This window comes from Glycine max, chromosome 19 (assembly GCF_000004515.6).
Source record: "Glycine max cultivar Williams 82 chromosome 19, Glycine_max_v4.0, whole genome shotgun sequence".
NCBI lineage: Eukaryota > Viridiplantae > Streptophyta > Magnoliopsida > Fabales > Fabaceae > Glycine > Glycine max.
Window position 1 is genome coordinate 26,728,910 of NC_038255.2, and position 72,089 is coordinate 26,800,998.

Genomic DNA, 72,089 nt, shown 5'->3' on the forward strand with positions numbered 1-72,089 from the left:
CCCTTTTCCAAAAGAATGAAGGACGAACCGCCTGAATTCTTTTGTGTCTCTCTTCTCCCTTTGCCAAAAAGAATTCGCCAAGGACTAACCGCCTGAATTCTTTTTGTATCTGTCTTCTCCCTTTTCCAAAAGAACAAAGGACTAACCGCCTGAATTCTTTTGTGTATCCCTTCTCCCTTTTCAAAGAATTCAAAATGACACAGTCTGATAATTCTTTTGATTCTTCCCTTTCCCTTAAACAAAAGATTTCAAAGGACTAACCGCCTGAGATATCTTTTGTTTCCCCTTCACAAAGTTTCAAAGGACTAACTGCCTGAGAACTTTGTCTTAACACATTGGATGGTACATCCTTTGTGGTACAAGTAGAGGGTATATCTACTTGGGTTGTTGTAACTGAGAACAAGAGAGGGTACATCTCTTGTGGATCAGTTCAAGTGGAGGGTACATCCACTTGGTTGTTCAAAGAGAACAAGGGAGGGTACATCCCTTGTGGATCTTTGCTTGTAAAGGATTTTACAAGGTTGAAAAGAAATCTCAAGGACTGCAGGTCGCTTGGGGACTGGATGTAAGTACGGGTTGTTGTCGAACCAGTATAAAACTCTTCTTTTTGTCTTCTTCTTCCCTACACTCTTTAATTTTTGATGTGCACTTTAATTATCGCTTTTACTTTTGGTTAAGTTTCTTTTTTTGTTCTTTACTTTCTTAACATTATAGTATAAGCCTAATTGAATTTAGTAACATTAAGATGGATAAGTTTTTAATTAGTAATGGTTCATTAATAATTTATTCAACCCCCCCTTCTTAATTATTATGAGGCCACTTGATCCAACAATGTTAGCTTGAGAATTATACCTAAATGTGTCTGTATTTAATCTTTTGGATTGCAAATTCCATTTTTATCCACCATTGGCTCCAGTAGCAGTAACATCTTCAGATTCAATCAAACCAAGAGGTCTTTCATCAAACATTCTGGCTTGTACAGATATAAAGTGTTTATATACCCTTCATTTGGTAGTTGACTACGTATGTTTGATTTCTATAGATGTTTGCATTGTTGGTGTTGCACATACACCAATGGGTGGATTTTTTGGTACTTTTTCATCTCTATCTGCCACCAAGCTAGGCTCTATAGCTATTGAAGGTAACTATGTCTATGGAAACCTATGTCAGTGCTTATTACATTGCATTTGAATTATTTGTGTTTACATATTTTTCGTTCATCTGCAGCTGCTCTTAAAAAATATAGGAAAAGGATATTAAACATGTTCTGCTTATTGCAGTTGCAATGCTTATTGCACAGAGTATTCAATTAAGCATAAATGATGTTGTTGGCTAGTGGTATGGAAAACATGTCTAATGTACCCAAGTACATGGCTGAAGCAAGGTCAATATTTCCTTTTATTCAACACTCTCCTTATGATTAGTTCTTGTGTTGAAATAAACTGATTCAATACTCAAAGTTCAAGAAACGATCACACCTTCGACATGATTCACTTGTTGATGGGATGTTAAAAGATGGTTTGTGGGATATTTATAAGGATTTTGGCATGGGAGTTTGTGCTGAGCTATGTGTAGAAAACCATGTATTAACAAGAGAAGACCAAGTGTTTTAGGATTAATTTCTATTCAAAAAAGTTTAATTTAAAATAAAACCTGGTAACTGAACTTATTAATAGTTCAATTCAGCTCAAGATTTAAATTAAATGGTTTAGTTCAGTTCTTTAAATCATATTTCAATTTCATTCAATTCAATTTATTTTTCTTCCCTAAACTAAACTATGAACAACCCTATTGTTGGAGTGCTATTGTGTTTTAAGTTTACAAATGTGTTGCCTAGTACAATGTATAATGTATGTTAACTATTCTATATAATGAGTTAGCAGTAATTTCATAGTTTATATTTCAGTTTGTTAATGGTATAATGTGATGTTTGACTATAAAATGTCTAGGTGTGGAAATCTACAAGCATAGATTTGGTCAGAATCAGTGAATGAAATTTTCTTACTGAAATTTTAATATATTGTTCATAGTTATCAATTAAACACTCAATATCACATTACACTATTCTTTGAAGCTGATCTATGTTGAACAAGTTACCTTAATAACTTAAGAGGGGGGTGAGTGAATTAAGTCTTAAAAATTTTCCGACTACCAAGTTTTAATCCCCTTTTAAATGATATGTGATAGATTTAAAATGTAGAAGAAGAAGCAGCAATCGAATTTAACAATGTTCTGTAAATGTGCAAGACAAAGCAAATTGCAATAACATAAACAAGATAAGGGAAGAGAGAAATGCAAACTCGATTTATACTGGTTAGGCCACTTCCCATGCCTACGTTCAGTCCTTAAGCAACCCACTTGAGACTTTTCACTGTCCTTGTAAATCTTTTACAATCTTTGAACACACCTTGGGATCCCTCACCCTTGTGTTCGAGTTTCTCAAACCCTAAGAGACAAACAATCTCTTGATTACAACTGACTTTTATAAGATGAACAAAATGATTTCTCTCTTTTAGAGTAGATGGTACAACTTGAAGAAGAATTCTCAATAATTTGCAAGATTTTGGCCCAAGATGTTTAGAGAGGTTTTTAAAGTTAAGTTCTCTGAGAATTCACTTATTTTTGAAGTAAGGACACACACATATATATAGGCCCATTGTTCCTATTCAAAATAGTTTGAAGAGATGTGTCTTTTCAAAAGATTTTTGACATTTTTTCACTGGTAACCGATTACATGACTCTAGTAATCGATTACACAGTCATATCTTTGAAGGGTTGTCGCTTTCAATAGTTTTTCTGAAATCTCTTCGCTGGTAATCAATTACATGACTCTTGTAATCGATTACACAGATCAAAATTCAAATAATTTTGTGTCGTTGGTTCATCAGTTCAAAATTTTCAATATGCCATTTTCACAAACTCATTGGTAATCGATTACACGAACCTGGTAATCGATTACCAGTTCAAAAAGAGATTTCTGAGTTGAATTAACTTTAATAAAAGAATTTTGACAGTAAAGATTTTGAGGCCAAACTATAGCAATTAAATTGAGAAGCTTTTAACAAATTTACTAAGTCCTTATCTTAGATTTTCTTGATCTGTTTCTTTGACTTGATTCAATCCGTGCTCATCAAGTAAACTTTTGGCATCATCAAAACCTGCATGATATACATTCACAATCTGTACCCCTTTTAATACCTTGCTAATCAACTTGTTTGTGGTTTCTATTTGTGGTTTTGCTATGGGCCAAGATTTTGGGTTTGTACTCTAGGTGTACACCTAGCTTACATTCTGTTACAATATCCATTGTTGTTTCCATATGGTGAAGATGGATACCTGGAGGCAAATATTCCTTCTTCCTATGGTAATGGTAATAGGCATGTTGGAAATCAAAAACGTATTTCATTTTGTAAATTTGTTTCTTTCCGAATTCAATATAGATATATTGAAGAAGGTGTTATATCGAATAGTCATTGCTTATTCCAACAATTTGTAGTTGATTCATATTCAATGATTGAGTTTAAAAGATTGTCCTTTATAAGACAAAATCAAGAAAATATAAGCAAGGAATTTCTATCAAGTATTAAAGAAGTTGTTAACCATGACAACATTAACCCGACATCCATTAGCTCTAGAGTTGTTTTGTCATTTTCATTTTTGGAGGATAACGGGACATGTTCAATAATTGTCAAGATGCGATGTCTATATGCTCTAAATTTTGATATCCAAATTTGTTCTTAACAATTACATGTAATCCTAAATGGACCAAAATTTAATTATATGTTAAGAACAAAAAGTTGCAACCATACAATAGACTTGGCATTTTATGTAAAATGTTCAACATCAAGCTAGGCAAAATGATGAACGATTTTAAACAAGGTGAATCTTTTGGCAAAGCAATTGTAGGTATGATTTATTTAAACAATTTGTAAAAACTCTAGAAATAAGCATAAGCCATCCTTGAAAAGAAGTAAATGAAAACTAAAACAAAAAAATTAGATTATACAATATATTTTATAGAATAAATTGTCTATCCACAAAGCAATAAGTTGACAAAAAGATTTAGCAGAAACATTTCGAGCATCATTTCCCACAAAATATTCCACCAAGATTTATAAACAAATATTTACAGATATTATTATCGTATAATGACTCAAATTACAAATAAATCCAAAATAAAACAAAGTTAGATGTTGCATCTAGGAACTCAAATATAATTTGCATTCCAACTTCCAAATTTTTTTATTCTATAAAAGTTCTCCATCCACAACAAATTTTTGTAGACTTCCTCCAGTGATCATAAACAATCTTGCACTCTGTAATCCCTTCCAAATTCAGATGGGTGAATCCTACACCTTTCATAAATGAGTACATGGTACTCAACACTTCCTGAAATTAACATTAAGTTCATCTTAGATATGTATATTATTTTAAAATTTGACAGACAAAGGTGTTTTTGTACTGATTATATACAGTGTTGAGTTACTCACCAAACTGTTGCAAGTCACTTTGTATTCATTCAATAGGACTTTAAAATTGACTGAGTTAGGAATTTGGTGTTATAAGGAGTGCCCTTTAGGATAAGCTTTTGGTTCAGAGCTGCTTTTGAAGATGGTCAGGAAGAAAACACTATGTCCAAAATGGGTCATGATCACTTGATGATTTCTTGTGAGTCCATAGAAATCTCTGAATTCTATCCATCCAGCCAGTATAGTTGGGTTCACCAGATCTTGGTTGTATGTAACAGAATGCATGTTTCCATTACTGTCTAGCAGATGTCGAGTATGCTCTAGTTGATCCTTCCATCTTACAGAAAAGGTCCTACTCACTTCACCATAAGGCAACATTTAAAGTAAACTAATATAAGCAATACTAATGTGTTATATCATGTCATGTTTATTTGAGAATAGTCTTGAAATTCCTAACCCGAGCCTTAATATAAACTTTGTTGAACATTTCCTTTAGTTTTCTATTAATCTTCATCATTGTCTTAGTCATTTCATTCCAATTCTTTTGATCTTCATTCATCATTTCTGTTACATTTTTCTGTTAGTTGTATTTATGTATCTATGTAAACAAAGCTTGCAAAATTTGCAATATGAACAAAGGATACATGTTCCTCATGTTTGCTAAATCAAAATCTTTTTACACTGGAAAATAAGACAAGAGTTAAGTTACCTTTACTATTGTTACTACTTACTTACTATGCCTAGTACAACACAATGGGCCTCAAATCCCCAAATAAAGGCTAATTGTGCAAGCAACCCCAGCCTAAACATCATTGGCTAACACTACTGTAGGCAACAGGCAAGTAACCAACCAATCTAACTACGGCCCCTACTCTCCATCACAACATCAAGAAGTATGTTTGTTTATGAAAAAGCATATTGCAAGTTTGAAGGCATATTGCCCACCATTTGGGAAATAAGTCACTATATACAAAATATCATTCATTTAGTATTAGCATATACATAATTTACTCGTGTGAGTGTGCATAACTTATATGCAGTCAATTATCACACCACTAGCATAACCAACATAGCCTCTAGAGTGACGGAAAACCATCAACTAACACCAAAGCACTAAAAATTAATAGTGACAACGAAGAGTACGTCAACGAAAATAGGAACTTTAACATAGCATTCAAATGGAACCTTAACATAGCATTCAAATGAAATTCAAAAAATCCTAACATAGCTTTCATTTAAGTCGCCAAAGGTAAGTGATGTGTCATCATTTTCTCATATTTCTTAACCCTTTTTGTCACCATTTTAATTACTAATTAGCCTTAATTGTCAAATTAATTATGCAGTTTTATCATTTGGGCCTACTGGATTAATTTTGTGTTTTTAATTTTATTTCAGGAGAATTATAAGCAATTGGGCTTGAATCCAGAATTGGTCTTGGGCTTGAATCCAGAATTGGGCTTGGACTTGAAGAGAGCAGACTATTTTATTCTACCAAATTTTATCTTATCTAGATTTTATCTTATCTAGATATTAGTTAGATTTGATCTCATCTTGATATTATTTCATCAAGATCTTATCTTATCTTATCTTATCTAGATTTTATTTTATTTATGGGCTTGGATTTAAAACAGATTTGTAAGCTTTGGGACTGAAAACTATATAACAGCACCAAGGTTCTAGTTTAGGCTCTCTTCTCTCTCTCCTATCCTCTCTCTCTTTTTCGTTTTAGTTTTAGAGTGCTACTCTCAATTCGTTTTAGTTTCTTTTTCATTTTGGAGAATAATTCTAGTTTTCTTCGTTTCTACTACAATTTCATTTTATATTGATTAATGGAAGGTTAAGTCTCTAGCGTTGTTTTCTCTTGAGGATCAAGCACAACTCTCTTTGAGGTTCTATTATTACTATTAAATTCTGATCAGTTTTTCCTCTTCACCAATTACTCTGTATTTGTTGCTATTAATTCATGCATGCTTAGTGCTTGATTAATTGTCTCTACGCTTAATTTACGTTCATGCTTAATGATCGTTCATGATTAATTGGTGTATGTGTTGCTTAATCACATAATGAATGCCTTATGTTAAATTTCGCTTAGTAATTTAATTTAGGGTTGGATTAAGTGGTTGAACTGATAAAGGATAAACTCTCGTAACCTAGGATAAGAGACTTGCTTGTGAATCAAGGGGAAGCAACGTGTTTTAATTCTAATATTTTCTAATTCACATCTATTCGTTGTTTAATTTGCAAAAGCAAACAACCCCCCCCCCCCCAAATTCGTTACTATTTTCCTACTATCTATTATGAACGTTTGGTTGACCATTGCTCGTTGGGAGACGATCTAGGATCACTTCCTATATACTGAATTTTTAATGTTTATTTGATTCGGGTACGGCCTCGATCAATAAGAGAAATGGAATATGCCTCGTCTTCGATACCAACAGCTTTCGTAAACTCCTCGCTGCCGCAGAAAGTGGTCACCGAGAGCAAGATCACGACCGGCAACGTCTGTGAGTAGGGTGCGGCCTTCAGACGAGTGACTGCAAGTGAGAGTGAGAGTGTGGACAAGAAGAAGGAGGAGATGGAGTGCAACGGAACTCAGACCTTTAAATTGAGAGTGAGAGTGACAGTGGGCACGAGAAACAATTATATATATATATATATATATATATACACGAAAAACAATGTCAGTTTTCATAAAAACCGACGTTAACATATAGATGTTAACATCGATTTTTGGAAAAACCAATGTTAACAAAGCGATATTAACATCAATTTTGGAAAATCGAAGTTAACATTGCCTTGTTAACATCAGTTTTCCAAAAACAAATCTTAATATCTCCACGTTTGTTACAATTATGCCACCGTCCTTTCCTTAACATTTGTTTTATCAAAAACCGATGTTAAATATCTTTTTTCTAGTAGTGATCATGTAACATTGGGGGTTTCAAATGAAGAAAATGCTAAAGATGATACTTCGGTTTTTGATGAGCAAACAGTATTATGATTAGATACATGTCTCCATGTGAATCAGTTTGGTGTATATTTTGCTTTGACACTCATGTTTGGTGACAATCTGTCCAGAGATTAACTTACCTAAACAAAAAGTTATCCATTTTAATGATTATGAGTGAATTGATAGTGTTCTTAATAGAAGTAATCATAAAATGCCAATGTTTGTTGCATGGATGGAGGCAAATAGAAAGTATCCTAAAGGTCGTTCTTTAATGTTTGGTCAATATCCTAAATATTTTGTGTATGATTTTGAATCACAAGAATGGCATCCTCGAAAAAAAAGAATTTTCTATTAGTAGGGCATACCCTTGGAAGGGAAATCCACCAATAGAGGGCATACCCTTGGAAGCTAAGAGTAGCCAAAGGATCCTTCCTTTCCTCACTTGTATGATGCCAAGCAAAGAGTTTCTCAACCTTCATTTCCCAATCTAAATAAGCCTCTACATTGTCCTTCCCATGGAAGTATGGGAGGTTAATGTTAGCCTCTTGAGGCTTTCTTTCCTTTTCTCTCCTATGGGAGTGAGGTCTAAGATGTGACCTATGCCTTCCTTCATAATAGCCACGAAGTTCTTCACTTAGGCTCTTGCAAGAGTCATGAGTACTATAGGAGGCATATTTTTCTTTTCTTAACTCTTTTAGTATTTTCCTTCTTTCTTCTTCCCTTATTTGTTCCCTCTCATCTTGACTTATTTCTACCCTCTCTTTTTCTTTTTCTTTTCTTTCTAGTTTTTCTTTCCCTAACTTGAGGGAACTTAACTCATATAATATTCTAGATAGAGGGTCCTTATGACTAGTATCCTCACCATTAACACTAGATGAACGATGACTCATGTTGGTTCCAAAGTTGTGGTTCTTTCTTGTTGGGGGTTTGCAAGAGGTAAACTAGGCAGATCCTAAGAGTTCTCGGATGAACATATTTAAGGTTCCCAACCAAACACTCACTATCCTAAGGGAAAATTGCCAAAAATTATTTGTTAGACGATTGATTGGCAAGTGCACCAATTCGTTCAAGTAGTAATTAAAACGGTAAGACCGAGTATCATGTCCAAAAGGAATTTGTTATACTTTGATGACGCATATTCAGTTTGTAAACAATTTTAATTGTAGTGAAATAAAATGAAATAACTCATTCATGTTTCAAATCCCTAAAATAATTTTTCTCAGCTTAAAAACACATGACAAAGAAAAACACAGAATTGTAAAATAGAACAAATACCAAGGTGAATGTGTCGGGGAGTATTCTACTGAACTTTCTCTTGACATAACTAAAGAAGTTTTTCTCTATTTAACATTATCCTAATGTTCTTTGCACCGTTAAATTACTCTAGCTGTAATTCCTCACATGAAAGAGCCTAGCCTTCCTAGTTTCATTCTTGATTCCTCAACAAGCTCATTCTAAGCGAGGCGCATTATGCAAAAGATGCAATGTTTACTAGATTACTACACACTATTCCTAGAAATGAAGGCCTCCTAGATGCTTTACCAAGTTCTAAGGACTAGAAGCATTTTCCAATACTTAAAGCCTAACAAAACATATAAATGGGTGATCAAGCCACAAACAACGAAAATAAACATAGATAAAAGCAGAGAACCATAGCAATAATATTAAATAAATAGTTAGAGTTTTTACATCAAGAGTGCTCAGTAGAAAAACTCCCCAACAATGAAGTGTTTAGCCCTCCATTAGCAAGGAGGACTTAATACAAGGATGAAAATAAGGTGGGAATGGAATGGTGAAGTGAAAGCGTGAAGAAAAATGTCTTCTTTCAGCCTTGGTGCTCTGTTCCTTCCTTTACATGCTGCTTAATGCTTCATTTCCCCTCCTTTTCCAGTTTTTAAAGACTTTTGGGCTTCTTAGCTTACAAAGGCACGCTCAGCGAGCATGTCACGCTGAGCAAGGGTTAGTGACTGGGCACTAAGTGGGCTTGGACACGCTAAGCGCGAGAAGAGACAAGAGCTTCGTTGGGCGGGCTGGCTGTGTGCTAAGTGTGTTGCTCTCACACTTAACATTCTCTAGGGTTTCGTTCTCGCTGAGTGAGCTGGCCTTCTCGCTAAGCGGATGAGCCTCGCTTAGCCAATCTGGCTCATTGAGCGAGCCCTTCAGTAGCATTTCTAAATCTTCTCTTCTTTAGCCTAAAAATCCAAATAAGTTCAACATTAGTCATCCAAATGGAGTTTCCACTATATAAATTCACACAAAAATAAATTATTTACAAATCTCACCAAAGAAACCATAAAATTAAAGGTGCATTGCTACTTTTTGTCTATTTTTAATGCATTTAGTACACTTGAATAGCAATTAACATTATTACATACAAATGGAAGTAGGGTAACCTATTGGAGGCTCCCAACACACTTCCAATGAAAGGCTTTTTTGTTACAAAATTTAAAAGCAACAAAGGTAAACGTACAAGTGTCCAATTACAAGTAAATTGCCAATTACAAAATTACAAAAAAAAAGTCCTCAATTTTAGTGGTTGTTCTCTCTTTGGTGTTTCACTCAATTTGGAGTGCTTCTTGACTCAAATTGTTCGATTGATTGCACCAATCCTCCTTTCCAATTCTTTATATGACAACTCACAAAAAAGGAAAAAAAGAGACAAGGAATAACCAAAGACCAAAAATGAAATGAAAGCTAAATCAATAGAGTTTTAAAAAGACAAATTTTCAAGGATTATTCAATAATTAAAGCAATGAAAAGCACATAAAAGCAAGCTAGGACTCAAAGAGAAACTTAGAATGGCTCTAGAGTAGAGTAAAAAAAAAGACTCAAGAAACCACTAGTTTTAGCACTTGTTTTCACACTACTTTTCAATTAAAATTTTAGAACTAAGATTGGTCTAAAACAGACACTAATTATAGAATAAATTTTGAGCCAAAGCAACAAGCACATTTCGTTTTCACTTTTTATTTTTATTTTTCCTAGACACTGATTTTCCTGCCAAATTGTATGATTTTTCTAATTTTTTCCTTTTATCTAAATCACTTGGTTCTTTTTTCTAATTTTTTTCCAGATGTCTAGAAAATTCAGTATAACTTTCAGCTCAAAATTCGCAGGGACCAGTTCCCAGTAATTTTTACAAGTTCGTACGTTCAAGTAGCCAACACCAGCGATTTCAAACTTCCAATTTTTTTAAGCATGGTATATTGATTGCCTTAGGTTTACTTTCAACTTTTCTATGCATGTTAAAATCACTAGGCTTGTTTACCACAACTTTAGGAGTTCAACATTCAATTAGGATCAAAATTTCAGCCAGCAATTCAACCACCAAAACTCAAATTCACAATAGACACAATCATAAGGAAACCTAAAAGTTCAAGAAAAGGTTCACAATCAAAGACTCTCTAAGAATTATGCATGAACATGTTAAGGACTAATTAACATGCAAGATTTGACTCAAATCAAATAATAGGATAAAAAAATTTCATACACTCATGAACAAATGAGTTAGACAAAGAAAAAAGAAAAAATAAAATTCAGCACAACATAAGGAATCTTATGTGACAAGTTTCAAGACTAGACATGACCTCTATGAAAAAACTATGATAGGTGAACATGCCACTCTAGATTTTGGAGATTTTCTTCTACTTGAATGTTTTTGTAAGAATTTTATGGTTCAGGTTTCAGCCACAAAAAATAGCAATACAAAACTCAAAGGAACCTAAACTCAACACAATTCATGGTTCAAGAACAAGAACAAGAAATTTGAACCATAGAAAATCAAATCTAGCTTCTATAGCAAGTTCAATCGGTGGAAATTCAAAAAAATCATGTTAACAACATTCAGCCCAAGACATGTGAGGAGATACACGGAGAAAAATGAAGAAACAACAATGGATGGAAAGGTAAAGCTAAAAATAAATAGAGGTTTAAGGAGCACCTACTTGAAGCTCTGGTGCTCTGATATCACTTGATGGAAGCTTTCTTGAGAAGCTTCTATGGAGGTTGGATCTTTGAGCATCAATAAGGTCCTTCAATGGTGACTTTCAACCATGGAGAATAAGCGATGCAAGGAGAAGCTTCAACACTAAGGGAGTGTCTTGGATAAGAAGCTTAGAGAGGAAGCTTCAATGGAGGAAGAGAATGAGAGAGAGAGGGGGGCATGGAAATTGAAGGAGAAGAGGGAGAGAAGTTGAAATTTGAAGTGTGTCTCACAAGTTTCTCATTCATCAAAGTTATGACAACTGTTACACATGTTTCTATTTATAGCATAGCACATGGGAAGCTTCCTTGAGAAGTAAGGAAGGTAACTTCCTTGGGAAGCTAGAGGAAGAAAGCTTCCTTGAGAAGCTAGAGGGGGCTACTCACATCCCTCCAATAGCTAAGCTCACCCCCATGCCAAAATACATGAAAATACAATGGGAAGCTTCCTTGAGAAGCAATGAAGGTAGCTTCCTTGGGAAGCAAGGAAGAAAGCTTCTTTGAGAAGCTAGAAGAGGGGCTACTACAACCCCTCCAATAGCTAAGCTCACCAGAACGTCAAAATACATGAAAATACAAAAAAGTTCCTACTACAAAGACTACTCAAAATGCCATGAAATACAAGGCTAAAACCCTATACTACTAGGATATCCTGAACTTGTAGGGTAGGGTACTCTATAAACCTAAAATGGCCAAAATACAAGGCCCAAAAGAAGGAAAACTTATTCTAATATTTACAAAGAACAGTGGACCCAACCTTGGCCCATAGGCTCAGAAATCTACCCTAAGGTTCATGAGAAACCTAGGGCCTTCTTTAGTAGCTCTAGCCCAATCCTCTTGGAGCCTTTTGCTCATGGCTCTGGTGACTGGTCCCTTCGTAGGGAGGATTGCATCATAGTTGTTGTACTAGGGTGGGTGCATTGCACATGAATTACTCTTTGAATGTTGAATTTTTTTTTCCAGAATGATGTACATTGAGTTGTTGATTTATGTATTGTGTTTTGAGATGAACAAGTAATGAAAAACACAAAAAAAAATGACTTATTGGTTGCTATGATTGGGGAAACTGAAAGTGAAGAGAATTTGTGTTTAGTGAAAAATGATTTTTTTATGCTAATTTCAGTTTGGTAGTAAGTTTGTTGCAGATGGCTCCAAAGAAACTTGCAACTAAAAGGGCTAGGTAAACCACTGTAGGAGAATGATCTAGGACATCTCCTGCAAATTTTGTTTTGATAGACACAGATTTCGCAGGGAGGAGCACCAATACCATTTTAAGCTGATCAAACTAGCAGAGGGCAATTATCCCGAGTTCATGGAAGAGATCACTAGGAGGAATTAGAGACAACTTGCAGAACCAATGCCCAAATATGACCTTGAAGTTGTCTTATAATTCTATGCTAATGCTTGGCTTACTGGGGAGGGAGTTCTTGATAAGCGTTATGAAGTGCAGGGCCAAAGGATCCCTTATGACAGAGATACGATCAACCAATTTTTAGGGAATCCATTACTCTTGGAAGAAGGACAACAATGTGAATACACTTCAAGGAGAGACATAACTATAGGTTTTGATGATGAGGCAATAGGTTAGCTTCTTTGCTTCCCAGGCCGTGACTTTGTTTGTAGCATGGAGGGGAAGTGGTTGCGGATCATGCGTACAAATATGACCACTCTTACCCAAATTTGGATGACCTTTATTCTGAGTAATATTCTTCCAAGTGATCATAACTCTCATCTGACTCTACGAAAATGCCAATTGGTCTATATTTTCACGGAGCAAATCAATGTTCATGTGGCCTAATTGATTTTAGACGTCCTCCGCTAGTTTGTTATTACAAAACATTTTAGGCACCCACTGAACCCAAAAAATCAAACAAAGCATTGGGTTGTTTAGCTTTAATAACAAGTCTCTACAAGTTTTTTGGAGTGTTGGTCATACCAACCAAACTCATCCAACCTCCCATCAACAAATCATTCATTGAAAAATATTGCATGCCATGGCAGGTGTAGCAACTAGAGCAGTTTCAGTAGCCTCAGCTAGCAGCAGATGCTCCACCACCACCACAACAACAACCATCATTGGAGTCCATCTTAGCACACCTACAGAGGATGGAACTCCAAGTGCACACACACATTTGTCATTTGTCTAATCAACAGGCAGCCAACCATATGGCCAGATGTAGTTCAATGGAAACTTCTACCACTATACACTGCACCAGCATCGCCAAGATCCTAATCCTTACCCTTGACCTACTACAGAGCAATTTAGAGCTACTGTTGTATGGCTTGGAGACAAGCCTATTTTTCATGAGGAGGTAGGTCATGCAGATGACCAAAGGGCTGCACATGACCAAGGAGGATGAAGACATGACATATCTTGTTAATTATTTCATTGGAGGAGACTGAGCTCTTCAGCCATGATCATCATCAAAATTTTGTGAATTTGTCTTTATGTTTCTTTACCGCTTTGTATTAAACTTCAATACTTTATTACCTTATTTACTATTTTGGATATTTACGCACTTTTGTGAATTTGACTGGTTTGTGCGTGCACTTTGATGTGTACATAGTGGTTTCCCTCTTTTTGGTAGTACACATTAGTGGATAATTTTGTTCTATTAGTGTAGTTGTAGAATATAAATAACTCTTTTTGGGACTTAAATGGAAAATTTTTCTTTGACATAACATGTTTTGGAAAAGAGTCAACAACTGGTGATTTTGAATTGGATCAGAACACAACAAAGTGATTTTTGGAAACAATGAGAATGAAAAACAATGAATTGCTTTCTCTTTTACCAAATGAATTTAGATGTTTTTTCATGGAGTTGATAAAGAACCACTTTCAAAATACTGATTTGATTTGAACATGGAAATAGGCCTTAAGCTTTAGTGATTGTGTGCAACCATAAATTTTACATTAAGTGTCCTCACTGATATGTTCTACAGTTGATTTTGCATGAATTTCTAATTGTCATAACATATGATGCATGAATATGATTTAGGCACTCTTTCTTTCTTGTACATTTTAAGCCACTGGCCAAAAAGTTATCCCAATGTATATTATTTTACCATTTGCAAGCCCTATGAGCCAAACACTTGATATTTTGTTTGAACACTAACCTAGGATAAAAGTTTCCTACCTTACCTTAGGTTAGGAGAGCAAAGGCGTTTTGTTGGGGATTTCTATCATTTGGTGGCTAATGTGATGTAAATACTTTGTTTTTAAACGTGTTTATTCATGTAAATTAAATATTGTGTAGAAGCAAGCTTCATGATGATGAATCAAGTTGATTCAAGTAGTTTTGATAATGACAAAGATGATGACAAAAAGCCCAAAGAATGATTTCAAGAATGAGTCAACAAGTTCAAGATCAAGTTTAATTTCAAGTTTCATGAGAAGAAATCAAGAAGATTCAAGAATCAAGAGAAGATTGATTTCAAGATTCAAGAGAAGATGAATTCAAGATTCAAGAGAAGAAATCAAGAAGACTTCACAAGGGAAGTATTGAAAAGATTTTTCAAAAAAACAACATAGCACAATTTTGTTTTTCAAAAGAGTTTTTCTCAAAATTTTCTAAGTTACCAGAGTTTTTACTCTCTGGTAATCGATTACCAGTTTCTTGTAATCGATTACTAGTGGCAAAGTTTGATTTCAAAATTTTTTGACTGAATTTGCAACGTTCCAATTGATTTCAAAATGGTGTAATCAATTACAAGATATTGGTAATCGATTACCAGTGCATCTGAATGTTGGAATTCAAATTCAATTGTGAAGAGTCACATCCTTTCATAAAAAGCTTTGTGCAATCGATTACAAGGATTTGGTAATCGATTACCAGTGACAAGTTTTGAACAAAAATCAAAAGATGTAACTCTTCCAATGGTTTTCAGGTTTTTCTAAAGGTTATAACTCTTCCAACGGTTTTCTTGACCAGACTTGAAGAGTCAATAAAAGCCAGACCTTGATTTGCATTTGAAAAACACTTACAACCTTTACAAACAACTTTTTAACATATTCTTTTACAACCTTTGAATCTTTTTGAACATCTTCTTGAACTTCTTCTTCTTCTTCCTTTGCAAAAGTTTTCTGGTTTTCCAAATCTTGAAAACAGAAGTGTGCTATATCTTTTATTCTCTTCTCCCTTTGCCAAAAAGAATTCGTCAAGGACTAACCGCCTGAATTCTTTTTGTGTCTCTCTTCTCCTTTTTCCAAAAGAACAAAGGACTAACCGCCTGAATTATTTTGTGTCTCCCTTCTCTCTTGTCAAAGAATTCAAAACGACGCAGTATGAGAATTCTTTTGATTCGTCCCTTTTCCTTATACAAAAGATTTCAAAGGACTAACTGCCTGAGATATCTTTTGTATCCCCTTCACAAAGTTTCGAAGGACTAACCGCCTAAGAACTTTGTCTTAACACATTGGATGGTACATCCTTTGTGGTACAAGTAGAGGGTACATCTACTTGGGTTGTTGTGACTGAGAACAAGAGAGGGTACATCTCTTGTGGATTAGTTCAAGTGGAGGGTACATCTACTTGGTTGTTCAAAGAGAAAAAGGGAGGGTACATCCCTTGTGGATCTTTGCTTGTAAAGGATTTTACATGGTTGAAAAGAAATCTCAAGGACTGCAGGTCGCTTGGGGACTGGATGTAGGCACGGGTTGTTGTCGAACCAGTATAAAACTCTTGTGTTTGTTTTCTTCTTCCCTACACTCTTTAATTTCCGCTGTGCACTTTAATTATCACTTTTACTTTTGGTTAAGTTTTTATTTCTGTTCTTTACTTTCTTAACATTTTAGTAAAAGCTTAAGAAGGGTAGATTTTTAATTAGTAAAGGTTCGTTAATAATTAATTCAACCCCCCCTTCTTAATTATTCTGAGGCCACTTGATCCAACAAGTGGTATCAGAGCAGGTTTCTTGTAAAAAGTTTAACAACTTCAAGATTCATGGCCTCTTTAAATTCTTTGTTTTTCAAAAGTATTTTCAGGAATAGGTTATTCCAAGATCATGATGAAGACCAAGTCAACTTTTGTCTCATGACAAAATCTCATGAAAACGACAAAGAAGAATCTATAAGGAAGAAGTGGTACATTGACTATGGATGTTCCAAGCATATGGCAGGAGATGTATCAAAATTTACAACCATTTCTCCCAAGAAAAGTGGACATGTTGCATATGGTGACAACAACAAAGGCAAAATCATTGGAGTCGGTAAAATAGGTACGAGTTCCTCTACTCCTATTGAAAATGTATTACTTGTAGAAGGTTTAAAGCATAGCCTATTAAGTGTTAGTCAATTATGTGATAGAGGATATAAAGTATCTTTTGATTTTGAAAAATGTGTTATCAAGCATGAGCATGACAAAGATATTGAACATATAGGTTTCAGAGAAAATAATGTTTACATGATTGATTTAAAACAAAAATCTGAAAATAATAGATGTTTTCTAAGTAAAGATTGTGATCCATGGTTATGGCATAAGAGAATTTCTCATATTAACATGGATCATCTAAATAGATTAATTTCAAAAGATCTAGTTATTGGTTTACCAAAATTAAAATTTTAAAAAGATAAGTTATGTGATGCATGCCAAAAAGGTAAACAAACAAAAGTATCTTTTAAATCTAAAAATATTGTGTCAACCACTCAACCATTACAATTATTGCACATGGATTTGTTTGAACCATCTAGGGTCATGAGTTTTGGTGGAAGTTACTATGCATTAGTAATTGTTGATGACTATTCTAGGTATACTTGGAATTTATTTCTTACTCATAAAAATGATGCATATCATGCATTTAGAAGACTTGCCAAAGTCATCCAAAACAAGAAAAATCTCAAAATTATCTCCATCAGAAGTGATCATGGAGGTGAATTTGAAAACAATGATTTTGAAATGTTTTGTGATGAACATGGCATAGAACACAACTTTTTTGCACATAGGACACCCCAAAAAAATGGAGTAGTAGAAAGGAAAAATAGAGCCCTAGAAGAAATTGCTAGAGATGATCTTAATCACATTAGCTAGAAAGGACACCCCAACTTTTTTGCACCTATGAACATGGTTTTCCTCTGTTTGAGTGAATCAAGTGTTTTCTCTTATGTTCTTTAGAAACAAAGTGTGAATTGATCTTAATCACATTTGGTTCTGTGAATTTCATCTTTGTGCTTTCTTTTCTCATTGTTAAGTGATTGAAAAATGTTGTTATGATCACTTAGGAGGTTGATTCTTTACAAATCATGTTCATAGTTTTTGGTGTAGAAATATTGAAGCGCTTTTACTATACTTATACTATTGTTATTTATAGTTTTCTCTCTATACTTTGCTTGAGGACAAGCAAGATTCTAGGTTCAAGGGAGTTGATAAGTGTCATATTTTAGTTATTTTTTGGATTAGAAAGTTAGCACTTATCTTTTGATTTTAATAGTTTTCTTATAAACTTCCCTTAATTCTAGTTGTTTTATATATTGAAGATTCATCCATGCATTTCTTATGTTTTGATGGTTATTTGTTGGAACCAGAAACCAAGCTAATATGAAGAGAACAAAAGGTCAATTTGAAGAAATTCAGAGTGCCACTCACCCAGGCTAGAATTCAACTCGCTTAGGCTAATGAGATTACTTCAGCTTGAAGTAACCAACTTTCTTGGACGATTTTGTTTAAAAGTCATGCAAAAGGAGAAACCAGAAGCAGTGGAGTGCAGAAACCAGAAGAAGCAACACAAACAAGGAGAAAAAAGAAAGAAAAGTGGAGCTAGAGCTGCAGAGAAGTGACTATGAATCTCATCCTTCATAATTTCTTTTGTTGATCTTGTGCTCTACACAATGGTCGGCTAGTTTCTCCAAATGATTGGATGTAATCTTCATATCCTTCTGTATTTCTTTTGATATTTTATATATAAAAATGAATCTTTTTCACTCATTACTGGTGATTTCATTTTGTTCGTAATGCTTGATTCTATTTGGTCTCTAATTTCATGAAATCGGATTTTAAGTTTGACTGAAAAGCACTCTTAGAATTTGAACTAAATGAATTTACTCTTTACGTTACGTTGCTAGGAATAAAGCATAATATTTTGATTGCAGATGGCACGAGATTATGATTGTAATACTGAGATATTTATTTCATATGCGAGGAATCAATATTCGGTAAATATTCTTAAGATTCTCGAATGTGAGGGATCAATTTGGGGTGATTTAATGTGTGCATCAGTCATGTTAGAAAATGATTCATATGTATTGATATTATTTGGATACTGAGGGTATGAACGATGAAATCCAATCGTACGTTTCTCTTGAATTAATTAAATTCATTTTACTTGTTTTTGTAATTTTACGTATTTTTGATGCACTAATTCCGTTATTTCTGTTATTTTCGTTACTTTCATTATTTTCGTTAAACCTATGAGATTTCAATTAAATTTGTTGTACATAACTATTAAATTGTTTGCTTTTATTTGGAGGAACTATGTAACTCAAGTTCCTGTGAAGATGATCTCTTTTATAAAATTTGTAACAACGGTGAAAGGCCCTATAAAATGGAAGAGTAGGTGAATCCCTAAATAGGTTAAGGTCATTGCAAATCTTACCGAAGGTAACCCACTACCCATGCTTATCCATTTCCAATAAAATCATACTTCCTCCACAAAGTTAATTTGAGTCTCCTCGAATTGTTAAGGTGTGACTACGTTATAGGATGTACTTGGGTTAATCGCTTAAGGTGAAATCTTTTGGGCATAGTTTTAAAAATCGAACTGATCATTGATCTGACCAAGGTACTAGATTATTGGGTTAATGATCCAATTGGTGAATTACTCATTGAACCACATGACCATGTGTCTATTAAAAATTTTAAAATATTCATGACATACAAATTTCATACCATGCACTAAAAAATGATAAATTAAAACATAAATCTAGCTAAAATTAAAACATAGTATTGATACATATGGATTATACATAATTGGTATGTTTGGTTAGCTATTTAATAACAAATTAGTATGATACCTTTTGATGTGACAAAAATTATACCTTAACACAAAATAAATATTGCAAAGATTATAAATTTAAAAATTATTTTAATTCTACTAATCTTTAATATTATTAAAAATTAATTATTATAAATTATTAACACTAAATACTTCTTAAATAAATTTAATATTATTTATTTGAATTATTTATCTATTTTTATTTAAATAAAACATTAGTTCATATAATATTGTTCAACTACAAGTCATTAAATATATTGACAATAATTCATTCATTGTTATGATTTTTAAAATTAAAATATTAAAATCCCAAGTTACCCACCACGTAACTTTGGTTGTTGCTAGGTGCACCCAGCGTTATTGCTGGTAAACCCAACATCTTTTAAAAATCCCATAAGTGCCCCTACATTTTTTCCTTTTGCGGATCAAGTTGATATGCGAGTCTTCTACGGATCAAGTTGATCCGAAAAAGACTCGCGGATCAAGTTGATCCGTAGAAGACTCGCGGATCAACTTGATTCGTAGGAGACTGAATTTTTTTAAAATTTAAAAAAACGAATTATCATTAAATTAATTAATTAGTAATAAATAATGTAGATATGTTTTAAATTTTAAATGAAATTTCTAATTTACTAAGGTAATAATAATATAACATTTCTAATTTACTTACTTCCATTCATAATATTTCGATGAATTTTAAATGAATTGGGAATAAATTTTGGATCAAGTAATTTAAACATAATTGAAAAATAACATGTAAACGTTAACACTAATATTATAAACTAATATTATTAATCAAAATAACTTAAAATATACAAAATGTTTAGTCAAATACATCGTCCAAAACTGATAATATGAAAGGTGTCAATAAACTATGGTTGATCCGTGCGCCGCCTACGTCGAGACCCGGCATGCATATTGCGGTCTTCTGTGACACCCCTGGCAATCCTGAGGCATTTTTGGATGACCTCATGTGTCAATGTGCCTGGCATGACTTCATTTAGGCTGGGATGATGCTCCAACGTCTTCGCGATGGCATGGCAAGCCTCTTATTAAATTGAAAACAAATGAATTATGCAAATTAGTATTAAAATAATTCAAGTAAATGACATACATGTAACCAAATAGTAACACTTACCACTGCATGTCTGGGCTCGTCCGCATCAGAATCCGCAAGTGTCGATGCTAATGCTGGCTCCTAAGGGATATGTCTGGGCTATGTTGCAGATGCATCTCGAGGAGGATCTGATGTCTGTGGCGCAGTCATGAATGGATGCGATATCACGAAGAACCAGTCGATGCAGTCGGGCGCACACTGACCTGGCACAATACATATGTCACCTGCTGGCGCTAGATGGTCAGAGTAGTGCACCCACCTATCGTCTATGTCATCAAATGACACCTATGAATCGACAGGGTGTGCAGGAATGCACTGGACGTATCCGAACTGTCGCATAACCCTCTCCAGTCTTTATCTGACAACAACAGGCCCTCACCGGAGCTGTCCTGAGAAACATGTAATCGGATGAAACTCCTGGACCAGTCAGTGCTCCGCATATGGCATCCAGCAGACATCTGGAATCCTGAGACGATCCAGGCGCTGCCTGTACGTCGCTATAGATATCTTCTTGACAGTCTTCTTTGTGGCAATCCACCGACATGCACATGATGACACCTCGTCGTAGTCTGGATCAGCATTGCACTCCGCAACAGACGGAAAGTGCTCATATATCCAACACTACAAAGGTTACATGAAAATCATATAAATTTCAAATGAACGTCTGAAATAAAATACCCTCATTAAAACATTTTTGTAATTAAATTATGAAAAACATGTTAATTACCTGTAACAACGTGATGTAACCACCAACCTGTCGATTGGTGCTGATACTGGCATCATTAAGGTGATCGTACATATAGACGAGGCCAACAGCTCCCCATGCATACCTCCTAGTCTGAGTGAGGTCACGCAGGGCGTCTAAGTGAACAACATGAACATGGGTTTCACTCTTATTAGCAAAAAGAGTGCAACCCAGAAGATGCAGAAGATAAGCACGAGCTGCAACTGTCCAGTGCTAGGTCTGACATCTGTGCTATACGTCTCGTAGCCATTGCAGGCGTACGTATAGTCCACAACAGTGTCCTGTCTCGACCATGGCTACCTCTGGTGAGACCATCAGTAACTCAACCAACTTCAGCATCGCCTCGTCGTCCAGCGTGATGGATACCTCCCCCACTAGAAGATGGAAGTCGCCAATGATCGTCGTCCAGCGTGATGGATACCTCTGGTGGAAGTCATGGAAGTCGCCAATGATCGGCAGATGAAGAAGAGACGCGACGTCGTCCAGCGTGATGGATACCTCCCCCACTAGAAGATGGAAAGTACTCGTCTCCCAGTGCCACCTCTCGATAAACGACGATCGCCGGTGTCTACTGAACACGCGATCAAAGAACTTAATCCTATCCCAGCAACCATCTCCTCAATTGCAGGAATAGGCCTGCCTAATTTATGCACCTTCCTCCCATGGGAGGATAACTTCAACTCAGGACGTTCCTGAATTGAAGTATAAAGGAACAGACAATTTGTTCAAATAATATTTTGAAGTAACCAAAAACTCAATAAAAAATAATACTTAATAGATAACGTAAATTGAATATTATAAATATCTATCTGTAAGCACTGATGGGTCCCTAGGTCTACCAGGAAATCCCTCAGCCTCATCTGCAGCATCCTCTGCACCGGTATCCTATGCGTCAGCCTCATCGCCAGCTACAGCAGGCTCAGCTTCTGGTACCGCTGGCGAGTCCATAGGTACCGCAGGCACATCATCGACAACAATGACAAGTACTCGTCGCCTGCATGCCGATGCGGTCGGCCTTCAGTGCTGGGGAGCACCGTCAGAATCATCACCATCCCCTCTCCTCAGACCTCTGCCAACAGCCCTACCTAATGCACGGCCTAATCCTCTAGTCTTAACCATGATCTGCAAATGTCTACCATAAATTCCATCACTAAACCACATAATTTCAAAGGGTATTTTGCATTTTCCCTTCTCAAGGAGAAATTAGAAATTTTATGTGTGTGTGTGTATGTGTATGGTTTTGGAAATATTGTTTGGGAGATTTGGTGCTTTGTGTTTGGGTTTGGACTTTCAAATGATTGACCAATTTGAAGAAGACTTGATAATGGAATCGGTGGGTTTGGAGGAGTGACTCACCAAAATGTTTTATTTGCCCAATACTTATTTGGATATAGTTGAATGTGTGTTTCTGAACATTATTTGGATATAGTTTCAGCAAGTTTCGACAATTTCGTGGTTAATGATCTATTATACAACAATTTCATTAAGTTTTGGACCTAATAAGTTTATTTCTTTAAGGCATATGACAAGCATCATTCTTTGATCTGTTCTTTGTGGTGCATTCGTTGATTGCAACCTTTTTGGTTTGATATGCGGTTGGGCAGTGCTTAGGTTTAAAGGATGATTTGGATTTTAGGGAAATGTTGGATCTGGATTTTGGAATGAGTATTGCTTTGAAATGCACGTGCATTGTTCATTAGCTATTCAGTAACAAGGTGAAGTTGAAGAGGATCATAAAGTATTTGAGTGTTTAGATTAAGCTTTTTGGTATTCAAAGCAAAATTTTAGTGATAGTGCATGCCTGCTTTGGATTTTTTTGGGGGGGAAATTGTTTTTTTTTTAATTTCTCAGTTAGGATTTTGATAGGCTGTTTTGAAGGAAAATTAAAGTAATCCAATTCCAGACACACATAGAGCTTTTGAAATCATGATTTTTGTTTTTTAAATCGATTCAAGCCAAACTTGCCCGTGGAAATTTAATGATATGCCTGGGTCCTAAAGTTTTTGAGAACAAAGAGGTAGAAGGTATCATGTCACTAAGAAAGATGTGAAGCACTTTCTAACTGGTTAATGCTTTTTACTGATACTGAAAAGAAAAGAAAAATTACAAGAGTGAAGATTTTAATAGGGTGACAAGTTTTGGAAAATTGGAGGATTTCGAGTTCAAACAAGAGAGTGAAGCCTTGGTGCAATGCAATTGTAAGGTTGCTTCCTTATGCCTTGTAGGACATAGGTTTAAATGCTAGAAACAACCTCTTCATATGTTGGGGTATGTGTACATGTACACTTCTGAGAACTCACTGGGCTCTCTTGCATTGAATCCAATGTTTTTAAGTTCAAACAAGGGAAGTAGGAATGCTCTAGAAAGTCCTTAAAAAGGATTATAGGGTTCTAATTTTTTTAGCATCCTTTTGGGATTCTAATGAGTCACTAAACTTAAGGGTTTCAAACACATAAGTAGGAGAAACTTTGAGCAAAACTTAATAGTTTGTGTTCAAAGTAAAGCTGCAACCATTAGTTTGTGTTCCTATTTTCAATTGCATATTCACTACCATACAGGATATAAATAAAGTAATAAACCACTAAAACCTTCAAAATACAAATTCACACCAAACAAAATATCTTAAACAAACATTATACTTTCATACATTAATATAAACCAAAAAACCTCAAAACCAAATTTCAAAACAATAACTTAAACAACCATTATACAATATCATACTTCAGGCTAAAAGCTTCAAAAGTAACCCTAAACCCTTATTAAAAACCATTTTTCATTAATTATAACCTAATTTAAACTTTTTAAATTTAAAAAAGCTTCATGCGGATCAAGTTGATTCGCAAGCTTCGTGCAGATCAAGTTGATCCGCATTAAGCTTGCGGATCAAGTTGATCTGTGTGAAGTGCGCCTGAATCCTACCAAATGCGGATCAATTGAAACCTACCCTATGACTACTGCGGATCAAGTACAATGCAAACGCGGATCAGCCAAATGCATACGCAGATCAACTACCCTAAGCACTACACAAAAACACCACAATGGAAACGCAAACGACATCGAGGGAGAAGAGTGCATACCTCGACAATTTTGACACGCTGAAGAAGAAGAAGAAGAACAAAGCAACGGGCCAAGAAGCGGAGGAGAAAACGACGCTGCAGAACAGAGCTGGGTGGAAGAAGAAAACCAAGAAGGAAGAAGGAAGAAGGTCGCAGAACAAGAAGAAGAAGCGCGGAAGAAGAAAAGCCTCGTGGGTGGGTGTAAAACTTTTAAAAAAATAAGCAGGGGTATTTTTGACTTTTACCCTTAAGTGTTGGGTGCACCTAGCAATTCCCCGTAACTTTTACCAAGAATAGTGATAGATTTTATTGGAACTAACACCTATCCTTTTGAACATTTTATTGAATCCATTATTACTTTTTTTTAACATAACAAAAACCTTTCACCTTCGTTCTTCTTCCTTCTTCATTACCAATCTTGTTTTTCATTTTTCTCTTTCTTTCCCATATTCTTCCTTTCTTATTTTCAATCAGACTTGTACGTGAATCCAACACTTCTTGACAACAAATTCATACTAAATCGGAGTATCATTTTGTAAAAGTACTATGAATTGGCAGTTCGTTAGTTTGAGTTTCATATTTTGTTTATGTGGTTCAACAATGATGGTGGACAGGAGCTACGACGGTGGATAGTGGTGGCTCAACGATGGACAAAGGTGACTAGTTCGATGGCAAGAGTTTTAGTCTTTTAGGGACTAGGGTTTTTCTCTTCTCTATTGATTTTTTATGATGTTTGTTTGCTTGTTTCTTTCTTTCTCTTCTCTGAGTTTCTCTCTAGCTTTTTAACGTTTGAATCAGAATGGTCAAACCTAGAACCCCGTCGAGTTACACCCAATCACATCGGTTTAACTGCAAGTTTGATTTGATGATTGACTCGAACATATTGATTCACCAAGTGTGATTAGACTGGTTTTATTGACCATGTTGATACTAGTTTTAAAACATTATTTCCTAGAGTAAAGAGTCAGCATGACATAACATAATAATTAGGCATGTGCATTAATCATAATTGTGACTTGAGAATGAAGTGTTATTTGATGAGTTGTAATAGAATGTGATTGTTAGAAAAGTGAAGGATTTTTTGTTGAACTTTGATGATCGTATCTTTGATATAGGAGTAGATCTTGATGTAGTAGGAACATGTCACTCATGGTTGATGTGGACTCAGTGGTGGATTTGGGGACAAGATCTGACCCTTGGTCTTTTTATGTTTTGTTTTAGTGGGGACTAGTTTAGGGTTTAGATACTTTCATGGGACCCATGTTGTATTTATTCCCTTAATGGGACCCTTTGTGTTGTGTTTGGAGATTTTGTTTATGATTTTTAATGATGTAGTGCCTTAAGGCACAAGTATCTTATATCTCATGACTTGAGAACCTTTTATGTGTGGTGTTTATATGACATGCCAATATTCATGAAAAAATTATATGTATTTTAATTAATTAAACTAATTCAAGAGTTTTAAAAGGACTAAAAATAAATATTTTCACGTTGAAGTCTTAGTGATTCATGTAATGACATCCAAGGTTGTTACAGAACGCACCACCACCATCTCCTCCATGGATTGCCAGAAGTCCGCATAAGGTTTCGACAAGTACTTTGTTAGATTTGGAATCAATCGTGCTGGTAGAAAGGATTGAACTCTAACTGGCGGCAACAACCTTTCCCTCTCTCACACATGACCTCGAAGTGCTACTTGATAGAGCATTTAGTTTAGTATTTTCCTATTCTTCTTAGCTTATTTGACCTTTCTTTGACACTTATTTTCTCACCTTAATTTATTTTTGGTCTAAGGCAAATAATTGGACTTAATTGATAATTGTTGCTTATTTTTGGGACTTTGTACTTACTTAATCTATTTGCCTTATTCAGAACCTACAGGATACTATAGAACTTCAAATGGATCATATGAGTAGTCCCTGTAAAGCTAAGGAAAAGAGTTTAGGGACAAAAAATATACTTTACCTTAATTACTATTATATTTTTTTTTATCAATATTTCATTTATTAATGTTTCATAATTAATTAAAGTGTGAGTAACAGGTACAAATGTAAGCATTTAGGTACTCAACGGGGAAGGATATTAGTATTAAAATTAGGCTTAAATGTAATTATGATTCCCCTATTTTGTTCAATCTGTGATTTTGGCCTCGCCATTTTAAAATTAAGACATTTGGTCTTTTTATTTTAAACTTACGTGATTTGTCCTTCCATTTCAAAATAGACATTTAGTCCTCCTATTTTAGAAAATTTGTAATTTTGGTCAAATTCTCAATTTTGTCTAGATTTTTTTTCTTTTCTTTTGGTTCAATTAAGCCCTAAACATAACATATTCATTTAAGGTATCATCAAGAAATGATTTAATTAATTACAAAATAAGAAATAAAATGTAGGCAATATTAAACATTAAATCAAAATTTTAGATTTTCTAAAATACGGGAACCAAAATTACGAATTTTTTAAAATAGGGAGACCGTATATTTGTATTTTGAAATAGGGGGACCAAAATTACGAATTGAGAAAACTAGAAAGACTAAAATTATATTGAAGCCTTAAAATTATTACTCATGTGGATATAGGTCCAGGTATAATGATTTTTCAAAGCACAAATATGAAAATATGTACTATAATACCATATTCATTGTCATCTCTATATGACCAACCGGTCACCAAAGCACAAGTTTACTATTATGTGGAGGAACAACCATAATTTAATAGAAAATTTTAAATATTTTATCTTTTTAATTAATACTTAAAATTATTTAATTGACAACGTATATAATAAAACTTTTGTTAGTCATTTTTAAATTAATTTTATTAATCAAAATAATTTTTGACATTTTAAAATTAAAATTTTCAAATTTTTATATTTTAATATCTTTATGTATTTTTGTTATCATTAAAATAAATTTATGTTGATAATTACATAATATTTTTACTATTATTAAATGAATCAATCAATTAAAATAAATTTAAAATTTTCAAAATAACTTTGTTTTAAATGAAATGTAAAATTTTAAAAAATAAAAACAACAAAAAGTTTTTACTTTATTTTATAACTCATATTCGGAGTTATAACTTATAATGTTAAAATAATTTTTAAATTAGAATAAAAAATCAACAAAGATAACGAAAGCCATAGTTTTTAGCGTCTGATTGGAGTTGATAGTGACGTGTGTGCCTAGACCTCTTTCAAAATACCAAAGGCATGCATCAAAACGCCCGTACGCTCCAAGTAGTTTTTACTATTATTCTGTATTCAACGGGTCAAGGCAGAACCAAATAAAGAAAAAAATATAAGAAAACAATTTCACGTGTGATTAATCAGACCAACAATTCAGAAATAATAATAATAATAAATCAGACCAACAGTTTGGTAGGTATTTAAAATGGACATTTTTGCTCATCATGATTTACCATTTACCAGAACACACGAATATCTTACACTACAAAGTACAAACACGTTACACCCCTAAATCTTTCTCTATCTACACGCCAAAAATTCAACTATATATATGGCTGAAGATGTTTGTCCAGTGCAACTTGAGGATAGGACCAGAGGCCAGAGCACTAAAGTTGGTCAAGTTCTTCAACTTGGGTAGAAGCCTCTTTTGCCTTTTGATAAAATACCCCTTTGGGGAAGATTGATTCAAAAGTCTAAGATATGGGGCAGATGTAGACAACTGAAAATCAAGTAAAAAAATTTCGCCGGCTTAGACTTTAATTTCATCATGTCAATCTAATTCTCATATATTTAATTTAATATTTTTCTTCTTCTCTTTGTTGTTCTCTCCACTCCTTCCATTCCATCATCTTCTACCCACACCAAAAATCCTAAATGAACCCAAGACAACTCCTCCTCCTCCTCCTCTTCTTCTTCTTTTCTCTCTTAGAGCCCACAATCACTTTCTCCTTAGACGAAAGATTCGAAGCCTGCGTGCCCAAGACATGTGGGAATGGGCAGAACATAAGCTACCCGTTTTACATCCAAGGCAAGCAAAAACCCTTTTGCGGGCAGCCAGGCTTCGAGCTAACGTGCGGTCACAACGGCTTCCCAATTCTGACTCTCATGTACACCCCATACACAATCCACCAAATTTTCTACCACAACAACTCCCTCCGACTCTCCAACCCCATCTTTTCACAACCAAACGCTTCTTCTTGTATTGGCCCCACTCAAAACCTCACGGTCGGAAGGTACATATTCCGACTGGCTCCAAACCAGAGGGATCTGTTCGTCCTATACGGCTGCGACCCAGCGGTGCTTCCCGAAAGGGTGCGGGAGCGGATGATCGGGTGTTCTGCGGCGGGGAACGAAACCACGTTGGTTGTCGGTTTGGATAAGGATGATCTGGATTTGGTTACGGCGCGGGAGAGTTGTAACGGCGGTGCGGTGAATGCGACGGTGGAAGATTTGAAAGGAGGGGTTCGAGAGGCGCTGTGGAGAGGGTTTATGTTGATTTGGAATGCGACTAGCTGCAGGGAGTGCGAGAACAGTGAAGGGAGGTGCGGCTTCGACCTCGACCCTCTCGTCTATGCTTTTCGGTGTTACTGTCCTGATAGGCCTCATGTTGTGAAATGTAATCCAGGTTAGTCTCTCTCTGGCTCTCACTTTCTCAACTCAATTTACCTCTATTTTTCTTACAATTTTATTTTGTGCTGAAAATAATGGCCAACCATCATTTTGCTAAAATATAGTAAATATCTAAATATTGTTAGGACATATTAATTTTGTCTTAAAATTTTAGTTTGACTATAAGCAATACAGGTTAGCTTCTCTCACTTTATCACTTTTATTTAATTAAATGATTGAATATATATGATTAATATGTTAAAGTTAAAATTTGATTGTTTAAGTAGTATTTGAGTTTGATTCACAAATAATTTTTTGACAGATTTTATTTACTTGTTTGATCGAACTTAAAATTAATCATAATTTTTTTCCTTAATGAACCTAAAAGATAAAGATAATTTTTTTTACCATTTTACTTCTTGCACTTTTGGACGTGTGTTATGTTTAGTGGTGAAAATAACGAGAATTACTAAGGTTATATTTGGAGTGACCTTCATTATGCGGTATTGCACATTCCCACACGAATCCAACCAATTTTACAAAAGACATCTTGAGATCCTTTTGGAAACCTGGTTTTGAGGACCCCAACGGGAACTCAAACAGGTATCAATCAAGTTGATTGGGTTTAGCGGAAAGGGTTATTAGACTTCCATAATATGATAAATTTGCTTTGAATTCTTATTTAGAAAATTATTCATATTTAGTATTCGACCCCATTGAAAGAGATGTTTGCACTAGTACCTGACCATATGTTAAACATTATTGCTTCTAAAAAAGGATACCTATCAAAACTAAAAAATAATAATTAAGAATTGATTTTTATTTCAGTCAAACTTGATTTTGTAAAAGTATAGATGTTTAATAAAATTAATTTTGTCTTAAAAATTTAGTTTGACCAGAAACCATAAAAGATTTCTTTTTTCTTTTTGGTTAAAAAATTTATACTAAAATACTTTAAAAACAAAGACATTCAAAAGTAAATTACATCTCTAAAATATTAATTTTACAAATCAATTTAATTTATAATCATTTTGTAAATGTTGATCCAAATACACCATTACTTATTGATAAAAAAATCACCATTACTTAAGTTTATTGGGTTGTTGAATTAGAATGGGGTTGAAGGTTCAGTTGTTTTCAATGCCGATTGGGTTAATTGCTTGCCATATTAATTGTATTGCGGATGCCTTTTCTAGAAAAATATTTGGTCTCCCTGGTTATAGGTTTTGTTAGATGTGGGTTTGGTTTGGTCCTCCCACTATTTGTTCTTTTCAATTTTCCTAGTTTTTTCCTATAAATAATACAAGGGTGTGAGGCAAGGGATTGATAGATTTTCCGGTGCCAGCCTAATTGGGATCGGTGGATCTATTTTGATGCCTGGCATACTCTATCTTCTTTTTTTTTTAAAATGCCGATTGAGTTACTCATTGCTGAATTCGAATGGGTTTGATAGTTCAGTTACTTTCAATGGCAATTCATTATGACTTAGATTCTCTCGCCAGATAAGAGTAAAGCATACACTCATACGAACATGTCAGCTTGTATATTTTATATTTTAGAAAACTATTCAAAAATTATAATACATCTTAAAATTCTCAAAAAGGTTCATAACATATTCAGCTAGTTAGTTCGACTGGCCAGGTTATCATTCACTCCGAAAATTAGCTGTTATGCTGAGTCACGCTGATTTCATAACATTTTCGTTCTAACAACCATCCAGTAATATCAACAATTTCCTATAACTATAACTTTAAGACATACCTTTTCTGAAAAATAATTCAAACGAAACATGCATTGGATAGTTGTATGGTAGGACAATTTATGTGGTTCAAGTTTCAGAATTGAGCTTTTTAAGTTTTCAGCTTTTCTAGTAAGTGGAAAATAAAGAAGAGTAGGACTTCTCCTTTTGTGATGGTCGGTGTGTGGCCATTTAGGAACGGTGGTTAAGCCCAAGCTTTTCTTTTGGATCTATTTTGTCTGCTTTGCAAAGAAAGGTATCTAGAGGCCCACCACATATATAAAAGAATGAGTTGTGTGAAATAGGATGTACACAAGTTAGGTCGAGTTTGTCTTCAAATAATTTTTTTAGCCAAACTTTTCAAAAATCATTTCATTTGAAGAGCTTAGATTGAATTTGACTTGAACATTCCGAAAATTCGATCCAATGTGTTTAGGTTGAATTCACATGTTATCAAAACCTATAAACACTCCAATTTTGTATCTTTGAGAAAAAAACTGGTATAAAATAATACTACAAGTAAAGTGTACCAGTACTTTTGGATTTTAATGAGTTAAGATTATAATATATTTTAGGTTTTATTTTTAATTTATCTGTGATTCGGATTTATTTTTTGTTCACATTTAAATATTCTCATAGTTTCTTAATTATTAAAATTAAGTTTTTTTTGCTTCAAATTTGATGAATAATTAATATGCAACAAAGGTGTAACATATAATTGGTTTTTTTATTGGAAACTCTTTTACCAATAAAATTTTTGTACTTGTGACGGTGTTTTTCCCTTAAAAAAATAAGTTTTTTTTGCTCAAATTGATGAATAATAATATGCACAAAGTGTACATATATGTTTTTTTATGTGAAACATCTTTACCGATGAAAATTTTGTACGTGTAGACGGTGTTTATGCCTATATAAATAATGTTTTTTTTTTTCATAATTCCTTACTTCAAAAGAAAATAGGACAAAATAAATTAAAAGCTTAAAGTCCAAGTCCAAGATTTGGATCGATACATAAAATCAAAAGATGGGAGAAAAACAAAAATATGTATTAGATTCTTACCCCTTTTTGGCCCTCCTTCTCCTACTTTCTATTCTCCATACAAGAACACTCCAGATTACTTTTTCCCCAAAACCAGTTCCATGAATTGGGATTTACTGTAATTGTTCTAGGAACTCTCCATCAGGAATTTATTGGAGAAGGAAAAATCATTAAGAGGAAGATCAGCCAATAATTTTTTGAGATGAGGTGTTGTTCGTTAAAGATAAAAGACTTGGATAGACACTTCCAAACAATGAATCAGAGATTTTATCTTCTCAATGGTCTAATGATCCTAGTCTAAAGAATACTTATGCGGCTTCATTACCAGAAGAAACACAACCAGAGTTAAACAAAATGGTAGCAGCTACTCAGATGGATTTTTCTACAATGTCCATGGGACAAATCCATCAATTCACTCTAGAGGTCGTTGACAAACTATGTAGGCAACACCGGTATTTCTCTGATATTAAGAACAGAAAAGCCAAGTATAGCAAAGCATGCAAAAAGTCTTTCTTGGAGATTAAATGTAAAGAGAAAGCTTGTCACTGCTCACTAAAGAAAAAGAAAGCCCTACCAACTAACACTAAGAGGAAGAAGATGCCATTAAAGTTTTTCAGAAAAAACCAGAGGAAAGAAAGGCTAGGGGACAAAGATGTTTTATCTGCAATCAGTCAAGACACTTTGCAAATGCAAAGAATTGTCCCAAGAAATTAGAAAAGGTCGTCAAGCTAATTTCTCATCTTCAGATTGGTGAATATGATGATATAGAATCTCTGTATTCAGAACAGAGCGATCTAAATGAAGAAACTGAGTTGGCCATAAATCAAATAGATTCTTCTGATGAAGTGTCTTCAACTTCTCCTATCCCCATCTTCTCTATCCAAGAAGAGCCGTCTATAAGGCCTGCAATTCCTCAACCCTGCGTTGAGATTCAAGTGCTAGCAAACAAGTTCGAAAAACCTATCAAAGTCATCACTTTCATAGACACTGGAGCCCAACAGACTATGATGGATCCGTATATTCTTCCCCAAGAATACTGGAAAAAAGAAGTGGATTACTTTGTAGCAGCTGATGGGAAAATCTTCAGGACCGATCTAGTTACTCATGCTCCAATAGGCATCAAGTTTTTCCCTGATTGTATCATTTGGACCAAGGTCATTGGAAGTAAACTGCCCGACAGAGATCTCCTCATAGGAATGGATGTCTATACTACTGCCAGTAAACTTCAATTACATTCTACAGGGATCAAATTTAAAAGAAATTTCAAGCCTTTTTAAGAAATGATTAGGCTTTTTTTCTTTAGCAAAAGTCCCACCAGAAGTTGGAGAATTTAAACAAGAAATTTCTTCTTTATGTGCAGATGGTCATGAAGATTTCAAACATCTATATCCTTTATGGAAAAATAAAGAATACTTTGTTGATCTGTCATTTTGATTAAATGAAGATATCAGCCCAACAAAGGCAACGCATCCTGGAATGTCACCTTCAGATTTACAAGCAACTAAACAAGAATGCCAAGATTTGCTAAGGCTAGGTCTAATTGAACCAACCCAATACATTTGGGCTTGTCAAGCTTTCTATGTGGATAAAAGAGCTTAAAAACTGAGAGGAGAGAAAAGGTTGGTTATCGATTATAAATGTCTTAATCATTTTCTCAAAGATGATAAGTTTCCAATCCCGAAGGCTTCTTCACTCCCAACCTTGATCAGAGAATCAAACTTATTTTCAAAGTTTGATTTAAAATTAGGTTTTTGGCAACTTGGCTTAAAACTAGAAGATCAGTATAAAACAGAAGATCAGTATAAAACAGTCTTTTGTGTTCCGAATGCTCAGTACCAATGGACAGTCCTTCCTTTTGGTTTAAAGGTATCACCCTTTCTCTTCCAGAAAGCCATGACTAGATTTTTTAGCCTATTTTGGAAAACATCATTGTTTACATAGATGATATCCTTTTCTGTTCAAAAGACATTGTCTCTCATAAAAACTTATTGAATCAATTCTTTGAGATAGCCAATCAGTATGGCATCATGCTCTCAGAAAAAAAAAATCCAACTAGCTCAATCTCAAATTGATTTCTTAGGGATGCATTTTTCTCGAGGAACCTATCAACCTCAGCCTCACATAGCTCAAGAGCTGTTAAATTTTCCTGATGAATTTCTCACAGTCAAACAAATTCAAAAATTCTTGGGAATTGTAAATTATATCAGGGATTTTATCCCAGAGCAACCCAATATACGAGCTCATTGTCAAAACTCCTGAAGAAAAATTCTTTTCCATGGTCAGAGGAGCAAACAATAGCAGTTAAGTGAAACAGGTCAAAGGATATTGCAGGTTGATGCGAGTGACCATTATTGATGAGCTATTATGATAGAACAAGAAGGAAAGTGGAATTACTATTGTTGTCATGCTAGCGGACAATTTAAAGACGCTGAGAAGCACTATCATACTACATTCAAAGAGGCATTGGTAGTAAAAAATGAAATCAAGAAAATTGATTTTCATCTAAGAGGACATCAGTTTCAAGTACACATGAATAATTCTTCTTTTCCAAAAATTTTTGAATTCAAAAACAAGATGCCTCCAGATCCTCAAATTTTAAGGATTAAAGATTGGTTCTCCAGATATGATTTTCTATTAAACACAAAAAAGGAAAGAATAATTTGATTCCTGATTTTTTATCCAATCCGAGCAAGACTATCAAGGTGATAACTTCTACTCACTCCTTCTCTTTGATATTCATGGTAAAACCCTTAGCTGAAACAACCAAAACCATTAGGGATTTCCCTCCAGGGTTGGTTATCCATACTCTAGTAGAAATTCTTCAATATGCTAAGTCACTTCCATTTCCTTCACGAAACCATGAGATTCAAATATACTCCTGCACAAATATTTGACCCTGAGATACCCTTTGGAGCCATATTTGAACTTTTTTGTGAGATTGGATGGGATTTGTGTGAACTAACCATATGGGCTATTTGGTGTAATATAGTTCAGTATTCTATTCCCATCGCCTTAAAGCTCCTGATGATATACCATATCTTGACAAATCCATATAAAGATGAATATTTTTTATGGACAATGTTAGAATGGTTTTCTCCTCTAGCTTGGTGGCATATGAAGCTAAAACAGATTCTAGACACTGATAGAAAAAGAGAAATCACAGAAGATCACATGAAATATTTGGTTTTTATTGTGATTATTCGCCATCCTTATGTTATGGAACAAGGATAACTTTGGTCTAGAAATGAAGCTCAGATTTAGGAAACGTTTGAAGTTTATCCTTTAGATGTAAGTTATAGGATCCAGTTGGCAAGACACCTCTGTGAGATTAATAATTATTCATGCAAACCTCTGAACCTAGACCTACCAAGTTCATCCCAATGGCCAATTGATTGTTATCCTTCTGACAGAATAATACTTCAAAATGATGATGACAGTTAAATTCGCCCAGATATTTATGTTTCAGATCCTGCGTTCCAAAAGGTGGAAGATCTAGTGGATGACAATCTCGCTTTAGAACAAGACTTGGAGGACTACAATGCCCAATTGATGGAAGAGTTATTACACAAAGATGATAAGACTTCCATACACTAGATGATAATAAGGATAATAAGGATATTGGATAAGACTTCCATACACTAGATGATAATAAGGATAATAAGGATATTGCATTTTGTGTAATAACTCTTCCATTAATTGGGCATTGTAGTCCTCCAAGTATTGTTCTAAAGCGAGATTGTCATCCACTAGATCTTCCACCTTTTGGAACGCAGGATTTGAAACATAAATATCTGTGCGAATTTGACTGTCATCATCATTTTGAAGTATTATTCTGTCAGTAGGATAACAATCCATTGGCCTTTGGGATGAACTTGGTAGGTCTAGGTTCAGAGGTTTGCATGAATAATTATTAATCTCACAGAGGTGTCTTTTCAATTGGATCCTATAACTTACATCTAAAGGATAAACTTCAAACATTTCCTAAATCTGAGCTTCATTTCTAGACCAAAGTTGTCCTTGTTCCATAACATAAGGACGACGAATAATCACAATAGAAACCAGATATTTCATGTGATCTTCTGTGATTCCTCTTTGCCTTTTAGTGTCTAGAATCTGTTTTACCTTCATATGCCACCAAGCTAGAGGAGAAAGCCATTCTAACATTGTCCATAAAAAATATTCATCTTTATATGGATTTGTCAAGATATGGTATGCCATCAGGGGCTTTAAGGCGATGGGAATAGAATATTGAACTGTATTACACCAAATAGCCCATATGGTTGGTTCACACAAATCTCATCCAATCTCACAAAAAAGTTCAAATATGGCTCCAAAGGGTATCTCAGGGTCAAATATTTGTGCAAGAGTATATTTGAATCTCATGGTTTCGTGAACGAAATGGAAGTGACTTGGCATATTGAAGAATTTCTGTTGGATTATGGATAACCAACCCTGGAGGGAAATCCCTAATGGTTTTGGTTGTTTCAGCTAAGGGTTTTACCATGAATATCAAAGGGAAGGAGTGAGTAGAAGTTATCACCTTGATAGTCTTGCTCGGATTGGATAAAAAATCATGAATCAAATTATTCTTTCCTTTTTTGTGTTTAACAGAAAATCATATCTGGAGAACCAATCTTTAACCCTTAAAATTTGAGGATCTTGAGGCATCTTGTTTTTGAATTCCAAAATTTTTGGAACAGAAGAATTATCCATGTTTACCTGAAACTGATGTCCTCTTAGATGAAAATCAATTTTCTTGATTCCATTTTTTACTGCCAATGCCTCTTTGAATGTAGTATGATAGTGCTTCTCAACGTCTTTAAATTGCCCGCTAGCATGACAACAATAGTAATTCCTCTTTCCCTCTTGTTCTATCATAATAGCTCCCCAATAATGGTCACTCACATCAACCTGCAATATCCTTTGACCTGTTCCAGGAATTATCAAGGCTGGAGGATTTTGAGTAATCTTCTTGAGCTCCTTAACTACTATTGTTTTTCTCCTCTGACCATGGAAAAGAATTTTTCTTCAGGAGTTTTGACAATGAGCTCGTATATTGGGTTGCTCTCGGATAAAATCCCTGATATAATTTACAATTCCCAAGAATTGTTGAATTTGTTTGACTGTGAGAAATTCATCAGGAAAATTTAACAGCTCTTGAGCTATGTGAGGCCGAGGTTGATAGATTCCTCGAGAAAAATGCACCCCTAAGAAATCAATTTGAGATTGAGCTAGTTGGATCTTTTTTTTTGAGAGCATGATGGCATGCTGATTGGCTATCTCAAAGAATTGATTCAATAAGTTTTTATGAGAGACAATGTCTTTTGAACAGAAAAGGATATCATCTATGTAAACAAGGATGCTTTCCAAGATAGGCTAAGAAATCTTAGTCATGGCTTTCTGGAAGAGAGAGGGTGATACCTTTAAACCAAAAGGAAGAACTGTCCATTGGTACTAAGCATTCGGAATACAAAAGACTGTTTTATACCGATCTTCTAGTCTTAAGCCAAGTTGCCAAAAACCTAATTTTAAATCAAACTTTTAAAATAAGTTTGATTCTCTGATCAAGGTTGGGAGTGAAGAAGCCTTCGGGATTGGAAACTTATCATCTTTGAGAAAATGATTAAGAGACTTATAATCAATAACCAACCTTTTCTCTCCTCTCAGTTTTTCAGCTCTTTTATCCACATAGAAAGCTTGACAAGCCCAAATGTATTAGGTTGGCTCAATCAGACCTTGCCTTAGCAAATCTTGGCATTCTTGTTTGGCTGCTTGTAAATTTGAAGGTGACATTCTAGGATGCGTTGCCTTTGTTGGGTTGATATCTTCATTTAATTTGAATGACAGATCAACAAAGTATTCTTTATTTTTCCATAAAGGATATAGATGTTTGAAATCTTCATGACTATCTGCACATAAAAAAAGAATTTTCTTGTTTAAATTCTCCAACTTCTGGTGGTGCTTTTGCTAAAGAAAAAAAGCCTCATCATTTCTAAAAAGGCTTGAAATTTCTTTTGAATTTGATCCCTGTAGAATGTAATTGAAGTTTACTGGCAGTAGTATAGACATACATTCCTATGAGGAGATCTCTATCGGGCAGTTTACTTCCAATGACCTTGGTCCAAATGATACAATCAGGGAAAAACTTGATGCCTATTGGAGCATGAGTAACTAGATCGGTCCTGAAGATTTTCCCATCAGCTGCTACAAAGTAAGCCACTTCTTTTTTCCAGTATTCTTTGGGAAGAATATTCGGATCCATCATAGTCTTTTGGGCTCCAGTGTCTATGAAATTGATGACTTTGATAAGTTTTTCGAACTTGTTTGCTAGCACTTGAATCTCAACGCAGGGTTGAGGAATTGCAGGCCTTATAAACCGCTCTTCTTGGTTAGGGAAGATGGGGATAGGAGAAGTTGAAGACACTTCATCAGAAAAATTTGTTTGATTTAAGGCAAACTCAGTTTCTAAATATAGAGATTCTATATCATCATATTCACCAATGTGAAGATGAGAAATTAGCTTGACGACCTTTTCTAATTTCTTGGGACAATTCTTTGCATTTGCAGAGTGTCTTGACTGATTGCAGATAAAACATCTTTGTCCCCTAGCCTTTCTTTCCTCTAGCTTTTTCTGAAAAAATTTAATGGCATCTTCTTCCTCGTAGCATCACTTGGTAAGGCTTTCTTTTTCTTTAGTGAGCATTGACAAGCTTTCTGTTTACATTTAATCTCCAAGAAAGGCTTTTTGCATGCTTTGCTATACTTGGCTTTTCTGTTCATAATATCAGAGAAATACTGGTGTTGTCTAACATAGTTTGTCAACGACCTCTAGAGTGAATTGATGAATTTGTCCCATGGACATTGTAGAAAAATCCATCTGAGCAGCTGCTACCATCTTGTTTAACTCTGGTTGTATTTCTTATGGTAATGAAGCCACATAAGTATTCTTTAGACTAGGACCATTAGACCATTGAGAAGAGAAAATCTCTTATTCATTCTTTGGAAGTTTCTATCCAAGTATCTTTAACGAATAACACCTCATCTCAAAAGATTATTGGCTGATCTTCCTCTCAATGATTTTTCCTTCTCCAATAAATTCCTGATGGAGAGTTCCTAGAACAGCTGCAGTAGATCCCAATTCATGGAATTGGTTTTGGCGAACAGCCACTAGATTGTGATACCATTCCTTTAGAATTCCCGTCATTCGACAATAAAATTATTCAATTACTTTGTAGGGATCTGCATCCTTCATGAATTTTGTATCGAGCCATGCTCCCATCTCAACGAGTTTTTTCCTCCATTCTCTTGGGGGAGTTTCATCAAGAGTAAACCAAGGTCTTGCATTTGGTTTGAAAGATGAACTTCTTGAGACCAATGGGTCTTTTTCTATGGGAGAGCCATAGAATGGTTCTTTTGTGGAACGAGTCATCAAAATGTTTGAGATGTTCATATACCCAGCTTCTTCATCTTCATCAGAATAAGACTTTTTGCTTTTGTCGAATATTCCTCAGTTTGCTCTTTAAATTCATTGGATTTTGCTATAGAATCTTCTGATTCGGTCAAAGTTTCCTCAAATTCTTCTGAATTTTCTGGTTGAACTCCTGATTTTTCTCTAATTGATAATTGGGAATAAGGATCTTAAGAGTCTTGAAAGTCATGGGGATCTTTTCTTTGAGTTCCTGATTTTGTGGGAGATTCAGCTGACTCTTGGGAAGAGATATTTAATTTTTTGGGTTCCTTTTTTGGTTCTGGTTTTTTCTTACAAGCAGAAGCTGTAGGTAAAGACCATGATGAACTAGCTTTGGGGAAAAAGTAATATGGAGGGTTCTGGAATGTAGAATAGAAAGTAGGAGAAGGAGGGGCCAAAAAGGGGTCAGGATCTATTACAGATTTTTGTTTTTCTCTCATCTTTGATTCTATGTATCGATCCAAATCTTGGACTTGGGCTTTAAGCCTCCTTATTTCTCTTTCTTTGGCATCTAAAATTGCACCAAAAGTAGTATTTTTCCATTCGTCTTCAAGACGAGTAATCTCTTTGGAAAGTTGATGATATTGCTTTTCCGTCCTTTCTGACAGATATTGGAACTTTTCATCACCTGTGCTTACTTGGGTATAGATCTTGTCAATATTCTCATCTATCCTTTTCAAAAGATGATTTTGGGCTCTAGGATTGTTAGTCTGCCAGTTTAAGACTTCTTTAGCTTGGCTAGGAGATTTAAGCTTCCCTTCTGGTCTTACCTCTGTAGGAAATTATGTGGGGCTTAGTTGAAACCTTTGTTACTGGGTCTGTCTTTCTATCAAGAGATGGAAACTCTTGTTCATAGGATGTGGAAGAAAACATCATACAAGGTATATGTGCCTCAGGGATATTCAAAGAGAGATGATTTAATCCAAGAATTACAACCATTCTTTTCTTTTTCTAGAAAGGATGTTCTGGATATTTCTTTTTTATTCTCGTCCATGGTCCATTTTTTGGGTCACTTCTTCTTTGTGGTGGTGGTGGAGGTTTAAAAGGCCTGAGTTCTGGCTTCCTGAACCCTTCATCCTCATCATCTGTCTCGTCGTCTGTGTCCATGTTTATTGCAGGAACAGTCCGAATCACACATTTCAGGAGCAATATCCCAAATAAAGTGTCCATCCACTTTATCTGTATGTATCACCCGTCCATTTGCTTTGACTACAAATATCGGCATCTTATTGTCTTCTTTAACTTTAGGCTTTATCATTAAAGACTGAAAAACCTCAGGAGAGTTGCTAGTACTGGCTCCATCTAAACCCTTGAAGGTTGTGGTTACGATCCTATCTATAGATCTTCTCAAAGTGGCCTGAGAGGTACTAAGAGGTTTAGTATTCTCTCTAAGCTTCTCATAACTGGTCTGCCATTGAAGAGGGATCAGCCTTCTTCGTCAAATTTGTGCGTCTCTTCTCTTCTATCTTTGCGATTGCTTCCTCTGAAAGTGCTGCATCCAAGCCTTGATGAACGAGCAATGCATTCATCTTCACCCGCCATAGGCTGAAATCATCTATTCCACCAATGAATTTTTCGATCTCCATTCTTGCGAGAGCCATGGTTTTGTTCCTTCTTTCCCTTAGGATCTCAATTCAGCTCTGATACCACTTGTTATGAATGAAGAAGATGAATTTGTTGTGAAAAGAAAATAATTGGGAACAAAATGGAGCTATGTATTCTTTTATTAATAGGAAAACAAAACTTATGTACATGTGATAGCATGCCTTAGAATAACAAAAAAATAATTACTTAAGCCTGTCAGCTAACCCCCCTAACTAACCAACTAATATTAGACCAAATAACAGTTGTCACCATAAGATAGAAGTCAACTTTTGGAGATAAATGATACCAATCTTTCCTTTTAAATTTATTGGAGAGTGGCTGCTTTTTGTAGAATGCTACAATTCCAGTTCTTGCGTATATAACAATCACTATCTGAGAGCACATGTTAAGTGAGGTTGTGAAGAATTAGACTTATCTTTGAATGAATGTGCCTAATTTAAGTTACTAATCTGCTATTTTAGCAAGCTTGCTCCTTGGGTGTCTTTCTTATCATCTCAAATAAAGCTATGACTTGTTTATTAACTATTCGACACTCAGAAATAGTACACCGCATTTTTTTTTCTTGTATAATTTTGTCATCATACTTATATTTCTTTATTGCTCAATCTGATTCTAATATTTCTTCAAACTCCTGCTGCAGGGACAAAGTGGCTGAGTAAGGCAGCAAAAATAGTTATAGGTAATAATATACCTTGTACACGATGTTTATATTTAGCGTGTGCCTTGAAATTTATCGTCTTGTACAATATATTTCATTAGCTTGAAAAACCAAGCATTTAATGATTTTTTCCTTCTAAACCCCTGATTTAGGGATTCTTTCTCTTAAAAGTATGACAATTGAAAACGCCTTTAAATATTCATTTGATTCTATCAATGCAATATGGATATTTTCCCGAGTCATGCACTTTAATAGGAAAGAGCATATGCTTTAAAAGTATAGCATCTTCAAATCTATATTTGCATATGTGAAATGTTTTCATATAATCTTCTATTAATATTTCCTTTTGGCCTCCTCCCATAGGTTTAAGTGTTGTAATCCTATGCATCTTGATGATTGGGTTGCTCCTACATTGCAAAAGAAAACACAGTTCCTCAAGTGGTCAATTCCAAACAAGAAATACTTATTCTACTCCCTCTTCTCCGAATGCAGAAGTCGAAAGTGGCAGTGTGTACTTTGGAGTTCCTCTCTTCTCCTACAAGGAGCTTGCAGAAGCAACAAACCGTTTTGACCTTAGTAAACAAATTGGAGATGGAGGCTTTGGGACTGTCTACTATGGTAAGCACTGAAACACCCCCCAGTTAAATTTTAATTGATGCATTAAATTAGTCCTCCATCCTGTTGTATAATTTATGCTTAGATATTTAAAACCCAGGAAAACTCAAAGATGGAAGGGAAGTTGCAGTCAAGCACTTGTATAATCATAATTACAGACGAGTAGAACAGTTCATGAATGAAATTCAGATCCTCACACGTTTGCGCCACAGAAATCTTGTGTCACTCTATGGCTGCACTTCACGTCAGAGCCGTGAACTACTGCTTGTGTATGAATACATTCCAAATGGCACAGTTGCCAGCCATCTCCATGGGGAATTGGCAAAGCCTGGCTTACTAACGTGGTCCTTACGAATGAAAATTGCCGTAGAGACAGCTAGTGCATTGGCTTATCTTCATGCTTCTAAAATCATTCACCGTGATATCAAAACTAACAACATTCTCCTTGACAACAGTTTCTATGTTAAAGTTGCAGATTTTGGCCTTTCAAGACTATTCCCCAATGACATGACTCATGTCTCCACAGCACCACAAGGGACCCCGGGTTATGTTGACCCGGAATATCACCAATGCTACCAGCTAACTAGCAAGAGTGATGTGTATAGCTTTGGAGTTGTGCTCATTGAGCTAATATCATCTATGCCAGCTGTTGACATGAACAGGCATAAGGATGAAATTAACTTGTCTAATCTAGCCATAAAGAAGATCCAAGAAAGGGCATTGAGTGAACTGGTTGACCCTTATCTGGGTTTTGATTCAGACACAGAGGTGAAGAGGATGATAATTGAGGCGACAGAGTTGGCCTTTCAATGTTTGCAACAGGACAGGGAATTGAGACCTTCCATGGATGAAGTCCTTGAGGTATTGAAGAGAATTGAAAGTGGGAAGGATGAGCTAAAGCATCTAGAAGAAGCAGTTCATGGTTCTGGGGTTTCACATAATAATAATGTAACAACCTCAACAGAATTGGATGAAGCTGGATTGTTGAAGAATAGGAAGCCACCTTCTTCACCAATATCCGTTCCTGATAGTCGGGAAAGTAAATCCACTACGCCTAATGCCAGTTCTTAATCACTTGGCTTATTATCAGTTAGTGATACATAATCCATTCTTGCCTAACAAGCTTTCAGCACTCATTGTTAGTTGAAAATGAGTGAATCTAAGCTTCATTTATCTTGTCATCCACTTGTATAGTTATAGGATGATTATATTAAGCGGAATATCATAGTCAAGTTAGGAGTTGAGAGAATATAAATTTGAATATTCAGAATAAAAGAAAATATAATTGTTGATTCCAGAAAATGTGCTGCCCCTTTTAAGCTGTAAAGCATGCACAATTTTTAGGTGTTGGAGTGTCACACAACCCACTCCAACAATGACACTTCCTTAAAAATTCAATTAAAAATTATTTTTTACTGTGATGGATATACTTATATTAAGTAGACACGTAAGTGATTGGATATTCAACGACCCCTAGCTAGTATTATAAAAAAATCACATTTCTAGTATTATAAAAAAATCACATTTTTAAACATTTAGAGCAATATGCTTCAAGTGTAAAATAAAATATTTTAAATAAAATTTAAATATGTTTTAAATTTTTGTAGAATTGATCAATTTTGACTTTTGTATCTATAATTTAGAATCTTCGAGTTTAGTATTTTAATTTCTAAAACACAATAAAAGTAATTTATAGTACTAACTTTATAAGTCCGATTGCTTATGTATCTAATGATGATTGCGTTATGTGACATGTATAAATCACTTGACAAATTGTATAACAAATGATAGATGTGAAATAATCACATTACATCTACATGATTAACACATGACAAATATTACATATATCTCATAATTTTCTATCTCTAGATAATTTCCAACTTTTGAATTGTCTTCATAAAATTTAAAATTTATTTTGTCTCCATAAAATTGAAATTTCAATTTTAGTTCTGAATTATTTTTTACCTTGTTTTAGTCATTTTTTAAATGTTTAATCTCGTCTTCATCTACTTCCTCTTTTACGTCACTAACAACATCACACAGTCTCATTCAAACTACTATTAGGAACTAGGACCATCGAAACCTCCAAGCCACGCTATCTAACAGCCTTCAAGCACTACCAGTGTTCCAGGAACAACCACTACATAAATCATGTATTTATTAGGTTTAATTTTTTATTTGTTAATATGTGACCACAGGTTATTCAGTTATTCTACTCCAGGATGGTTGTATCGCGAAGGTTGTAAATATGTTCTTACAAAAAGCATGATATGATGATATCATTAGTATAAAAGAAAACAAAAAAAATGAAGGGAAGACATAATACAATGTGGGGAAGGATTCCCTAAGAAATGAAAACAAGAAAAGAAGAAAAAACTAGAGAAAACAGAGAGAAAAATCAATTTTTGGAAAGTTACTACACAATTTGCTGAATACAAACTATATAATTACATAACATTTGCTTTATTTAATCCCCAAGTTTTTTGAAACAAATGAATATTCAATTCAATAGAAGATTAGAATCACATAATTTCAAAAGCCATTTTCACTAGAAAGATCAGGGTAGAGCAAAATCCTCCCAGTGATTCTTTCCATTTATTTAACTTGGAGCAATAAGAACTTTTGGGCATGCTTTATGTCAAATGTGATGCTACATAACATAGCATATGGAGATCATTGCGTCAATGAGAGGGAGATGTGCGTGGTGATATTGAAGGGGATGATAAGAAAGGTTTTGGTGGTACTTGTATGGTTTCAACATTCCCTTCAAGCATCTCTACCACCCTATGCATTGTTGGACGGTCTGAAGGGTCAGTTTGTATACACCACAAACTTACTAGTACCATCTTTTTTATGATGTCTCTGTCACTTTCATTAATAACATTCCTCAGTGCAAGCTCTTGGTTTAGTTCCAAACGCTTGTAAATCCAATAAGGAAAATATATTTCATTTGTGCAATCAACTTCAACATTAATATTCTTTCTTCCCCCCACCATTTCTAACACCATCATTCCATAACTGTAAACATCCGACTTGTGAGATACAACTCCAATATTTCTACAATACACCTCAGGAGCAATATATCATATAGTTCCTCTAGCAGTCATCATAGACACAACACTCTCATTTCTAGGGCATATTTTAGCAAGTCCAAAATCTGAGATCTTTGGGAAAAAATTCTCATCCAGCAGTATGTTGTGAGGCTTTATGTCAAAATGAAATATTCGTGTACAACACTCTCATTTCTAGGGCATATTTTAGCAAGTCCAAAATCTGAGATCTTTGGGAAAAAATTCTCATCCAGCAGTATGTTGTGAGGCTTTATGTCAAAATGAAATATTCGTGTACTGCATCCTCTATGCAAGTACTCTAGTCCTCGACCAACACCAACTGCAATTTGATATAACATTTCACAATTCAATTGGTAATCACCTGTCAAGTTATTAGTCTCAAATATAAATTTCTCTAGAGACCCATTAGCCATGAACTCATAGACTAGAGCTTTCTTGGATTTTTCAAAACAAAATCCAATAAGAGTGACAATGTTCACGTGAGAAGTCCTGCTAATACTTGCTACTTCATTGATAAATTCTTCTCCATTTCCTTTTAATTCTTTCAAGACCTTGACAGCAACTAGAGATTCGTCTTCTAACTTTATTGATAAGTCTATCTTTATTGACTCACCCAAGTACTTTCGCCAGCCATGAAGTACAGTAAATTAAATTTCTATTTTATCATTTATGTTCATAAGTCTCATTACTCTATTTTTTGTTGCTTGTTTATTTTTTTAGTTATATTAAACAAAATTCTAATATTCTTAGGGTTTTCTTTGAGAATAATAGGTGAAAAAGTCAATTAGCAAAAATATAATGCATAGATGTTAAATATGTAAAATGCATCACCTGTTGCTAGTATAACAACCGAATTTCCGGATTTTTCTGCAGAATAAGTAATGAATTAGTAAATTCCAAATTTCCAATTGATAGAAATAAACTCACCATAAAAAAGATGATGATCAACTTTTAAATTCTGTAATTGCAAAATATGCACAACCACTACCTAAGAAGTCAACAAAGAATGATTTCTATAAAGGACTTGAGATTACTAGAGATTATATGATTGTGCCATAACTAGTAGTACTATTGTATCATGACTATCACCACCATCAATGTTTATTCCAAAATTCAGTAAAAAAAGTTATAAATTAATTGTTTTCATCTTTAAAAAAATGTGGACATAGATTACTTTATAAATAAATGTTCATTTAAATAATAGTGTCCTAGCTAGAAAAAAAAATGTTGTATATCCACTCTTAAACTTTGTTAAAATCATTTGTGGAAATAGATTTTGTAAGAAGTCAAGCATTTTCTATAGTTTTTTAAGTAAAAAATTGTACAGAAACTAGAAACCCCAATAGAATGTGAAAACATATTCGATTGTTGTGTAAATTTTAGGAAAAATAAAATAAACATTCGGAGGAATGTCTCTTTCCTATTTTACAAGTTAGGCTAAAGAGTATTAATGTAGTTTATTTATAACAGGGAGAAGAAACTAACCTTGGGAACAATGTCGAGCATGAGTATCATGAGGGCAGTAACATCTGAAACTGAATATGTCAGTGTCAAACCCACACTTCCCTCCACTGTTTTTGCACTTGTTGCAATCACTGACAGTCCAATTCAACAAAAACCCTCTTCTCAGTGCTTCTTGAATCCCTCCTTCTTCATCTTCCACCGTCACATTCACCACCCCACCCTTGCAATTCATCAAAGCAAAGCCCAAGTTTTGGTTTTCCCTATTCATGGCCACAACCGAACCGGTTTTGTTCTCTTCAGAACACCCAATTATGTGCTCTTGCAACCCTTCATGCAGGTCACATCCGAACAACAAGAATAGCTCCCTTTGGTTGGGAGCAAGAGCCAATCTCGTATCTGAAAGAGTGAGGTTCGGTGTACGAGGAAAACAACTCCTAGTGTTTGATCTTGAAAACACAGCATTGGACACACGTAGTGAGTTGTTGTAGAATATCTGGTGGATCATGTATTTGGCATTAGACATGTTGAGAAATGGGAAGCCATCATTGCCACAAGATAGGCCAAAACCAGGGTACCCACAAAAGGGTTCTTGTATCCCTTCAATGTAGAAAGGATAGCTTATAGTTTGGTTATTGCTGCATGTATTGGGTTCACAAGCTTCAAACTTTGGGTACAGGGAACCATCAGAGTTTTGTGACCAAAGGGTGATGATGAGAATCATAAAGTATGGACGCGATAATAAATGGAATGCCATAATTTAAAAAAAAAAACGTCTATGTAGCACGCTATGCAAATAAGATCTTTTGGTATTCAACGGTTGTACTAAATACCTACAGATTATCATAGTTTTATAGTAACGGATTCAATTTGCTGAATGATACTAATATTCACTTGGACTAATAGGTTTTTTGTACAATTTTTTCTTGGTAACCCCCATAATAGTTTTCTCGTACTTTGTGTACATGCGATTTGATCGATGAAGACATTTAATTTTGAATGGCGTGGTTGACGGGGTATCGACTATAGAGTCAAAATCCCGCTAAATTCTTCTTTTACTGAAACTTTTTAGGGAATAGGGTGTTTTGTAGCCTTGTGAGGTGTGAAAAAGGTGACGAGTCCCGATCATAAAAAATAAATTGGAGTGAAAAAAATTAATGTGTTTTTTTATATAAAAAAATTAATGTGCTAATGAAAGTTTCTAATTCTTGGAGTCATTTCACCTGCTATAAGTCCAAAATATAAAGGAAGTTTAAGGAGGCAGATATATGTCAAATTGCATTCCGTGTGGAAAATGAATATCTAGGTCCAGAATATAAACGAAATTTTGTGTTTAATTTTCTAGAGTGACAGCAGAAGTCAGTGGTCTATGGTGTGAATGGGATAGAAAAGGGAAGAAAATTTGGGACTAATTGCATGAAACCTTGAAATGAAGGATATTAACAACCTTGGAATTTTGTTTTCCTTTAATGTAGGCCTCACACACTATCTTTTACATATTTGAGATTTGACAATCCTCTCACATTTATACACTATTAAAAAAATGAGTTTTAAGTGATGCTAAACACCATTTTAGATGAGTGAGAGAAAGTTTTTTGTTATTTATAGATATAATGTATGAAATGTATATATAGAGAAAATATAAAAAAAATACTAAAAATATTTAATTGAGAGAATAAATAAATTGAAAACTTTATCATCCTTTTATATTATGATTATATTTTTTTATTGATATGAAACTCGACGAGTATTATAATATTTTAATTACAATATAAAAATATATTAATGTTTAGCATGATTGTGAGTCACATGCTTCTTCTCTTTCCCATGACTAGCATTGACATTCCTATAAAAAGCAGTCTTCTCCCGTTGATCTTCATCAAAGATTCTACACATATTGGTCAACTATGCAAAGTTATGAATACCGTGATAATTTACCATCATCTTTACTTCTGGTCGAAGGCCATTGACAAATTTCACGCATTTGGACCTCTCCCCTGCTTCCCCCTGATAATAAGGAAAATACCTTACAAGGTTCTCAAACCTCGCTGCATACTCTGCCACCGTCATACTTTCCTGTTTCAGCTCGAGAAACTCCATCTCCTTCCTATTCTTCACATCTTCTGGAAAATACTTCTCCAGAAAAGTTTGTCTGAAAGTCTCCCATTGGACAACAACACCACCTGCTCCCTCTAAACGTGGGCGAGTGTTCTCCCACCAGTACTCCGCCTCATCTGCTAGCATGTGAGTAGCAAACAACACCTTCTGATGGTCCTGACACTCCATCACCCGGAAGATCTTCTCAATCTCCCTCAGCCAAGCCTCAGCACTCTCAGGATCATAACCCCCTTTGAAAGTAGGTGGGTTGTTCCTCTGAAAGCGATCTAACCCATGGTACATAGTTGCTCCTCCACCGCCTCCCTGATTGGCCATAACTTGCGCCAAGTTGTTCAAGGCCTCGGTAAGAAGTCGTTCTCGCTCATTTCTCGCAGCCATTACTTCCTATGTCACGCAAGAAACAAAACTTTGAAAAAAAAATATACCAACACAATAGAGTACACCTCTAATCAAACAAAACAAATACAACACATCAGAGTACACAAGGAAACACAAAAAGCTCATAACACACATGGCCGAAAGGTTCAACCTGGCTCTGATACCACTAAATGTGACACCCTCTACCCTTACAATTATAACTAACTAATTAAATAAATCATACAAAATTTATTTAAAAGATTATAAACACATAATAATAAAAGAAGAAAAAAAATGCAAAATTAATTAATAATTTTTCTTTTTAAACACATTTAATTTAAATCAATTCAAAAGGGTAAAGGTTCACATCCACTTAGTGAAAACATAATAGAATATTTTTTTTAATAAAAGGTAAGATTATCCCGGCTCAAAACAAGGCCGTCCACTCAAAATAAATAATAAAAAGAAACTAAAGTAGAAAAGTATAACACAATTATATCATTCAGTAAATCATAATCCCTATCACAGACTAAGTCTCTCCATCTCTAGCATGTGACTCATCATATGAAGGCTCACCTGAAACAAAGTGACAATCAACCCAAACACAAACACACACCGGGAGTGAGTTATCACATTCGTATATAATAAAACATTAGAGCATGTTAAACATATAATACTTAAAGCTGAATTTATATAAATAACATTACTGCACAAAATCGCACACATTATTCACACCCATTCAAGTTTACACACTCCATAAAATAACATCAACCACAATTGTTAACTCAATGAAATTCAAACACAAGCGTTATGCAACAATTATACTAAGACTCAAGCCTATATGCAATGTGGTACCATGTCAGTGAAAAACAACACTGAGGCACTTAGAAGTACATGACAAAGCACACCACACAATGGGTATACTCGGTCACTCTCACTAAGTAACATCATAAGGTGACCAGTCAGGGTTACTCTATTTTGCGAGAATTCCCCAACCACATGGGATCAACATGAGCTTAAAGGAGCACTCAAACCGAGTATCTTTACCCCCAAGTCCTAGACTCCGAAGAAACCTTTTGGGCCTCACCGTCCTGATTCAGGTCCAACCCCTAAAATATTTTTTTTATTTGCACGCAGACACTGTTTATGAGTTATATAATACCCACGACCTCACTCTTATATTTCAAACATATTTAACAAATTGTGCTATAGTTTAACCCTTCAGGATCCTAACCAGGAATCCTACAATTTCCTTTAACACTGCGCATAAAAGTTCTCTCAAGGTACACCCTGGTCGGGTTACTGTATATCTCATAACTCACATGACAAGTAATATCACTAGAAATATCAATCACACACTCATTCACAACCATGTTTCATGTCTACAGTTTAACATTTCACACTCTAACTAATTACAAAATATACTCAATAATTAGATAACAATGTATCATAATAATAATAACATATAATATTTAACTTCAAGGCTTATAAACAAGTAACTATAAAATACACGTAAAATATATATATAAGTATATTATATTCAAAATATATAACAAAATATATATTAACGTAAACGTAAACGTACATATTATATATAACATATAAAAAGTATTAAATATATATTAATATAAAATAATCACAATAATATCAAATATATCATTAAGTAAATACAAATTATATATAACAATAAAATATATACTCATATTGATTTCTATGAACAACATGTATACCTATATTTTAAATATATTTCAACTAAGTTGCCAACATCAAGAAAATGCCTAATTACAATGTGAATACAACTTTAGTTAATTTCTTTAAATGATTTTAGCCAATTCAATTATCCAACAATCCCTACACCTATGACTTTCATGACGAGAAATCACCCACGTGAAATAAAATATAAAGTTTGTAAAAAAAAACAGTATCAATATATATGTACACGTATACACTGCGGTGTAAAAAAATAATTATCTGGACACAATATACATTAGCACAGGAACAAGATTGAAAGGCCAATATATCTGGTACAAACAAAATCACCACCACACAATTTTTATGCTAATTATAAAGAATTCTAATTCCTAAGGTACACACCTAACACAGGAACACATCAATCCTACAACAAACTCGAAATAGAACACATCAATTCTACAACAAACTCGCAATAGAACACCAATTGGTTCATCAAACACACTCAATCTGCGATTAAACATGAAAACATAATTAAATTCATAAACACCCCAAAATAACCCAAAAATTGATCCTCTAGGGATCTCTACACATGTTCATTCTAATCCCCAAGCGTGAGTAACTCATCCCTTACCTCGAGGTAGTCGCTTAAATGTTCTCTGTTAGCAATGGTGACATCTCTGGTGCTCTCTAGAGCTCCTCCTCTGATTGCTCTGTTAGGGTTCTTGTGCATTAGAAAAGAAAAAGGGACAGAAGTGTTTTGTAAAAGCCGCTCTAGGTTAACATTTGGTTTATATAGTGGAGATTTATGACCTAATTATATTTTATTTATTTATTTATTAACTTATTACTGTATTATTTATTTATTAACAATTATGGCTGTTACAATTCCACCCCCCTAAAAAAAAAGTTTCGTCCCCGAAACTTACCAGTATCGAATAAGGTAGGATATGCATCACGCATCTGACCCTCTAGTTCCCAGGTGACATCCTCGCCCGAAGCACTTCCCCATACTACTTTGACCAAGGGAATCTCTTTCCCCCTTAGCGGCTTAACCATACGATCATCGATCCTCACTGGTTGTGTTTCATATGTCAAGTTCTCTTTCACTTGGACATTGTCCAACTCGATCACATGCGACGGATCATGGACATATTTTATGAGTTGAGAGATATGGAAGACACTATGGAGATTTGAGAGAGATGGTGGCAAAGCCACCTGATACGCCACTGGGCCGACACGCTTTAGGATTTCAAAGGGACCAATGAATCTAGGTGTGAGCTTACGGGACTTCAACGCCCTACCAACCCCAGTCCACGGAGTGACTCTCAGAAATACATGATCACCTACAGTAAATTCAAGATCCTTTCTTCTCTTATCATAGTAGCTCTTCTGCCTACTTTGGGTTACTCTCATCCTTTCTTGGATCAACTTGACCTTTTCTGTGGTCTGCTGAACCACCTCAGGTCCTAAGGCAATGGTCTCACTGGAATCTACCCAACATAGAGGTGTCCTACATCTTCTACCATACAATGCCTCGTAAGGCACCATACCTATATTGGAGTGAAAACTATTGTTGTAGGTAAACTCTATCAAAGGTAAGAAACTATCCCAACTACCCCTCTGCTCTAACACACAGGCTCTCAAGAGGTCCTCTAAGGATTGGATGGTGCGCTCGGTTTGACCGTCAGTCTGTGGGTGGTAAGCAGAACTCAACCTAAGCTTGGTCCCCAAGGCTTTATGAAGACTCTCCCAAAATCTAGAGGTAAATCTGGGATCTCTATCAGAAACTATGCTAGAAGGAACACTGTGTAGTCTAACTATCTCACTGACGTACAAGCTAGTCAACCTCTCTAAAGAATATCTGATGTTTATTGGGATGAAGTGAACAGATTTGGTCAACCTGTCTACAATAACCCAAATGGAATCTAAACCTTTGGGGGTTCTAGGTAACCCCACCACAAAATCCATGGAGATGCTATCCCACTTCTACTCAGGTATCTCTAAAGTTTGTAACTTCCCTGAAGGCTTCTGATGTTATATTTTAGCTTTCTGACACACTAGGCATGCAAGGACAAACTCATAAACTTCTTTCTTCATACTCGGCCACCAAAACATCTGCCTAAGGTCCTGGTACATCTTAGTCGCTCCCGGGTGGATACTCAGACTACTTCTATGGCCCTCTTCCAAGATCGTTCTCCTAAGCTTGGGTACACTAGGCACACACACCCTATCCTGAAACCTCAAGACTCCATCAGTTCCCACTCTAAAACTACTCTTTCTCCCTGCGACTATGGACTCTAACTGAGCTGACAAGAATGGGTCAGACTTCTGACCCTCACGGATCTCACTTAAGAGTTCGCTGGTGACTTTCAACATACCCAACTTAATGCTACTAGAGGTGATCTCACATGCCAAACTCATGTCTCTAAACTGCTCTAAGAGATCCAACTCTCTAACCATCAAAGCAGACATTTGAAGGGATTTTCTACTTAAGGCATCAGCTACTACATTGGCTTTACCTGGGTGATAGCTAAGTTCAAAATCGTAATCCTTAAGGAACTCTAACCATCTCCTCTGCCTCATGTTAAGCTCTTTTTGATCAAATAAATATCTAAGGCTCTTATGATCACTAAACACCTCAAATTTAGATCCATAAATGTAATGCCTCCAAAGCTTAAGAGCAAAAACTACGACTGCTAACTCAAGATCGTGTGTGGGATAATTCCTTTCATGTATCTTAAGCTGTCGAGAAGCATAGGCCACTACCTGTCCTCGTTGCATAAGCACTCCACCCAAACCCATCTTGGACGCATCACAATACACCACAAAAGATTCACTCGGTTAGGTAACACTAAAACTGGTGCAGTGGTCAACCTTTCCTTAAGGGTACGGAAACTACTCTCACATTGGGCATCCTACACAAAAACTTGACCCTTACGAGTAAGCTTAGTCAAAGGTAAGGCTAGCTTAGAAAAACCCTCTATGAATCTACGGTAGTATCCTGCTAAGCCAAGAAAGCTCCTAATCTCAAACACTGACTTAGGACTCTCCCAACTCATCACTGCCTCTACCTTGGAAGGATCTACTGCTATCCCTCCCTTAGATATAACGTGCCCTAAGAAGCTCACCTCCTCTAGCCAAAAATCACACTTGGACAACTTAGCATACAGTCTATTGCCTTTGAGGGTTTGCAACACAACTCTCAGATGCTCCTCATGTTCCTCTCTAGTCTTAGAATACACCACGATATCATCTATGAAGACCACTACAAAACTATCTAGGTAGGGGTGAAAGATCCTATTCATATAATCCATGAACACACCAGGGGGGTTGGTCACACCAAAAGGCATAACCAAGTACTCATAATGACCGTAACGGGTCCTAAGGTAGTCTTCAGAACATCTTCAGGCTTCACTCTAATCTTGTGGTAACCTGACCTAAGATCTATCTTACTGAACACACAAGCCCCTACTAATTGGTCCATCAGGTCATCTATCCTAGGCAAAGGGTACCTATTCTTAATCGTTACCTTATTTAACTGACGATAATCTACACATAGCCTCATAGTCCCATCCTTCTTCTTAACTAGCAACACCAGGCTCCCCAGGGTGACACACTAGGCCTCACAAATTGTTTCTCTAAAAGTTCCTCTAACTGTTTCTTAAGCTCACTCAACTCCACAGGGGACATCTTATAAGGTGCTATGGATATGGGTCCAGTACCGGGCACTAGGTCTATAGAGAACTCAACCTCTCTCTCTGGTGGTAATCCTGACACCTCCTCAAACACCTCTGGAAACTCTCTCACCAATGGTATATCACTCATAAGGTTTGTAGTCTCGACACTCATACTAGCTAAGATCATGTATATCCGTGCATCCTCCCTCAAAGATGCCTCAACTTGGTTAGCAGACAAAAACATATCACCTTCACTCACACCAGACTCAGGAAAGACAACAGATTTCTCAAAACAATTTAATACGACATGATTGGAAGATAACCAGTCCATACCAAGAATAACATCAATCTGACTCAAAGGTAAGACAACTAAATCAATTTGAAACTATCTATCAGAAATTAAGACAGGACATTGCAAGCACATATCAGAAGTTAAAACAGACCCACTAGTAGGTGTATTCACAATCAAGTCAAATTTCAAGGAAGACACAAGCAAGGCAAGTTTTTCAACACAGACACAAGAAATAAATGAATGGGTCGCACCTGAATCATACAATACAACCAAGGGAACTTGACTTATGAAACATATACCTTGGATGAGTTCATCAGACTGTGCGGCATCAGCACCACTAAGAGCAAACACTCTCCCTGTGGTCCTTGGTCGTCCACTCTGATTATTCAGACTTCCACTCCTCTTCTCCCTCCTCGGATATGGGCAACTGGTATTGAGGTGGCCCTTACCTTGGCAGTTAAAACAAGTCACCTCTCTATCTGTGCACTCACGTGCAATATGCCCAAGCCGACCACATTTCCCACACCTGAGTGGTGTAGTAACAATAGCAGGAGCACCACTACCACCACTACCTCTACCCGCAGATTGAGACACCCTGTTAATTGGCTGAGAACTCCCACCAACTGGTTGAAGTCCTCCACTGGTCCTCTGTCCTCCAGAATGGTTTCCATATTTCCCGGGAGGGGCAGAATATGGCTTAGCACGACTGTGAGTCACATGCTTCTTCTCTTTCCCATGACTAGCATTGGCATTCCTGTAAAAAGCAGTCTTCTCCCGCTGATCTTCATCAAAGATTCTACACATATTGGTCAACTGTGCAAAGTTATGAATACCGTGATAATTTACCATCATCTTTACTTCTGGTCGAAGGCCATTGACAAATTTCACCCATTTGGACCTCTCCCCTGCTTCCCCCTGATAATGAGGAAAATACCTTACAAGGTTCTCAAACCTCGCTGCATACTCTGCCACCGTCATACTTTCCTGTTTCAGCTCGAGAAACTCCATCTCCTTCCTATTCTTCACATCTTCTGGAAAATACTTCTCCAGAAATGTTTGTCTGAAAGTCTCCTATTGGACAACAACACCACCTGCTCCCTCTAAACGTGGGCGAGTGTTGTCCCACCAGTACTCCGCCTCATCTGGTAGCATGTGAGTAGCAAACAACACCTTCTGATGGTCCTGACACTCCATCACCTGGAAGATCTTCTCAATCTCCCTCAGCCAAGCCTCAGCACTCTCAGGATCATAACCCCCTTTGAAAGTAGGTGGGTTGTTCCTCTGAAAGCGATCTAACCCATGGTACATAGTTGCTCCTCCACCGCCTTCCTAATTGGCCATAACTTGCGCCAAGTTGTTCAAGGCCTCGGTGAAAAGTCGTTCTTGCTCATTTCTCGCAGCCATTACTTCCTATGTCATGCAAGAAACAAAACTTAGAAAAAAAAAATATACCAACACAATAGAGTACACCTCTAATCAAACAAAACAAATACAACACATCAGAGTACACAAGGAAACACAGAAAGCTCATAACACACATGGCCGAAAGGTTCAACCTGGCTCTGATACCACTAAATGTGACACCCTCTACCCTTACAATTATAACTAACTAATTAAATAAATCATACAAAATTTATTTAAAAGATTATAAACACATAATAATAAAAGAAGAAAAAAAAATGCAAAATTAATTAATAATTTTTCTTACACATTTAATTTAAATCAATTCAAAAGGGTAAAGGTTCACATCCACTTAGTGAAAACATAATAGAATATTTTTTTTAATAAAAGGTAAGATTATCCCGGCTCAAAACAAGGCCGTCCACTCTAAATAAATAATAAAAAGAAACTAAAGTAGAAAAGTATAACACAATTATATCATTCAGTAAATCATAATCCCCATCACAGACTAAGTCTCTCCATCTCTAGCATGTGACTCATCATATGAAGGCTCACCTGAAACAAAGTGGCAATCAGCCCAAACACAAACACACACCGGGAGTGAGTTATCACATTCGTATATAATAAAACATTAGAGCATGTGAAACATATGATACTTAAAGCTGAATTTATATAAATAACATTACTGCACAAAATCGCACACATTATTCACACCCATTCAAGTTTACACACTCCATAAAATAACATCAACCACAATTGTTAACTCAATGAAATTCAAACACAAGCGTTATGCAACAATTATACTAAGACTCAAGCCTATATGCAATGTGGTACCATGTCAGTGAAAAACAACACTGAGGCGCTTAGGAGTACATGACAAAGCACACCACACAATGGGTATACTCGGTCATTCTCACTAAGTAACATCATAAGGTGACCAGTCAGGGTTACTCTATTTTGCGAGAATGCCCCAACCACATGGGATCAACATGGGCTTAAAGGAGCACTCTAACCGAGTATCTTTACCCCTAAGGCCTAGACTCCGAAGAAACCGTTTGGGCCTCACCTTCCTGATTCAGGTCCAACCCCTAAAATATTTTTTTTATTTGCACGCAGACACTGTTTATGAGTTATATAATACCCACGACCTCACTCTTATATTTCAAACATATTTAACAAATTGTGCTATAGTTTAACCCTTCAGGATCCTAACCAGGAATCCTACAATTTCCTTTAACATTGCGCATAAAAGTTCTCTCAAGGTACACACTGGTCGGGTTACTGTATATCTCATAACTCACATGACAAGTAATATCACTAGAAATATCAATCACACACTCATTCACAACCATGTTTCATGTCTACAGTTTAACATTTCACACTCTAACTAATTACAAAATATACTCAATAATTAGATAACAATGTATCATAATAATAATAAAATACAATATTTAACTTCAAGGCTTATAAACAAGTAACTATAAAATACACGTAAAATATATATATAAGTATATTATATTCAAAATATATAACAAAATATATATTAACGTAAACGTAAACGTACATATTATATATAACATATAAAAAGTATTAAATATATATTAATATAAAATAATCACAATAATATCAAATATATCATTAAGTAAATACAAATTATATATAACAATAAAATATATACTCATATTGATTTCTATGAACAACATGTATACCTATATTTTAAATATATTTCAACTAAGTTGCCAACATCAAGAAAATGCCTAATTACAATGTGAATACAACTTTAGTTTATTTCTTTAAATGATTTTAGCCAATTCAATTATCCAACAATCCCTACACCTATGACTTTCATGACGAGAAATCACCCACGTGAAATAAAATATAAAGTTTGTAAAAAAAAAAACAGTATCAATATATATGTACACGTATACACTGCGGTGTAAAAAAATAATTATCTGGACACAATATACATTAGCACAGGAACAAGATTGAAAGGCCAACATATCTGGTATAAGCAAAATCACCACCACACAATTTTTATGCTAATTATAAAGAATTCTATTTCGTAAGGTACACACCTAACACAGGAACACATCAATCCTACAACAAACTCGCAACAGAACACATCAATTCTACAACAAACTCGCAACAGAACTCATCAATTCTACAACAAACTCACAACAGAACACCAATTGGTTCATCAAACACACTCAATCCGTGATTAAACATGAAAACATAATTAAATTCATAAACACCCCAAAATAATCCAAAAATTGATCCTCTAGGGATCCCTACACATGTTCATTCTAATTCCCAAGCGTGAGTAACTCATCCCTTACCTCGAGGTAGTCGCTTAAATGTTCTTTGTTAGCAATGGTGGCGTCTCTGGTGCTCTCTAGAGCTCCTCCTCTGATTGCTCTGTTAGGGTTCTTGTGCGTCAGAAAAGAAAAAGGGACAGAAGTGTTTTGTAAAAGCTGCTCTAGGTTAACATTTGGTTTATATAGTGGAGATTTATGACCTAATTATATTTTATTTATTTATTTATTAACTTATTACTGTATTATTTATTTATTAACAATTACGGCTGTTACAGTGTCCACTGGATCCGAAGCGCCTTTAATCTCTCTGACTCCAATGGTCTAGGATCGTTAAAATACTGCATTATGAAATAAATGATAATAAATTAATAATGTAATACAAATTATAAAAAATCAAATTTGTTTGAAATAAACGTATCGCTTCCCAGTTATTCCTGAAACTTCCTAAAATGATGGTGCTCATCCAGTGCATGACATAATAGCCACACTCAGTGCTTCCTTTTTGTCTATTACACTAGATACATAATGATTTTTGGATATTAATTAAACAATTAGTGTACAAACACATTAGAAGTGTATATAAGTGGAAGTTTTATGTAAATGATGTACCTTGATGACAATCCACCTAGTAGGAGCCTTTGATTTAGGTTGTGGAGCATCATCAAGACCTTTTAATGCACTGTTCCAGACAAGTAACAATTAAAAACTGGTGTTGTTGAGGTATTTGAATGCAAATGCATTGAAAAGAATACTGACCTGTTAATTATCCCCTTAAGGTAGTTGTCTGGCCTATTATGCAATGAACAAAACCAGACAACTAGGTGTTCCTTGGGCGCGATGACCACCATCTGCCAGTGTTCGCTGCAATGGAGACGAATATGGGTTAGTATATTAGTAAACATTAATTAAATTCAGTTATTTTGTGTCACTTACCCATTCAGGTAGGCTCCAAGGTAGACATCGTGTTTTGAACTCTGCATCCAACTCTTTATGTAACTTTCAATCTCAAACTGCGATTGCCTAAACCTCTGAATGGACTGTGGCTCGAGGAATCCATACAGATAAGAATTTCCCGCTCGCATACTTATTTCAGTCAGATACCTGTTTATGTTAAGTCAAAGTTGAATATTTATGAATTGAAAGCAATAACTTAGGTAATTAAAAGTAATCTAAAATGACTTACAAAATCCACAACTGTAACACTGATATGCTGAGACATTGACCACCGTGTGCAATTTTGGAGAGGTCTTCGTGCTTTATGTAGAGTGGGAAGTCTGGATTAAAGATCCCGAACACGGTGGCATCCCATGTAACCTGGTAAGGCCTCAAGAAAAGCTCTGGGATGGTCAATGTCATCAGATAAAGCGGATCATCGACCTCCGGATCCAGCTTTTGAGGTGGTTTTGCCGGAGACACATCTGCCTATTCATGAAACAAAGTTAAATGACCTAATTTGAGGCACGCTGAATGAATTAATTCAAAAAGAAGAAACATATAATAAGAGTAAAGTACCTGCTGTGATAAAGACTTGACCAAATGTGTCGGCCAAGCAAGGAAGGTGTGAATTGCCTGCCCCACTAAGGAAACCTCATCAGTGGGTACAGGAACGAGAGCATCTGGATCTTTAACCTCATCCACACCCACCTTTACTTGCCCAGGAAACAAAGGAGTGTTATGAACAATAGTGGATCCCTCATAAACTCTTCCTAGGGCAACCAGGTGGGCAGGAATTGCTTCAATGTACAAGTCGCACCTGTCTGAGTCACCTGTCTCAGCATCATTTCCTGAGGGATCAACACAACTCTCCTTTGTGCTTACTCGAGGGACTGAGGGACCAACCAGAGGCTCGGGAGGCAGTGTAAGTCCCTGAGATTGCATCTGGGACTGAAACTGGGACTGCATCTGACTGAATGATGCCATGAGCTGCCGAGTCACTTTTTCTATGATCGAATCCTCTAGCTGGTCTCTGATTTGCTGGGTCAGCTGCTGCAATTCTTCAGGAGGCAGTGAGGAAGAGCTGCGGGACTTCTGTGGAGCTGATCCGAAGTATTTCTTGATGGTGACATTGGCTCCAACAGCACGGACACGTCCAGGGTGCTTTGTGTAGAAGCAAAGCTTCATGGTGAATCAAAGGTGATTCAAAGGTGTTTTGATGATAACAATGATGATAACAAAAGATGATGACAAAGGTGATGACAAAAAACTCAAAGATCAATCAAAGAACAACTCAAGTGAATCAAGAACAATTCAAGGGTTCAAGATAGAATCAAGAAGAATTCAAGACTCAAGAAGAAAGTTAAGAGTCAAGAATCAAGATCAAGATTCAAGACTCAAGATTCAAGAATCAAGAGAAGGCTTAATCAAGATAAGTATGAAATTTTTTTCTCAAAAATTGAGTAGCACATGATTTTTCTCAAAACATGTTTACCAAAGAGTTTTTACTCTCTGGTAATCGATTACCAGATTGTTGTAATTGATTACCAGTAGCAAAATTGTTTTGAAAAAGTTTTCAAATTGAATTTACAACGTTCCAATTAATTTCAAAAAGCTGTAATCGATTACAATGTTTTGGTAATCGATTACCAGTGCCTTTGAAAGTTGAAATTCAAATTCAAATGTGAAGAGTCACATCCTTTCACATAAAAGCTTTGTGTAATCGATTACACTGATTTGATAATCGATTACCAGTGATTGTTTCTGAATAAAATCAAAAGATGTAACTCTTCAAATAGTTTTTGACTTTTTCAAATTGGTTTTTAAGTTTTTCTAAAAGTAATAACTCTTCTAATGGTTGTCTTGACCAGACATGAAGAGTCTATAAAAGTAAGGCTTTGATTTGCTTTTCAATACACTTTTTTACACTTATTCAATCAATCTTTTACAAGCCTTGAATCTCTTTGAACTTTTTCTTCTTCTTTGTACCAAAAAGCTTTTTGAAGTTTTCTGGTTTTTCTAAACCTTGAAAACTTGTGCTATTCATCTTTTCATTCTCTTCTCCCTTTGCCAAAAAGAATTCGCCAAGGACTAACCGCCTGAATTCTTTTTGTGTCTCTCTTCTCCCTTTTCCAAAAGAATGAAGGACTAACCGCCTGAATTCTTTTGTGTCTCCCTTCTCCCTTGTCAAAGAATTCAAAATGACACAGTCTGAGAATTCTTTTCATTCTTCCCTTTCCCTAATACAAAAGTGTTCAAAGGACTAACCGCCTGAGAATTCTTCTGTATCCCCATTCACAAAGTATCAAAGGTTTAACAGCCTGAGATCTTTGTCTCAACACATTGGAGGGTACATCCTTTGTGGTACAAGTAGAGGGTACATCTACTTGGGTTTGACTGAGAACAAGAGAGGGTACATCTCTTGTGGATCAGTTCTAGTGGAGGGTACATCCACTAGGGTTTCAAAGAGAACAAGGGAGGGTACATCCCTTGTGGATATTTGCTTGTAAAAGGATTTTTACAAGGTTGAAAGAAATCTCAAGGACCGCAGGTCGCTTGGGGATTGGATGTAGGCACGGGTTGTTGCCGAACCAGTATACAAATTCTTGTGTGTTTGTTTTCTTCTTCCCTACTCTTTTACTTTCCACTGTGCATTTAATTTCCGCTTTTACTTTCTGTTAAGTTTCTCTTCTACTCCATATTCTCTTAACAACATAAGTAAAATCCTTGGAAGAGTAATTTTTTAATTAGTAAAGGTTTAGGAATAATTAATTCAACCCCCCCTTCTTAATTATTCTGAGGCCACTCGATCCAACACTCTGGACATCCAATAGCAGTGGTGAGAACATCCTGACGTCCACGGGGGACGAAGGATCCCTGTGTCGCCTGCTCCTTAAAGGAATCCTGCACAGAAAAGACACATTTGTATATGGCATTCACAAAATTAAGAAATATAATTCTAATGGTTAGTTGAAAATGACTTACGATCTTCTCAGCGATTTCCTTTGCGGGCTTAGTCGTCATCTCCCCTGTTTTCTTGGTGCGGGCCATCTTCCTCTTCACGTGGCGTCTGACGGGGGATGGAGGGTCGATGACGCCATCAACGCTTCTTGACTATGCAGCTTCATCCAACTTCTTCTTGGTCTTCTCAGCTAGGAGCTTCTGCTCCAAATATTCATAACCCCCACGAGATAAAACGTGGGGGCCAGTGTTCTGTTTCTGGATGGCCTGTGCCTTTTTCCGCACATCCTGCAAAAATAAAACAATAATGTTTCAAATTGCTAGAATGAATTATAACAAGTTAATGTTTTTTGAAAACCAACTTCAATGGCAAGGTACATACCTCCCAAGAAGGGTCTCTGCGAGTCTGGCAAAACTGGGCCCATTTTTCCTTGCTTATCCCGTATTTCTCACAGACAGTGTCGTCCACACCATCCTGATCGGCTGCAAGGGCTCATTTCCTCGTGAGGTCTGATTTAAACTGCCTCCATCTCTCCCCGACAGTCTGAAGTAACTTCTTTTTTCGTCCTACTGTTAGAAACCTCTGGGATTTCAAATTCCGCCTGACAATAACAAATAAGGTTTATTTGTTACAATATTGTATTTTTTGGCTATTAATTAAAGAACATCAAATTAAAAAAGAAAAATACCTGAATATCCTCCCAAATCAAGTCCTTTTGAGTAGTAGAGACCTTCTTCCAGTTCTCGTACGTGACGTCCACCTTATCACGTGCCACAATCCCCTAATATGTCCTTAATTTCTTCCTGTGGGGACCGTCGGCCTTGCTGGTAGTAGGATCAACGTGGACCACTGGTCTCTCAGCACCAGTTTTGGATCAAGTGGCCTCAGAATAATTAAGAAGGGGGGGGGATTCAATTAATTATTAATGAACCTTTACTAATTAAAATTTACCCTTCTTAGGCTTTTACTATGTTGTTAAGAAAGTAAAGAACAAAAATATAAACTTAACCAAAAGTAAAAGTAGTAATTAAAGTGCACGGCAGAAATTAAAAGAGTAGGGAAGAAGAAGACAAACACACAAGAGTTTTATACTGGTTTGGCAACAACCCGTGCCTACATCCAGTCCCCAAGCGATCTGCGGTCCTTTAGATTTCTTTTCAACCTTGTAAAATCCTTTACAAGCAAAGATCCACAAGGAATATACCCTCCCTTGTTCTCTTTGAACAACCTAGTGGATGTACCCTCCACTAGAACTGATCCACAAGAGATGTACCCTCTCTTGTTCTCAGTTACAACAACCCAAGTAGATGTACCCTTTACTTGTACCACAAAGGATGTACCCTCCAATGTGTTAAGACAAAGTTCTCAGGCGGTTAGTACTTCAAAACTTTGTGAATGGGGATACAAAAGATATCTCAGGCGGTTAGTCCTTTGAAATCTTTTGTATAAGGGAAATGGAAGAATCAAAAGAATTCTCAGACTGTGTCGTTTTGAATTCTTTGACAAGGGAGAAGGGAGACACAAAAGAATTCAGGCGGTTAGTCCTTTGTTCTTATGGAAAAGGGAGAAGAGAGACACAAAAATAATTCAGGTGGTTAGTCATTGGCGAATTCTTTTTGGCAAAGGGAGAAGGGAATGAAAAAGATGAATAGCACAAGTTTTATTTTCAAGGTTTGGAAAACCAGAAAACTTTAGAAAGCTTTTGGAAAAGGAAGAAGAAGAAGTGATGCAATCCTACCCCGCAAGGGCATTGGCTAGAAGACTCCAAGTAGATTGGGCTAGAGATCCAAGGAAAGGCCCTAGGGTTCTCATGAGCCTTAGGGTAGATTTCGAGCCCATGGGCTAAGTATGAGCCCGCTTATCTTTGTAAATATTAGAATAGGTTTTTCCTTTGTCTAGGCCTTGTATTTTGGCCATTCTAGTAGTATAGGGTTTTAGCCTTGTATTTCGGGGCATTTTGAGTTGTCTTTGTAATAAGGACTTTTTTTGTTATTTTCATGTTTTTTTGTCATGGGGGTGAGCTTAGCTATTATAGGGGGGGTGTAGCTAAGCTATAGCTTCTCATCTCAAGGAGGTGAGCTTAGCTATTAGAGAGGTATGTGTAGCTAAGCTCTAGCTTCTTTAGGAATCTTCTTAAGGAAGCTTCTCAAGGAGGTGAGCTTAGTTATGAGTGGGGTGTGTGTAGCTAAGCTCTAGCTTCTCAAGGAAGTTTTCTCAAAGAAGCTTCTCAAGGAAGTTTTTTTCAAGAAAGCTTCTCAAGGAAGCTACCTAGTCTATAAATAGAAGCATGTGTAACACTTGTTGTAACTTTGATGAATGAGAGTCTTGTGAGACACAACTTAAAGTTCAACTTCTCTCCCTTTTTCTTCCTTCAATTTCGTGCTCCCCCCTCTCTCTTTCTCTCCCTCTTTCTTTTCCTCCATTGAAGCATCCTTCCAAGCTTCTTATCCAAGGCTCATCTTGGTGGTGAAGCTCTTTTTTTCCATGGCTTATTCCTTAATGGATGGCGCCTCCTCTCACCTCTTCTCCTTTGTCTTCCGCTGCATCTCCATGGTGAAAAATCACCATTGAAGGACCTCATTGAAGCTCAAAGATCCAGCCTCCATAGAAGCTCCACAAGCAAGCTTCCATCAAGAAGAAATTCAAGAGGATGTTCAAAGAGATTCAAAGGATGTAAAAGATTGTAATTAATGTCTTTTAAATGCAAGTTATGGTCTTGCTTTTATAGACTCTTCATGTCTGGTCAAGAAAATCATTAGAAGAGTTATAACCTTTAGAAAAACTTGAAAACCATTGGAAGTGTTACATCTTTTGATTTTTATTCAAAACTTATCATTGGTAATCGATTACCAAATCATTGTAATCGATTACACAAAGCATTTTTGTGAAAGGATGTGACTCTTCACATTTTCATGTCTGGTCAATAAAATCATTAGAAGAGTTATAACCTTTAGAAAAACTTGAAAACCATTGGAAGTGTTACATCTTTTGATTTTTATTCAAAACTTATCATTGGTAATCGATTACCAAATCATTGTAATCGATTACACAAAGCATTTTTGTGAAAGGATGTGACTCTTCACATTTGAATTTGAATTTTAACGTTCAAACACACTAGTAATCGATTACCAAATCATTGTAATCGATTACACCATTTTGAAATCAATTGGAATGTTGTAAATTCAGTTGAAAGCTTTTTGAAAACAATCTTTGCTATTGGTAATCGATTACAATAAACTGGTAGTCGATTACCAGAGAGTAAAAACTCTTTGGTTAAAGGTTTTGTGAAAAATTCATGTGCTAGTCAATGTTTAGAAAAAACTTTTTAGTACTTATCTTGATTGAATCTTTTCTTGATTCTTGAATCTTCAACTTGATTATTCTTGATTCTTGATTCTTGAAACTTGAATCTTGAAACTTGATTCTTGAATCTTGAAATCAAATTTCCTCTTGATTCTTGAAGTGTTCTTGATTCAATCTTGAACTCATTCTCTTGGGCTTTTTGTCATCATCTTTGTTATCATCAAAACTCCTTGAATCAATCTTGATTCAACATCATGAAGCTTGCTTCTACAACCAGGTGGTCTAGTAGACAAGGATCATAGACGTGAGGCTTTGCATGTCCGCTTCATGGTAGGTGGCGAAGCTGATGTGTCGAAAGGAGGAGGAGGAGGAGGAGGAGAAGGAGAAGGAGGAGGAAGAGGAGGCGAGGCAAGTGGAGAAGCCATGATCCTTTATACAAAAAAATAGGGTTAATAAACATTACAAAAAACAACTGTATGACTTAAGTAAATCAATCTAGCAAAATTAAATATATAAATAGAAAATTACATTAGACGATGTTAATTAATTCCACTATGTAACTAACCATTGAGCTGGCAGTAGGGAGGGTAGAGTAAATGTCATTTAGTTCTATGGCATATAAGGCTAGGGAGTGCGGATTGGAGAGGTTAGGCTCAGACTTTTGGGAGGGAATTAAGTGCCCATGACATTTTCTTTTTCCATTAAAATCCTTTTTCATCAATCTTCAACATTCAGCCACTAAGGATTAAATAGGTTTTTAGTCCATATAAATATGACTTCATGTAGTTTTGGTATTTCAATTTTTTTTTGTTAGTATGGGTTCTTGTAAACTGTTAAGATATTGTACATAATTAGGGGAAAATGAAATATTGTACTACATAATTAGGTTGATTTGTTTTCTAATTATTTCCATACATAGATAGGTTGATCCTAATCCCTAAACTTAAGGGATAGATTCTTGCTCACTATATATAAATATTGCACTCATTATCATAAAAAATATCCTAATCCCTAACTCAAGTTCAGTTCATCATGCAAAGCCATAATTAGGTTGATTTGTTTTCTAATTATTTCCATATTGAGGTGGTGCATTCTGGAAATGATTGTGAATTCTATAACCTGGTACTAACCACAACCAGTAGCCACTAAATGGCACATACCACTTTCTTAACTGCGAAAATAAACATACCACCTACTCTTGTAACAAAAGCATCACATATGGTAATGTTGGATTCTACTTTCTTTTGTAATAGGAGATATACTTCAAACAAAATTACACTAGTTTTGTCATCTATATGGATGTACATGATGTTATCTAATTTTCCATTTACACTACATTGTTTTAGCTCAATCTCTATATTTGCTAAGTAAGTGGCTAAGTGTGGGGTTCATACAACATTGTCCTTGTTAGCTTGTCAGTGTGTGTGATCAGCCAATTTGTGCACTGATCAGTGTGCGTCATCACTCATCAAGAAATTTGTGTACAATTTCTAACAATTTCATGTGAGATTATCGAAACTTCTCAAGTCTCTGCCAGCTTGAAGCTTCTAGGACTTTAACAACTAGCTAGCAGTTGTATTTGGCTGTAATGTTTTAATATAGGTTTTAATACATGCTTTACACATATACATGTTTATATAACAAGTAGTAACAATGTGCTTTACCTGGACTTTATATAATGAAACAGCTTCCACAACAACAACAATGGACAAACCAAGTTCAAGTACAACAACTTAATTCAGCTTCACCTGGAGTTGATATAATGAGTAATGGCATTAGAAGAACTCAAAGCCAAACCAAGTTCCAGTACAACAAACTAATTCAGCTTTTTCTCAACCAAAGTATGTCAAACTACTTGTTGGATATTAAAAATGTTAGTTATTCATGTGATAGGCAAAGAGAGTTGTAAGACGATAATTCTGGTTTCTATTGATGATTAAGATATACATCAGTTGTATATGAATTAAGCAGGGGTCATTTTAACTCAATTACATGATTAAAAGATACATAGGCAAACCCAAAAGCTGGGGAGCTATAGATCTATCACACTGAGTGGTCAAAATAATCTTATGACAAAATAATTTTCACAAGGCAACTAATACAGAAAGGGTAACATCCAGTGTAGTTGCCTATGAATTGTAGCCAAATATTAAAAGTTACTAGACAGTAAGAAACATGAGTTTTATGCAAATAAAGAGTTTAACTTTCTGTTCGTGAAAATTGTCATTTTTTTTGTTCTTTAAGAAAGGTGTTTTTTACTATTTCTTATGATTTTTACTAAGGAATAATTCCAGCACACAAAATACAAGATAAAAGAAGATTTTACTACACTCACAATAGTAGTTATTCATCTTTTACATGTTCAACTTTACTAATTTCTGTTGGATAGAAGTTTCTCCATTAACAATTCCATTAGACTGAGACAAAGCTATTGTTGTTCTAACAATCCCATTAGACACAAAAACACCAATGATATTACTCCATGTGTTGTTATTTGTTAACTACACTTGAAAGATGCGGGGAATCCACTCATTATAAATGGAAAAGTTACAACAAAACAATAAAATGGATCAAGGATATTGCTCATGTGAAATACCAGTAAGGTTGTGAGCAGAGGTCAAGTTTCGTGAAGCACATAACACTGTCCAAACCTGGAACCAGAACAGAGATTGTTAACAGAATTTACAAGTATTCCAGGTGCATTCTATACAGATAAAACAGAGTGATAGAAACAAAAATGAGAACTAAAACACCAGAAACCAATAGTATATCCATTTATAGTTGTTCAACTGAATATATATTGGCTATACCATATGTTAACATATATCCACAAAGACAAAATATAGAGAGGTAAAAGCACATATCCAAGTACAAGTGACTCAAGGGTGGAAGGAAAAAATTCACATCCCAAGCACAAAACCAAAATCCACGTTCATTCTTCACAATAAGTTTCAATTTGATTAAGAAAAATCAGGGCATAGTTAATCCCAATTTGGTTCATTCTTCACAAAATCCCAAGCACAAAACCAAAATCCACGTTCATTCTTCACAAAATCTGGTTCTACTTTCAATAATCACTAATCAGGGTTAAATAGAGTTGATTATAAGAGATAAAGCATTCTAAATAACAAGAGTTTCAGCTTGGTTGGTTATCTGAATCACTAAGAATTACTAGTGATTGAATTGAACCTACAAATACAATACACTGCATTGAGAACCAAAATTAGACCACCAGTGTTGCATAGGGCGGAAGGCACGATAGGGAATTTTGTAATCAAATGAGCCTAAGATCTAAATTGGGCAGTACATATATAAATAAAATGAGCCGGTCCAAGAAACTAGATTGGAATCAAGTAATCAATAATAATAATCAAATTTTTACCTATGGTCCTACCCAATTTGTGTGACGTTTGTCATAATCAAGAGATATCTAATCCTTCTATCTGATACTTAATTAGTCCTAAGCTTTGAAGAATTCAGAATTATGATGCAGTGAGGCATGTATATATAAATGTTGATTCTGTATAGTGTGTATTTGAAATTTGATTGATTTGTTTGCACATCCTATGTATAACACTATAAATAGAAAACAACACAGATTAATAAACATTACAAAAAAACAATTGTATGACTTATGTAAATGAATCTAGCAAAATCAAATATATAAATAGAAAATTACATTAGACGATGTTAATTAATTCTCCTTCATCATGATCATTATGATTAGCATGAATGTCGTCGGCTTCTTCTTCTCCGACAACGTTAGGAGTGATTTGTGTGGACAAAGGACTAACATAGGTATCCTGTATGAATCATCATCTTCTACATTAACACGAATTGTTTTGCCCTGTAGAACCACGCACCAGCTTTCATCACAAGGGTCTTGCACATAAAATACTTGTCTAGCTTATTTTGCCATGATGAAAGGGTCATTGTGGTAACCAAGTTTCTTTAGGTCTACCAATGTCAATCCTATATCATCGGTGCACACATCGGTGTTGCTGTCAACCAATTTACATTTAAAAACACAAACAGTAAATTTCACATAGTTAAGCTCCCAAATTTCATCAATGAACCCAAAGTAAGGGATGGAAGCTACACAGGGATTGGCGTCATGCACACTTGCGAAGTGTTGAGATTCAGCCCTTAGGGTGACCTCACTGTTCTGCATTGTACTTTTGTCGTCGTGTGCTTTTGTGTAAAATGAATACTTGTTTAAGTTGTATCCTTGCCAAGTTATAACATTTCTTTTAGGCCCATCTGCTAGCTTTCTTAATGTTTCTGAAGCATTTTCATTTGCAAAGATTGTATCTTTAAACCAATCACAAATAGTCTTTTATGCTTTTTCAACACCCAATTCTTTGACATTTTTGGATTATTCTATTTGACTAAAGCTTTATGCTTAAGTATGTATGGCAAAACTTCATTATTGTTTTTCAAGACATACAAGTGAGCTTGTAACAAATCTTCTAGACTTGGAGTGATCACATGCAGTACTCTTGAACCCTTACCACCCACTCTGTTATCATGCCGAGACTCAGGAAGGCCAACAGGTTTAGCCTTCTCAATGTATTTTGAACAAAATTCAATGGCTTCTTCTACAATGTACCTCTCAACAATAGATGTTTCTGGACAATATAGATTCTTTGTATACCCTTTTAAGATCTTCATGTATCGCTCAATTGGGTACATCCACCGCAAATAAATAGGACCACAACATTTGATTTCTCTGACCAGATGCACAATCAAGTGAATCATGATGTCAAAGAAAGTAGGGGGAAAATACATCTCCAACTGGCACAGTATAATTGCAGCCTCATTTTCCAGCTCATCAAACTTGACAGGATCAACGACTTTGCTACATATGGCATGGAAGAAAAAGCACAGGCGAGTTATGGCTAACCTGACTTTGTTTGGCAAGATGTCTCGTATAGCCACGACTAACAATTGTTGCATCAACACATGACAATCGTGAGACTTTAACCCTACAAGCTTAAGCTCATTCAACTGCACAAGGCTCTTAATATTTGAAGAGTATCCTTGTGGAACCTTCACTCGACGAAGACACGGACAAAAACTTATCTTCTCCTTTTTGGACAAAGTATGACAAGCTGGGGGCAAGTAAAATTTCTTCCCATCAGACCTTGGATGCAATTGTGATCGTATCCCCATCTTAGCTAGATCTTGACAGGTATTTAGCCCATCCTTCGTCTTACCTTGAATGTTAAGGAGCGTCCCAATCACACTGTCACATACATTTTTCTCCACATGCATAACATCAATACAATGTCTAACATCTAGATCAGACCCATACGGCAGATCAAAGAAAATAGACCTCTTCTTCCATATGCAAGTCTTACTTTTATCCTTCTTTTGGGTCTTTCCAAATACAATATTCAGGTGTTGAACCCGCTGGTATACCTGCTCACCAGTCAACGGTATCGGTGCAATATTGTGCTCTTGACTTCCATTAAAAGCTTTTTTCAGTCGTCTGTAAGGATGATTGGGTGTTAGAAAATGGAGATGCCTACTATAGACTATTTTTCTTCCATGTTTTAGTTGTATGTAGCTTGTGTTTTCTTCACAGATGGGGGCATGCATGATGACCCTTAACACTATAACTGTTGAGATTCCCATAAGCTGGAAAGTCATTAATGGTACAAAAAAGCATTGCACATATTTCAAACGTTTCCTTGCGAAACGCATCTAACACTAAAACCCCCTCATCCCACAACTTTCTTAGGTCTTCAACCAACAGAATTAGATAAACATCAATGTCATTTCCTGGCTGTCTTGGGCCCGATATTATCATAGACAACATCATGTATTTTCGCTTCATGCATAACCAAGGAGGCAAATTGTAAATTACTAGCAGAACTGGCCATGAACTATGTTGAGTGCTTAAAGTTCCATATGGATTCATTCCATCACTGGCTAGTCCAAGTCTAAGATTTCTTGGCTCTTTCCCGAAATCCGAATACAAACCATCAATCTTCTTCCACTGTGAGCAATCAGCCAGATGACAAACCATCCCATTAGAAATCCTTCCATTTGCATGCATGTAAGGTCTTTTGCGTCGTCCTCGTTAGCAAAAAGACGTTTAAACCTTGGAATGATTGGAAGATACCACAAAACCTTCACTAAAGGGCCCTTGTTGTAGTTTTCATCAGAACTGCTTTCCTCTTCATCCTTTACTTTGTACCGTGAAGTCCCACAGATAGGGTATTTGGACATTTCTTGGAATTCATGCCTGTACAGTATGCAATCAATGGGGCAAGCATGAATCTTCTGATAGTCCATACCCATTAGACATAGTATCTTTTTTTTCCTTATAGTAAGTTTTAGGCAGCGTGTTGTCCTCTGGAAGCAGATTGTGCACTACCTCAAGCAGTGAGGAAAAACTTTTGTCACTCCACCCATACCTCACCTTCATATTAACCAGACTTAACACCGCAAACAACAGGGTTAAGGAATTATTGCACCCCATATACAAAGGCTTCTTTGAATC

At 35.5% G+C, this 72,089-nt stretch overlaps 4 protein-coding genes across 5 annotated transcripts; 1 reads left to right on the top strand and 3 right to left on the bottom strand.

Moving 5' to 3' along the window:
• Positions 1 to 27,645: 27,645 nt before the first annotated feature.
• On the top strand, positions 27,646 to 43,301 carry LOC100808963 (LEAF RUST 10 DISEASE-RESISTANCE LOCUS RECEPTOR-LIKE PROTEIN KINASE-like 1.2). 2 transcript variants are annotated; one of them, XM_006604021.4, is made up of 4 exons: positions 27,646 to 28,892; positions 41,367 to 41,405; positions 41,748 to 42,002; positions 42,100 to 43,301. In XM_006604021.4, exons 1-4 carry the CDS (start codon positions 28,142 to 28,144, stop codon positions 43,068 to 43,070), a joined length of 2,016 nt encoding a protein of 671 aa, XP_006604084.1. In that variant the 5' UTR covers positions 27,646 to 28,141; the 3' UTR covers positions 43,071 to 43,301. The 2 variants fall into 2 exon arrangements, with proteins under 2 accessions (XP_006604084.1, XP_006604085.1); XM_006604022.4 differs by having other exon boundaries at positions 41,877 to 42,002.
• A 1,379-nt stretch (positions 43,302 to 44,680) lies between these two features.
• Positions 44,681 to 47,288, bottom strand: LOC100809508 (LEAF RUST 10 DISEASE-RESISTANCE LOCUS RECEPTOR-LIKE PROTEIN KINASE-like 2.7). Its single transcript, XM_041012881.1, has 4 exons — positions 46,556 to 47,288; positions 45,902 to 45,937; positions 45,235 to 45,665; positions 44,681 to 45,067 (listed from the first exon to the last, which is right to left on the bottom strand). The coding sequence occupies exons 1-4, from the start codon at positions 47,286 to 47,288 to the stop codon at positions 44,681 to 44,683; spliced, it is 1,587 nt and encodes a 528-aa protein (XP_040868815.1).
• A 1,148-nt stretch (positions 47,289 to 48,436) lies between these two features.
• LOC102662690 (uncharacterized) lies at positions 48,437 to 49,027 on the bottom strand. Its single transcript, XM_006605036.1, has one exon. The coding sequence runs from the start codon at positions 49,025 to 49,027 to the stop codon at positions 48,437 to 48,439; it is 591 nt and encodes a 196-aa protein (XP_006605099.1).
• A 5,256-nt stretch (positions 49,028 to 54,283) lies between these two features.
• Positions 54,284 to 55,675, bottom strand: LOC102663088 (uncharacterized). The gene is made up of 2 exons (XM_006605037.1): positions 54,967 to 55,675; positions 54,284 to 54,744 (listed from the first exon to the last, which is right to left on the bottom strand). The coding sequence occupies exons 1-2, from the start codon at positions 55,673 to 55,675 to the stop codon at positions 54,284 to 54,286; spliced, it is 1,170 nt and encodes a 389-aa protein (XP_006605100.1).
• Positions 55,676 to 72,089: the final 16,414 nt, after the last annotated feature.

What these genes read in the sequence shown, in the direction of transcription:
- LOC100808963 (XM_006604021.4), top strand. Translation starts at nt 28,142, where the DNA reads ATGAACCCAAGACAACTCCTCCTCCTCCTCCTCTTCTTCTTCTTTTCT. An exon ending in GGCAGCAAAAATAGTTATAG is followed by an intron (nt 41,406 to 41,747) that starts GTAATAATATAC and finishes CTCCTCCCATAG; the next exon opens with GTTTAAGTGTTGTAATCCTA. An exon ending in CTTTGGGACTGTCTACTATG is followed by an intron (nt 42,003 to 42,099) that starts GTAAGCACTGAA and finishes TTTAAAACCCAG; the next exon opens with GAAAACTCAAAGATGGAAGG.
- LOC100809508 (XM_041012881.1), bottom strand. Translation starts at nt 47,288, where the DNA reads ATGGCATTCCATTTATTATCGCGTCCATACTTTATGATTCTCATCATC. An exon ending in GGTTGTTATACTAGCAACAG is followed by an intron (nt 45,666 to 45,901) that starts GTGATGCATTTT and finishes CAATAAAGATAG; the next exon opens with ACTTATCAATAAAGTTAGAA. An exon ending in TATGCCCTAGAAATGAGAGT is followed by an intron (nt 45,068 to 45,234) that starts GTTGTACACGAA and finishes ATTGCTCCTGAG; the next exon opens with GTGTATTGTAGAAATATTGG.
- LOC102662690 (XM_006605036.1), bottom strand. Translation starts at nt 49,027, where the DNA reads ATGGCTGCGAGAAATGAGCGAGAACGACTTCTTACCGAGGCCTTGAAC.
- LOC102663088 (XM_006605037.1), bottom strand. Translation starts at nt 55,675, where the DNA reads ATGGAGTTTCTCGAGCTGAAACAGGAAAGTATGACGGTGGCAGAGTAT. An exon ending in GTCTGATGAACTCATCCAAG is followed by an intron (nt 54,745 to 54,966) that starts GTATATGTTTCA and finishes AAATTGATTTAG; the next exon opens with TTGTCTTACCTTTGAGTCAG.